The sequence below is a fragment of the Ascidia mentula genome, chromosome 7, assembly GCF_947561715.1.
Source record: "Ascidia mentula chromosome 7, kaAscMent1.1, whole genome shotgun sequence".
NCBI lineage: Eukaryota > Metazoa > Chordata > Ascidiacea > Phlebobranchia > Ascidiidae > Ascidia > Ascidia mentula.
In genome coordinates this window covers 13,332,249-13,404,337 of record NC_138572.1, presented here as the reverse complement: position 1 = coordinate 13,404,337, position 72,089 = coordinate 13,332,249, and the positions used below count along the sequence as shown (strand labels likewise).

General features: G+C 42.6%; 2 pseudogenes; one reads left to right on the top strand and one right to left on the bottom strand.

Annotated features, from left to right (window-relative positions):
• The first annotated feature begins 46,661 nt into the window (after positions 1 to 46,661).
• Positions 46,662 to 47,548, top strand: LOC145909221 (uncharacterized; annotated as a pseudogene).
• Positions 47,549 to 52,851: 5,303 nt separating this feature from the next.
• LOC145909627 (uncharacterized) lies at positions 52,852 to 53,365 on the bottom strand (annotated as a pseudogene).
• Between the last annotated feature and the right edge of the window lie 18,724 nt (positions 53,366 to 72,089).

Genomic DNA, 72,089 nt, shown 5'->3' with positions numbered 1-72,089 from the left:
GCAAACGATTAAGTAGTTAAAAAGTAGCCCGGACAGGGCGTGATGCTTACCTTATTCAAATAGAATGTCGACTGGAGGGAGTGGGGCGGAGGTTGGCCTGGTGGGCACTTGGAGTGGTTGGGACATCGCAAGCACGTGGAATGGCAATTTTCAACACTGAGTGCCGCCGTATTTGCCACATTTGCATCGGCAAGGAGAGCATCCTCGCCTCTGGACAGCAATAGGGCATGGTGAGCAAGCATGCTCTGTGACGTCACAATTTCTATTGTGACAGAGGTCTACACGGTGGGCATTTCCCACCTCCTACACTTATTCACATAGAACAAAAATCATGCGCGCCCAAGTAAAAAAGCAGCCTAGCCGCTGTACAGTAATTGGGCATAATGAGCACGAGTCGTCGTCGACGCGGCAACGACGGCAGGGGGTCTTTGCAAACGATTAAGTAGTTAAAAAGTAGCCCGGACAGGGCGTGATGCTTACCTTATTCAAATAGAATATCGACTGGCGGGAGAGGGGCGGAGGTTGGCCTGGTGGGCACGTTGAGTGGTTGGGACATCGCAAGCACGTGGAATGGCAATTTTCAACACTGAGAGTGCAGCGGTAATTACCACGCTTGCAACGACTGAAAAGTATGTCTGCCGCTGGACAGTAATTTGGCATAATGAGCACGAGCCGGCGTCGTCGACGCGGCAACGACGGCGGGGGGCCTTTGCAAACGATTAAGTAGTTAAAAAGTAGCCCGGACAGGGCGTGATGCTTACCTTATTCAAATAGAATGTCGACTGGAGGGAGTGGGGCGGAGGTTGGCCTGGTGGGCACTTGGAGTGGTTGGGACATCGCAAGCACGTGGAATGGCAATTTTCAACACTGAGTGCCGCCGTATTTGCCACATTTGCATCGGCAAGGAGAGCATCCTCGCCTCTGGACAGCAATAGGGCATGGTGAGCAAGCATGCTCTGTGACGTCACAATTTCTATTGTGACAGAGGTCTACACGGTGGGCATTTCCCACCTCCTACACTTATTCACATAGAACAAAAATCATGCGCGCCCAAGTAAAAAAGCAGCCTAGCCGCTGTACAGTAATTGGGCATAATGAGCACGAGTCGTCGTCGACGCGGCAACGACGGCAGGGGGTCTTTGCAAACGATTAAGTAGTTAAAAAGTAGCCCGGACAGGGCGTGATGCTTACCTTATTCAAATAGAATATCGACTGGCGGGAGAGGGGCGGAGGTTGGCCTGGTGGGCACGTTGAGTGGTTGGGACATCGCAAGCACGTGGAATGGCAATTTTCAACACTGAGAGTGCAGCGGTAATTACCACGCTTGCAACGACTGAAAAGTATGTCTGCCGCTGGACAGTAATTTGGCATAATGAGCACGAGCCGGCGTCGTCGACGCGGCAACGACGGCGGGGGGCCTTTGCAAACGATTAAGTAGTTAAAAAGTAGCCCGGACAGGGCGTGATGCTTACCTTATTCAAATAGAATGTCGACTGGTGGGAGAGGGGCGGAGGTTGGCCTGGTGGGCACGTTGAGTGGTTGGGACATCGCAAGCACGTGGAATGGCAATTTTCAACACTGAGAGTGCAGCGGTAATTACCACGCTTGCAACGACTGAAAATTATGTCTGCCGCTGGACAGTAATTGGGCATAATGAGCACGAGCCGGCGTCGTCGACGCGGCAACGACGGCGGGGGGCCTTTGCAAACGATTAAGTAGTTAAAAAGTAGCCCGGACAGGGCGTGATGCTTACCTTATTCAAATAGAATGTCGACTGGTGGCAGAGGGTCGGAGCTTGGCCTGGTGGGCACTTGGAGTGGTTGCGACATGGCAAGCACGTGGAATGGCGATTTTCAACACTGAGAGTGCAGCGGTAATTACCACGCTTGCAACGACAGAAAAGTATGCATGCCGCTGGACAGTAATTGGGCATAATGAGCACGAGCCGGCTTCGTCGACGCGGCAACGACGGCGGGGGGCCTTTGCAAACGATTAAGTAGTTAAAAAGTAGCCCGGACAGGGCGTGATGCTTACCTTATTCAAATAGAATGTCGACTGGAGGGAGTGGGGCGGAGGTTGGCCTGGTGGGCACTTGGAGTGGTTGGGACATCGCAAGCACGTGGAATGGCAATTTTCAACACTGAGTGCCGCCGTATTTGCCACATTTGCATCGGCAAGGAGAGCATCCTCGCCTCTGGACAGCAATAGGGCATGGTGAGCAAGCATGCTCTGTGACGTCACAATTTCTATTGTGACAGAGGTCTACACGGTGGGCATTTCCCACCTCCTACACTTATTCACATAGAACAAAAATCATGCGCGCCCAAGTAAAAAAGCAGCCTAGCCGCTGTACAGTAATTGGGCATAATGAGCACGAGTCGTCGTCGACGCGGCAACGACGGCAGGGGGTCTTTGCAAACGATTAAGTAGTTAAAAAGTAGCCCGGACAGGGCGTGATGCTTACCTTATTCAAATAGAATATCGACTGGCGGGAGAGGGGCGGAGGTTGGCCTGGTGGGCACGTTGAGTGGTTGGGACATCGCAAGCACGTGGAATGGCAATTTTCAACACTGAGAGTGCAGCGGTAATTACCACGCTTGCAACGACTGAAAAGTATGTCTGCCGCTGGACAGTAATTTGGCATAATGAGCACGAGCCGGCGTCGTCGACGCGGCAACGACGGCGGGGGGCCTTTGCAAACGATTAAGTAGTTAAAAAGTAGCCCGGACAGGGCGTGATGCTTACCTTATTCAAATAGAATGTCGACTGGAGGGAGTGGGGCGGAGGTTGGCCTGGTGGGCACTTGGAGTGGTTGGGACATCGCAAGCACGTGGAATGGCGATTTTCAACACTGAGAGTGCAGCGGTAATTACCACGCTTGCAACGACAGAAAAGTATGCATGCCGCTGGACAGTAATTGGGCATAATGAGCACGAGCCGGCTTCGTCGACGCGGCAACGACGGCGGGGGGCCTTTGCAAACGATTAAGTAGTTAAAAAGTAGCCCGGACAGGGCGTGATGCTTACCTTATTCAAATAGAATGTCGACTGGAGGGAGTGGGGCGGAGGTTGGCCTGGTGGGCACTTGGAGTGGTTGGGACATCGCAAGCACGTGGAATGGCAATTTTCAACACTGAGTGCCGCCGTATTTGCCACATTTGCATCGGCAAGGAGAGCATCCTCGCCTCTGGACAGCAATAGGGCATGGTGAGCAAGCATGCTCTGTGACGTCACAATTTCTATTGTGACAGAGGTCTACACGGTGGGCATTTCCCACCTCCTACACTTATTCACATAGAACAAAAATCATGCGCGCCCAAGTAAAAAAGCAGCCTAGCCGCTGTACAGTAATTGGGCATAATGAGCACGAGTCGTCGTCGACGCGGCAACGACGGCAGGGGGTCTTTGCAAACGATTAAGTAGTTAAAAAGTAGCCCGGACAGGGCGTGATGCTTACCTTATTCAAATAGAATATCGACTGGCGGGAGAGGGGCGGAGGTTGGCCTGGTGGGCACGTTGAGTGGTTGGGACATCGCAAGCACGTGGAATGGCAATTTTCAACACTGAGAGTGCAGCGGTAATTACCACGCTTGCAACGACTGAAAAGTATGTCTGCCGCTGGACAGTAATTTGGCATAATGAGCACGAGCCGGCGTCGTCGACGCGGCAACGACGGCGGGGGGCCTTTGCAAACGATTAAGTAGTTAAAAAGTAGCCCGGACAGGGCGTGATGCTTACCTTATTCAAATAGAATGTCGACTGGAGGGAGTGGGGCGGAGGTTGGCCTGGTGGGCACTTGGAGTGGTTGGGACATCGCAAGCACGTGGAATGGCAATTTTCAACACTGAGTGCCGCCGTATTTGCCACATTTGCAACGACTGAAAATTATGTCTGCCGCTGGACAGTAATTGGGCATAATGAGCACGAGCCGGCGTCGTCGACGCGGCAACGACGGCGGGGGGCCTTTGCAAACGATTAAGTAGTTAAAAAGTAGCCCGGACAGGGCGTGATGCTTACCTTATTCAAATAGAATGTCGACTGGTGGCAGAGGGTCGGAGCTTGGCCTGGTGGGCACTTGGAGTGGTTGCGACATGGCAAGCACGTGGAATGGCGATTTTCAACACTGAGAGTGCAGCGGTAATTACCACGCTTGCAACGACAGAAAAGTATGCATGCCGCTGGACAGTAATTGGGCATAATGAGCACGAGCCGGCTTCGTCGACGCGGCAACGACGGCGGGGGGCCTTTGCAAACGATTAAGTAGTTAAAAAGTAGCCCGGACAGGGCGTGATGCTTACCTTATTCAAATAGAATGTCGACTGGAGGGAGTGGGGCGGAGGTTGGCCTGGTGGGCACTTGGAGTGGTTGGGACATCGCAAGCACGTGGAATGGCAATTTTCAACACTGAGTGCCGCCGTATTTGCCACATTTGCATCGGCAAGGAGAGCATCCTCGCCTCTGGACAGCAATAGGGCATGGTGAGCAAGCATGCTCTGTGACGTCACAATTTCTATTGTGACAGAGGTCTACACGGTGGGCATTTCCCACCTCCTACACTTATTCACATAGAACAAAAATCATGCGCGCCCAAGTAAAAAAGCAGCCTAGCCGCTGTACAGTAATTGGGCATAATGAGCACGAGTCGTCGTCGACGCGGCAACGACGGCAGGGGGTCTTTGCAAACGATTAAGTAGTTAAAAAGTAGCCCGGACAGGGCGTGATGCTTACCTTATTCAAATAGAATATCGACTGGCGGGAGAGGGGCGGAGGTTGGCCTGGTGGGCACGTTGAGTGGTTGGGACATCGCAAGCACGTGGAATGGCAATTTTCAACACTGAGAGTGCAGCGGTAATTACCACGCTTGCAACGACTGAAAAGTATGTCTGCCGCTGGACAGTAATTTGGCATAATGAGCACGAGCCGGCGTCGTCGACGCGGCAACGACGGCGGGGGGCCTTTGCAAACGATTAAGTAGTTAAAAAGTAGCCCGGACAGGGCGTGATGCTTACCTTATTCAAATAGAATGTCGACTGGAGGGAGTGGGGCGGAGGTTGGCCTGGTGGGCACTTGGAGTGGTTGGGACATCGCAAGCACGTGGAATGGCAATTTTCAACACTGAGTGCCGCCGTATTTGCCACATTTGCATCGGCAAGGAGAGCATCCTCGCCTCTGGACAGCAATAGGGCATGGTGAGCAAGCATGCTCTGTGACGTCACAATTTCTATTGTGACAGAGGTCTACACGGTGGGCATTTCCCACCTCCTACACTTATTCACATAGAACAAAAATCATGCGCGCCCAAGTAAAAAAGCAGCCTAGCCGCTGTACAGTAATTGGGCATAATGAGCACGAGTCGTCGTCGACGCGGCAACGACGGCAGGGGGTCTTTGCAAACGATTAAGTAGTTAAAAAGTAGCCCGGACAGGGCGTGATGCTTACCTTATTCAAATAGAATATCGACTGGCGGGAGAGGGGCGGAGGTTGGCCTGGTGGGCACGTTGAGTGGTTGGGACATCGCAAGCACGTGGAATGGCAATTTTCAACACTGAGAGTGCAGCGGTAATTACCACGCTTGCAACGACTGAAAAGTATGTCTGCCGCTGGACAGTAATTTGGCATAATGAGCACGAGCCGGCGTCGTCGACGCGGCAACGACGGCGGGGGGCCTTTGCAAACGATTAAGTAGTTAAAAAGTAGCCCGGACAGGGCGTGATGCTTACCTTATTCAAATAGAATGTCGACTGGAGGGAGTGGGGCGGAGGTTGGCCTGGTGGGCACTTGGAGTGGTTGGGACATCGCAAGCACGTGGAATGGCAATTTTCAACACTGAGTGCCGCCGTATTTGCCACATTTGCATCGGCAAGGAGAGCATCCTCGCCTCTGGACAGCAATAGGGCATGGTGAGCAAGCATGCTCTGTGACGTCACAATTTCTATTGTGACAGAGGTCTACACGGTGGGCATTTCCCACCTCCTACACTTATTCACATAGAACAAAAATCATGCGCGCCCAAGTAAAAAAGCAGCCTAGCCGCTGTACAGTAATTGGGCATAATGAGCACGAGTCGTCGTCGACGCGGCAACGACGGCAGGGGGTCTTTGCAAACGATTAAGTAGTTAAAAAGTAGCCCGGACAGGGCGTGATGCTTACCTTATTCAAATAGAATATCGACTGGCGGGAGAGGGGCGGAGGTTGGCCTGGTGGGCACGTTGAGTGGTTGGGACATCGCAAGCACGTGGAATGGCAATTTTCAACACTGAGAGTGCAGCGGTAATTACCACGCTTGCAACGACTGAAAAGTATGTCTGCCGCTGGACAGTAATTTGGCATAATGAGCACGAGCCGGCGTCGTCGACGCGGCAACGACGGCGGGGGGCCTTTGCAAACGATTAAGTAGTTAAAAAGTAGCCCGGACAGGGCGTGATGCTTACCTTATTCAAATAGAATGTCGACTGGAGGGAGTGGGGCGGAGGTTGGCCTGGTGGGCACTTGGAGTGGTTGGGACATCGCAAGCACGTGGAATGGCAATTTTCAACACTGAGTGCCGCCGTATTTGCCACATTTGCATCGGCAAGGAGAGCATCCTCGCCTCTGGACAGCAATAGGGCATGGTGAGCAAGCATGCTCTGTGACGTCACAATTTCTATTGTGACAGAGGTCTACACGGTGGGCATTTCCCACCTCCTACACTTATTCACATAGAACAAAAATCATGCGCGCCCAAGTAAAAAAGCAGCCTAGCCGCTGTACAGTAATTGGGCATAATGAGCACGAGTCGTCGTCGACGCGGCAACGACGGCAGGGGGTCTTTGCAAACGATTAAGTAGTTAAAAAGTAGCCCGGACAGGGCGTGATGCTTACCTTATTCAAATAGAATATCGACTGGCGGGAGAGGGGCGGAGGTTGGCCTGGTGGGCACGTTGAGTGGTTGGGACATCGCAAGCACGTGGAATGGCAATTTTCAACACTGAGAGTGCAGCGGTAATTACCACGCTTGCAACGACTGAAAAGTATGTCTGCCGCTGGACAGTAATTTGGCATAATGAGCACGAGCCGGCGTCGTCGACGCGGCAACGACGGCGGGGGGCCTTTGCAAACGATTAAGTAGTTAAAAAGTAGCCCGGACAGGGCGTGATGCTTACCTTATTCAAATAGAATGTCGACTGGTGGGAGAGGGGCGGAGGTTGGCCTGGTGGGCACGTTGAGTGGTTGGGACATCGCAAGCACGTGGAATGGCAATTTTCAACACTGAGAGTGCAGCGGTAATTACCACGCTTGCAACGACTGAAAATTATGTCTGCCGCTGGACAGTAATTGGGCATAATGAGCACGAGCCGGCGTCGTCGACGCGGCAACGACGGCGGGGGGCCTTTGCAAACGATTAAGTAGTTAAAAAGTAGCCCGGACAGGGCGTGATGCTTACCTTATTCAAATAGAATGTCGACTGGTGGCAGAGGGTCGGAGCTTGGCCTGGTGGGCACTTGGAGTGGTTGCGACATGGCAAGCACGTGGAATGGCGATTTTCAACACTGAGAGTGCAGCGGTAATTACCACGCTTGCAACGACAGAAAAGTATGCATGCCGCTGGACAGTAATTGGGCATAATGAGCACGAGCCGGCTTCGTCGACGCGGCAACCACGGCGGGCGGCCTTTGCAAACGATTAAGTAGTTAAAAAGTAGCCCGGACAGGGCGTGATGCTTACCTTATTCAAATAGAATGTCGACTGGAGGGAGTGGGGCGGAGGTTGGCCTGGTGGGCACTTGGAGTGGTTGGGACATCGCAAGCACGTGGAATGGCAATTTTCAACACTGAGTGCCGCCGTATTTGCCACATTTGCATCGGCAAGGAGAGCATCCTCGCCTCTGGACAGCAATAGGGCATGGTGAGCAAGCATGCTCTGTGACGTCACAATTTCTATTGTGACAGAGGTCTACACGGTGGGCATTTCCCACCTCCTACACTTATTCACATAGAACAAAAATCATGCGCGCCCAAGTAAAAAAGCAGCCTAGCCGCTGTACAGTAATTGGGCATAATGAGCACGAGTCGTCGTCGACGCGGCAACGACGGCAGGGGGTCTTTGCAAACGATTAAGTAGTTAAAAAGTAGCCCGGACAGGGCGTGATGCTTACCTTATTCAAATAGAATATCGACTGGCGGGAGAGGGGCGGAGGTTGGCCTGGTGGGCACGTTGAGTGGTTGGGACATCGCAAGCACGTGGAATGGCAATTTTCAACACTGAGAGTGCAGCGGTAATTACCACGCTTGCAACGACTGAAAAGTATGTCTGCCGCTGGACAGTAATTTGGCATAATGAGCACGAGCCGGCGTCGTCGACGCGGCAACGACGGCGGGGGGCCTTTGCAAACGATTAAGTAGTTAAAAAGTAGCCCGGACAGGGCGTGATGCTTACCTTATTCAAATAGAATGTCGACTGGAGGGAGTGGGGCGGAGGTTGGCCTGGTGGGCACTTGGAGTGGTTGGGACATCGCAAGCACGTGGAATGGCAATTTTCAACACTGAGTGCCGCCGTATTTGCCACATTTGCATCGGCAAGGAGAGCATCCTCGCCTCTGGACAGCAATAGGGCATGGTGAGCAAGCATGCTCTGTGACGTCACAATTTCTATTGTGACAGAGGTCTACACGGTGGGCATTTCCCACCTCCTACACTTATTCACATAGAACAAAAATCATGCGCGCCCAAGTAAAAAAGCAGCCTAGCCGCTGTACAGTAATTGGGCATAATGAGCACGAGTCGTCGTCGACGCGGCAACGACGGCAGGGGGTCTTTGCAAACGATTAAGTAGTTAAAAAGTAGCCCGGACAGGGCGTGATGCTTACCTTATTCAAATAGAATATCGACTGGCGGGAGAGGGGCGGAGGTTGGCCTGGTGGGCACGTTGAGTGGTTGGGACATCGCAAGCACGTGGAATGGCAATTTTCAACACTGAGAGTGCAGCGGTAATTACCACGCTTGCAACGACTGAAAAGTATGTCTGCCGCTGGACAGTAATTTGGCATAATGAGCACGAGCCGGCGTCGTCGACGCGGCAACGACGGCGGGGGGCCTTTGCAAACGATTAAGTAGTTAAAAAGTAGCCCGGACAGGGCGTGATGCTTACCTTATTCAAATAGAATGTCGACTGGAGGGAGTGGGGCGGAGGTTGGCCTGGTGGGCACTTGGAGTGGTTGGGACATCGCAAGCACGTGGAATGGCAATTTTCAACACTGAGTGCCGCCGTATTTGCCACATTTGCATCGGCAAGGAGAGCATCCTCGCCTCTGGACAGCAATAGGGCATGGTGAGCAAGCATGCTCTGTGACGTCACAATTTCTATTGTGACAGAGGTCTACACGGTGGGCATTTCCCACCTCCTACACTTATTCACATAGAACAAAAATCATGCGCGCCCAAGTAAAAAAGCAGCCTAGCCGCTGTACAGTAATTGGGCATAATGAGCACGAGTCGTCGTCGACGCGGCAACGACGGCAGGGGGTCTTTGCAAACGATTAAGTAGTTAAAAAGTAGCCCATTTCTATTTTATTCGGGCGGGCTAACAGCCGCCACCACGAATATCACACAAAATTGTTGGAGGAAAGGAGGGAAGTGGGGAGAAATTCATTAAAAAGAGGGCGGAAAGTAAACAAAAGGGTACAATAATTGGCGAGACGAAAAGGCACAATGAAAAATACAGTTACAGACGCCGAGGGCGCTGCACGAAAAAATACACTAATAAAGACGACCGGAATTTACGAAAAAATTATACAGTTGCAGACGACAAGGACGCTGCACGAGAAAAAAGACAATACACTATTGGGGACGACAAAATTACGGAATAATTCAGAGTGTTGCAGACGACAAATTTGATATGATGTATGTGTTGGTTGCCCGGGGGATGGGTTTAAATTAAATACTGGACGACGTCGGCCAAGACACCTTCGAGGTCGGCATTTGACCTGCTCCGTTGTAAAGTAAGTCGAAAGTTCATAGTGTGTTTCAGGGTCCGGATCAGGTGTTGGGATACGTTAATTAAAGGGCGGGGGTCGTGTTTAATGCGATTACGAGTCTTCCAAATGGTGTGGGTGAGGGATGTATTTAATAGAGCTACAAGGGTTGAGGAGTATGGGTTGTCTGACAGGGGGGTTTTAGGGAAAGTTAGATAACTGGGGGTGTCGAAATATGTAAAGGTGTTATTAAGGAGGGAATTTAGGGTGTTTTTAACAAGGGATAAAAGTGGCTGTACAGTGGGGCAGGTATGAAAAAGGTGGCTAAAGGTTTCCAGGGGGTAATTGCATAGGTGGCATTGGGGGTCTAAGTCTAGGGGAAGGTAGGACTTCTGACATTTCAGGGGGAGGATTTTGTGGACTAATCTATAGTTGAATGTTTTGAGGTAATTGGGAAAGATGGGGTGATGAATTTGGGACCAGTCGGTGTGGAAAAAGGGGTGCTGGGAATCATTTATTAATCTGGTGTAAAGGGGTTTGGATTTGGGACAAAGCAGTTCTTGTTCGGAGGGACGAAAGGAATTGATCAGGGAGAGAATATGTTGATAGTGAGTGGAGGGTGTTGTGGCGTGGGGGAGGTTATTTCTTAGTCTGAGGCTGTATAAATTTGAGAGGGGGAGGCCGAGATTATATTCCAAGAGGGAGAGTTGGGGAGTTGTTGGGGTGTCCAAGATTCGATGTTTATAGTAATTTTTGACAGAAAAGAGAATGGATAGGTCAGCATAGAGGGGTAGATTTGCCGCGCCGTAACCACCAAGGTCACGGCGGGCTGCCAGGATGTTGATGGGCAAAGTTGGTAAATTTGGGCCTCCGACAAAGCTTGCCACAATGCCGTCGACCCGCTCTCGTTGCTGGGGTGGTAGGGGGTAAATTTTAGCCAAATAGGAAATTTCGGGTAAGAGTACAGTTTTAGAGAGAATGCATTTAGAATCGAAAGTGAGAAAGGGGTTGCTAATAGATTTGGCGCGGGTTTGCAAAGAGGAAATTGCTTTGTGCCAGGCCGCTTTTATAACTGAGGGTGCGCCGATGGGAATATTTAACGGTGTAATTTTGTCCGGGTTCCATTTAATTTGATTTAAAAGGGGGTCGTCTGAGAGAGGGTGGAGGATGGCAATTGCTTCTGTTTTGGCGGGGTTCAGTTTAAGACCGGTGAATTTAGAAAATTTATTAATAAGTGACAGGGCGTTACAGAGGGACTGCCGATGCGCCACCACGAGGGTGACGTCATCGGCGTAAGCAATTGCCTTGGGAATATTGCGGCATGGCACAGGGGTCGAAATGATAGAGGGGGTGTTTTGGAGGGCAACGAGTAACGGGTCTAAAGCAATCAGGAAGAGGTTCAGACTAAGGGGGTCTCCTTGTCTGACACCTCTCCTGATGGGAAAATCCCTTGTGGCGAAGCCATTGACGAAGACCCGGGAGTGGGCGCTGGAGTGAAGAGCAGAAAGATATTGAGTAAAGAGAGGGGGAAAGTGTTTAAGATTTAATTGAAGGAGTAACCATGGGAAGGAAATAGAGTCAAAGGCTTTTTGAAAATCGAGAGAAACGAAAAATGTGTTCGAATTGATTGAGGAAGCGTGAGAGTGTAAGTCGCGAAGAAGTGTGGTTGCGTCTGAGGTAGAGGATCCGGGGGTAGCAAATTGGTTTTGGGAGAGTATTGAAGTGATAAAGGGCTTGATACGGAGGTTAAGGATTTTATGAAGGATTTTGAGGTCGGTATTAAGTAAAGAAATAGGGCGGTAATTGGTCAAAAGGGTGGGGTCGTTTTTCTTGTGAATAATTGTTATATGGCCGAGATTAAATTCCAATGGGGTTTAGGCGTTTTGGTAGGAGAAGTTAAGGGCTTGGGTAAGGTCGGACCCGATTAGGTCCCAGCAACGAGTATAAAACTCGATGCTGAGCCCATCGGGCCCGGGGGTTTTGTTAGGGGAAAAGAGGGAAAGGGCTTTTTTTACTTCGGACATTGTGATGGGGGCTGAGAGGGAATCTAGGTACTGATCAGGGATTAATTTGGAAGGAAGTTGGGCAAATTGGTCACTGGGGGGCGGCAAGGGAAGTTGTTGGGATGTGTATAAGTCTGTGTAAAATTTGCGGGTGTGTTCTAGTATTTCCTTGGGGGTTGTGAGAGGGAGTCCATGGGGGTCTTGAAATTCGAGGATGGGGGGTTTGCGACGTGAAGGGAAAAGCTGGGAATAGAGAGTTTTATCGGCTATGTTTTTGAATTGGGGATCGGAGGAGAGGGATTTCATAAGTGAGGAGCGGGCATTGGAGAGGTATGTATTATTTAGGGACTTTTTGAGGGATTGGAATTGGGCTAAGTTTTGTGGGGTCGGGTAATCATTCACTTTTTGGCGGGAGGATTCGAACTGCTGGTGAAGGAGGAGGGTTTCGGTGCGGTGGGATTGTGCTAAACGTTTTGAATGGGCTTGGATGAGGGATTTAATTTTAGTTTTCAGGGTGAGCCAGAAGTCCATGGGATTGGGGTGTAAGGGACCTAAGGTTTGCCAGAGGGGGTAATGTTGGGATAAATCTATTTGAAAGTCAGGGTCAAGGAGGGTAGATGTGTTATTCTTCCAGGAGCCTTTGCCCCTGGGAGGAGAGGAAATGATGTTGAGGGTGAGGGTAACTAAATCATGGTCGGAGAAGGGGCATGGAGTAAAGGTATGTTGCTTAGGGATCAATGGAGGGGAAATATAAACTCTGTCTATTCGGGATTGGGTACCAGGGGCGCGACGGGAGAATTGGCAAAGGGAGGGATAAAGAGCACGAAAGGAGTCTTGGAGGTTGAAGGTGGATAATAAATTAATTAAAGGGGGGCTGGGCCGGCGTGATTGAACAGGGGGATATTTATCGAGGGTTGGGTTTAGGACGCAATTAAAATCGCCGGCCAGAATTAGGGGGTGGGGTGAAGTTAAATAAGGGTAGAGGGAGTCAAAGAAATTATTGCGTAGGGTTATTTTATCAGCTCCAGAGGGGGCGTAAACGTTAACTAAATGGAAGGTATGGGTTAGGGTTGAGATGTCGGCCGCAATAATGCGACCGGCAGAGTCAGAAAATGAATTGAAAATTTGAAGTGTGGAGGAGTTTAGAAGAACTGCGACACCACCTTGGGCATAGCCTGTCGGAGGTGCCGAGTTTAAGAGGATGGGGCCAGAAGTCCATTCGGACTTCCACAGGGATTCGGTTTGGGGAGTAGAGTGAGTTTCTTGGAGGCAAAAAAGGTCAAAGTTCAAAGAGGAAAGGTACCGGAACAGGGCTCTTCTCTTAGGTGCCTGGCCTAGGCCGTTAACGTTAAGGGTGCAAATTTTCAAAAAGGACGCCATTGTATTCATAAAGAAAACACAAAAAAAAAAAAAATGGGTGGCAATAATTGGAGGGTGGCTTATTCAATTCAATAAAATGTTGAATTAAAATCGTTGGGGATTATAACTTTACAATTACAAACTATTTTCTCCCCGGGCATTAGATTGTACGTGACGCCACAAGTGCAGCTTATCAGCAGGCGTTGACACTTTTTATTTGTGCAACGTGAAGGGCTAAGGTAGGCTTCTTCCGCAGCCCAATTGCCACAGCGACATTGAAAATGTGCTGTGCCACATAAACATTTCATATCCTTGCCTGCATATGCTGTGTGGCAGCATGATGTCTTCTTTGGGGGTGAAGGCGTTGCGCTGTTCTTTCGTTTGCGGGATCGTACCGTGGTAAACCCTTGGTTGTCCCGCTTGGTTGGTTTTGGTGTGGATGACGCCATTGGATGGTTGGGTGCATCCATTGAAACAATTGACGTTGGGGCGGTGTCAGCCAACACGGGCTGCAGGATACTGCGACGTACCGCCTCTGGTGTCTTGTTTTGTTTGTCAACATTGGACGGTGGGGCGCTAGATGGTGATTGCGCCTCTGAAGTCTTGTTGTTGTTGTTGTTGGAAGTTGTAGCGGTGTCAGCCAACTCGGGCTGCTGCATACTGTGTTGTACCGCCTCTGGTGTCTTCTTTTCTTCGCCAACATTGGGCGTTGGGGCGCTAGAGGTTGTAAGCGCCTCTGTAGACTTCGCGCCGCTTCCCGTGACGTCAGCTGTCACGGTTGGCGGCGCATCTTCAGTGGCAACAGCTGCCACATCTTTCTTATTCACAGGTGTGACTTCACGTGTCACACCTGGAGTTGTAACGACTTTATCGGCCGTTTCTGGAGCCTTCGCATTTTGCGTCGGGGCGGCCTTATCAGCTGCCTCTGAGGTCTTCGCATTTTGCGTCGGGACGGCCTTATCAGCCGCCTCTGGCGCCTTCTCGTCGAGCGTTGCGACGAGCGCACCTGCGCCCGCCAACGCCGACTCGCTCTTATCTTCGACTTGCTGCTTTTTCGCGCCTGCGTCTTTATCTGCGGCTGCAGCCGCTTTTCGCTCTTCTACATGATTTGCGAAACTTGGGCACTCGCGTTTCACGTGGCCCATTTCATGGCAAAAATCGCACTTTTTGGGCTGCCCTTCATAAGTGACTTCGATGACTTTTTTGCCCAGACGCAGGCGCTCGGGAATGTGATTTTGGGCCAAAACAGAGTTCTTCATAATAATGACCCGCTTGCCGCCATAGACGCTCTCGTCGTCATATACTTTCCACCCTTTCTTGACTGGGGCGTATTTGGACATGTAATTTAGCAATGCCGACATTTTTATGCGCGGGTGAACTTTAGAAAGAAACACCCGTATCTCATCATCGCAATGGGCGTTGGCATAGACCGCCTTGCCACTTGCTCTAATACTGGCGGCAAGCTCTTTAGCTTTTTCTGCGGAACTGCAGTTAAAGAGAACTTTGCCATTTGGGTAGGGAATTACGCCCTCCAAAGATCGAATACTGATTTTAAGCTGTTTTAGCAGCTTATAAAGTTCTGGCTTCTTCAGCCCTGGATTAAAACGGGCTTCGACATCCAAATTAGGGTCGGTATCGAAAGGATCGACCGCTTGCACAGTTCCGGCCGAAACAACAGGCCGGGAAGCTAACGCTTGCGCGTAGTTCATAATTTTCACTGCCTTTTGTGCGTCTCCAACAAATTCGCACGGGCTGGCCACTGGCAGCTCACCTCTCCTTTCAAACAAAAAGCAGCCCTTAGAAGGGCTGGGCTGGCTTTGCGCAGTGGCCTCAGATAGTCTACAACAGATCATTAACCAGAAAAACTAAGACGAAAACTTGTAAGACTGGCTGAAATCACTGTTTTATATAGACTCAAATAATTTGCAATATAGCTGAATAGAGGTCAGAACACGTATGCTTGCCTTATTCAAATAGAATATCGACTGGCGGGAGAGGGGCGGAGGTTGGCCTGGTGGGCACGTTGAGTGGTTGGGACATCGCAAGCACGTGGAATGGCAATTTTCAACACTGAGAGTGCAGCGGTAATTACCACGCTTGCAACGACTGAAAAGTATGTCTGCCGCTGGACAGTAATTTGGCATAATGAGCACGAGCCGGCGTCGTCGACGCGGCAACGACGGCGGGGGGCCTTTGCAAACGATTAAGTAGTTAAAAAGTAGCCCGTTAATATTTTATTCGGGGCACCTGATTGTCCCCACGAAATCGGACGAGGTAACACGAAAAGCATACAACAATGAAACAAAATACACTATATAAATTCAAACTCTGATGAGAATTTTCAGGCAAAAAGTGCCATCTGGTGGTTGTTTACACATTATATTGTTAGCCGTTAGTGGGAGCTAACGCAAAAATGTAAAGAAAAGTGTAAACGGGGAATATATCGACCTCTAGTGGTTGGTCCGTCGGGGAGTTCTCTTCCACGAGTGGGCGCGATTATATGGCGAGCGAAAGTAGCAAGAATAAACAGTCAACACAATAACACTAAAAATAAAAACGTTCGGGGGAAATATACCGACCCCTAGTGGTTGGTCTGTCATGTAATTTTTTGCCCACAGGTGGGCGTAATATAATGGCGAGCGGTAAACAACAAGTGCGAATGGGTAAACAACAATTTAATGGCGAGCGGTAAACAACAAGTGCGAATGATAACACAATCACAGACGGGGGGCGTTTTGCAGTTATTTATTGTGGGGCGTTTGCAGTTATTTCGGCAATTGCCGTAGATGGTCTCGTACATTATTTTTAGTCAGCCGCGAGTGGGCGCTATTATGGGGTGTCGGTATTTGTCTGGTAAAGGGTGTTCACAACGTCGGCCAGGACCTCCTCAAGAAAGGGATTGTCCCTATTTCGCTGTATAGATAGTTTTAAGCGTAAAGAGGTTTTGCAGGATGTTATCAAGTGCCTGGGTATGTCATTGATGGGTCGTGTGTCATGTTTGATTCTGTTTCGTGTTTTCCAGATAGTGTGTGTAAGTGAGGTGTTTAAAAGTGCTCCTAATGTTTTCGTGTAAGGTGTTGTATTATGAAGTGTTGGGAAGCCGATGTGTAAAGGTGTGTCAAAAGGACAGGTGTTTAGGTTAGATAAAGTTCGAAAGACGTCGCGAATTAAGGTGAGCAGAGGTTGAATGGAAGGACAGTTGTGGAATAGGTGAGTAAATGTTTCAAAGGGGAATTTGCACAGGTAGCAGTGGGGTTGTTGGTCCAAAGGGAGGTACGATTTCTGACAATTTAGCGGTAAAATTTTATGGGTAAGCCGGTAATTGAAGGATTTTAAATAATTCGGGAATATCGGGTGGTGGATTTGGACCCAGTCGTTGAATTGGTGAGGTGTCGTAGCGTTGTCAACAATACGGTGGTATAGGGGTTTTGTTTTGTGTGACATCAGCTCGGCTTCTGTAAGGTTCAAGGTTTTCAAAAGTTGTAACAGGAATTTGTAGTGGGGAGAGGGTGTGATTGCGTGCGGGAGAAAGTTTCTGGTTCGTAGGTGGAAAAGTTTGCTGAGGGAGAGACCAAGGTTGTATTCTATGAATGAAAGCTGTGCGGTTGTCGGGGTTTCTAAAAGGCGGTGGTTATAATATTGTTTGATAGGATAGAGAAGTGATAGGTCAGCGTAGAGGGGAATGTTAGCCGCGCCGTAACCGCCATGGTCACGACGGGCTGCCAGGATGTTAATTGGCAAGGTTGGATTGTTTGGGCCGACGACGAACTTTACCACAATGCCGTCGATCCGTTCTCGTTGCAGGGTTGGTAGGGGGTAAGTTTTAGCGAGGTATGAAATTTGGGGTAAAAGTATAGTCTTAGTGAGGATGCATTTAGAATCAAAAGTGAGAAACGGGTTGCTGATAGATTTGGCGCGGGATTGCAAAGAGGTGACTGCCTTGTGCCATGCCGCGGTAATGTCCGATGGTGCGCCTATTGGGGTATTTAACGGTGTTATAGACTTAGGGTTCCATTTTATCTGAGATAAGGTTGGGTCGTCATGGGGGGGTCGAAGGATGGCAATCGCTTCGGTTTTGGTGGGGTTAAGTTTTAATCCGGAAAATTTACCAAAATTGTGAATGAGGCCGAGGGCTTTGGTGAGGGAATGCCGATGAGCCACCACTAGGGTGACGTCATCGGCGTAAGCGATTGCCTTGGGTGTGTTGCGGCACGGCACGGGGGTAGAATCAATAGAAGTGTTGTTTTGTAGGGCAACGAGGAGCGGATCTAGGGCAATCAGGAAGAGGTTCAGACTAAGGGGGTCACCTTGTCTGACTCCTCTCCTGATGGGAAAATCCCTTGTGGCAAAGCCGTTTACGAAGGCCCGGGAGTTGGCGCTAGAGTGAAGTGCAGAAAGGTAATTAGTAAAGCAAGTGGGAAAGCGTTTGAGATGTAACTGGAGAAGTAGCCATGAAAAAGAAACTGAGTCGAAAGCTTTTTGAAAATCTAGGGAAACGAAGAAGGTGTCCGAATTGATTGAGGATGCGTGGTGGTGGAGATCGCGTAAGAGTAGAGTTGCGTTGGAGGTTGAAGAGCCGGGGATAGCGAATTGATTACTTGAGAGAATGTCGGGTATAAAGGGTTTCAAGCGGAGGTTCAAGAGTTTGTGTAGGATTTTTAGGTCTGTGTTTAACAAAGAAATAGGGCGGTAATTATTTAACAGGGTGGGATCGTTTTTTTTATGGATAAGGGTCAAATGTCCGAGGTTGAATTCTGATGGGGTATATGAATTAAAGTAAGAAAAATTAAGCGCGTCGGTGAGGTCGGCCCCGATCAGGTCCCAGTAGTGCGAGTAAAACTCGATGCTGAGACCGTCGGGGCCGGGGGTTTTGCCAGTGGGAAAGAGGGAAAGGGTTTGTTTAATTTCCTGTTGTGTGATGGGGCGCGAAAGTGCTTCGAGGTGCTGTTCCGGGATAGGTTTGGGAGGAATTCTAATGAAATCGTTATCAGGGCCGGGTGCTGGTAGTTGTTGGTCCGCGTAGAGGGTTTCGAAAAAATGTCGGGTATGTGAGAGGAGTTCCTTAGGAGTGGATCGAGGGAGACCGTGGTTATCCTGGAGTTCAAGTATGGGGGCGTGGCGGCGGGTGGGGATTAACTTAGAATAAAGGGTTTTATCAGCAATATTTTTAAATTGAGGGTCAGAAGAAAGGGATCGGAGGATAGATGTGCGGGATTTTGAGATGTAGAGTTCCTTAAGGGATTTTTTAGCGGATTGGAATTTATCAAAATTATCGGGTGATGGGTGGTCGTTGAGGGTTTGGCGGCAGGTTTCCAATTGTTGCTGTAGGGTTTGGGTTTCTTTGCGTGATTGTTGGGCCAGGAGTTTTGAATGGGTTTGTGTGATCTGTTTAAATTTAAATTTTAGTGTTAACCAATAGTCCAGGGGGTTGGAGTGAAGGGGAGCCAAGGTTTGCCATAAAGGGTAGATTTGTCTAAGACTTTGGGAAAACTGAGGGTCGTGAAGGGTATTTACATTATTCTTCCAGGATCCACGGCCTCTTGGGGGTGCGGAAATGAGGTTTAAAGTTGTTAGCACTGCATCGTGATCGGAAAAGGGGCAAGGCGAAAAGGAATGGTGTTTAGGAATTAATTGTCTTGATGTGTATAATCTATCGATGCGTGACTGGGTCCCTGGGGCGCGACGTGAGTATTGACGGAGGGTTGGGTGGAGAGTTCGAAAGGTGTCTTGTAGGTCAAAAGTGGAAATTAATTTAATGAGTGAATGACTTGGTTGGCGGTTGGCTGTTGGGGGGTGTCTGTCCAGGGCGGGGTCTACTACACAGTTGAAATCACCGGCGAATACTATGGGGTGGGAAGAGGAGATATACGGGAAGAGGGAGTCGAAGAATTTGTTGTTGAATATGTAATTTTTTGTGCCGGAGGGTGCGTATATATTAACCAAGTGAAAGGTGTGGGTCAGGGTTGATATGTCGGCCGCAATAATGCGACCTTCAGAGTCAGAAACGGAATTAAGGATTTGGAGATTGGAGGAATTCAGAAGAACTGCGACACCCCCCCAGGCAGAGCCTTTTAGAGGTGCCGAGTTTAAGAGGATGGGACCGGAAGACCATTCGGACTTCCACAGGGATTCGGTATGGGGGGTAGAGTGAGTTTCTTGTAAGCAAAAAAGGTCAAAGTTCAAAGAGGAAAGGTACCGAAACAGGGCCCTTCTCTTGGTTGCCTGGCCTAAGCCGTTAACGTTCAACGTACATATACGCAAATAAGATGTAGGCGCCATTGTGACTTTAAACGAAAACAAAACATAAACAAAGTCACGTGGTATTAGTTTGGGTCGTTCTAAAGACAGGTGGTGTTGAAGTCATTCGGAATGACCGTTTCACAACTACACACGGTTTGTTCCCCGGGCAATAGATTAAAAGTGGCGCCGCAGTTGCAACTAATTAAAAGCCGTTGGCATTTTTTGTTCGTACAGCGGGATGGGCTTATATAAGCTTCATCCGGAGCCCAATTGCCGCAGCGGCATTTTAAATGTAGGGTTCCGCATAAGCATACAATATTCTTGCCTGTGTACGCGGTATGGCAACATGCCGTTTTCTTCGGAATCGGTGGTGATTCGCTCTGCTTCCGTTTGCGCGAACGTACTTCGGTGAATAGCTCGTCGTCCCGCACTAGTGGTTTCGGTGTGGATGTGGCCACAGGTAATGATTGGTGTGTTGGGGTTGTAGCGGTATCGGCCAACTCGGGCCGCGGGATACAGTGATGTACCGCCTCTGGTGTCTTGCTATCTCGAACACCGGTGGCCGTTGCGGCGCTAGAGGGTGATAGCGCCTCTGCAGACTTGTTGTTGTTGTTGTTACGCGTAGTAGCGGTATTAGCCAACTCGGGCTGCGGGATGCGTCGATGTACCGCCTCTGGTGTCTTGTCTGTTTTTCCTTTAACGGGCGTTGGGGCGCTAGAGAGTGGCGCCTCTGAAGACTTCACGCCGCTTCTTGTGACGTCAGTTGTCACGGTCGGGGGCGCACGGTCAACAGCTGGCTCGCCAGGTGTGACGTCAGCCGTCACAGCCGATGGCGCAGCGTCAGCGACAACAGGTGTCGTTTTGAGCTTTCCACCTGGCGCGATCTTATCAGCGACGCCAGGTGTGACATCTGGCACATGCAGGTGCACAGATGTTGCGACGTCTAAGGTCGCTTGTTTGTTATGGTCCGGCGCATTATCAGCTGCCGCATTTGACGTTGTGGCGTTAGACATGTTTGCCTCTGGAGCCTTCTTATCAGGACAATTTTCTTGTTCCTGCACATTCGGCGCTTTATCGCCGGCACTTCCTTTCACGGCTGACTGCCTTCGCTCTTCGGCTTGCCTGGCAAAGCTTGGACAGTCACTTTTAACATGGCCCATCTCCATACAAAAATCGCACTTCTTGGGCTGGCCGTTATATTTTACTTCAACCACATTTTTGCCGAGGCGCACCCGCTCTGGAATTGGGTTGTCTTTCAAAACAGAACCCTTCATAATGATAATGCGTTTGCCTCCGTAGAGGCCATAGTCATCGTTTGTTTTCCACCCTCTAATTGTAGGGGCGTATTTTGAAAAATATGCGAGTAGCGCTTGCATCGGGATGCGCGGGGGAACCTTTGTGAGGGTCACACACTCTTCATCCTCGCAACGTGCGGTTGCGTACACAGGCTTTCCTGTCGCTCTCAGCGCCATGGCGAATTCACGGGCCTTATCTTTTGATGGGCAGTAAAATTTAACTCTGCCATTCGAGAATTGTAATAGACCTTCAAGGAAGGTCCGCCAGCGAATGTTATGTTGGCGTAACAAAGCCAAAATCTCTGGACGCTTCAGCCCTGGGTTGAAACGGGCGTCTACCTCCAAGTTTTCATCCGTATCAAACGGATCTTTTACTGGCACAGATCGGGCCTCCACACTGGGCCCGGCTACGGCTTTTGCAAAATTCATTGGTATATTGCAAAACAAAATATGGTGCGTCAAAGACAACAGAACACACCCTGGCCGCTTGCCGCCTAACCACTACTAGACAATACGAAATAGTGGCCCTAAAAAGGGCCGGGCTGGCTAAACAAGCGACCTCAAGAATCTCCTCCAAACACATTCACAGCTGACAATTAAGTTTCAAAAGAAGTTCCAAAAAATAAACTGGTAAATTCTTCCGATAACTGCCTTGAACAACTTTAAATGATTTAATAGAGAAAATAGCTTGTCGAAACAGTAGGTAACTCACGTATGATGCTTGCCTTAGTCAAATAGAATGTCGACTGGTGGGAGAGGGGCGGAGGTTGGCCTGGTGGGCACGTTGAGTGGTTGGGACATCGCAAGCACGTGGAATGGCAATTTTCAACACTGAGAGTGCAGCGGTAATTACCACGCTTGCAACGACAGAAAAGTATGTCTGCCGCTGGACAGTAATTTGGCATAATGAGCACGAGCCGGCGTCGTCGGCGCGGCAACGACGGCGTGGGGCCTTTGCAAACGATTAAGTAGTTAAAAAGTAGCCCGGACAGGGCGTGATGCTTACCTTATTCAAATAGAATGTCGACTGGTGGGAGAGGGGCGGAGGTTGGCCTGGTGGGCACTTGGGAGTGGTTGGGACATCGCAAGCACGTGGAATGGCAATTCTCAACACTGAGTTCCGCCGTATTTGTCACATTTGCATCGACAAGGAGAGCATCCTAGCCTCTGGACAACAACAGGCCACAGTGAGCAAGCATGCTCTTGTGACGTCACAATTTATATTGTGACAGAGTTCTACACGGTGGGCATTTCCCACCTCCGGTACTTATTCTCATAGAAATAAAATCATGCGCGCCCAAGTAAAAAAGCAGCCTGGCCGCTGTACAGTAATTGGGCATAATGAGCACGAGCCGGTGTCGTCGACGCGGCAACGACGGCGGGGCGCCTTTGCAAACGATTAAGTAGTTAAAAAGTAGCCCGGACAGGGCGTGATGCTTACCTTATTCAAATAGAATGTCGACTGGTGGGAGAGGGGCGGAGGTTGGCCTGGTGGGCACGTTGAGTGGTTGGGACATCGCAAGCACGTGGAATGGCAATTTTCAACACTGAGAGTGCAGCGGTAATTACCACGCTTGCAACGACAGAAAAGTATGTCTGCCGCTGGACAGTAATTTGGCATAATGAGCACGAGCCGGCGTCGTCGGCGCGGCAACGACGGCGTGGGGCCTTTGCAAACGATTAAGTAGTTAAAAAGTAGCCCGGACAGGGCGTGATGCTTACCTTATTCAAATAGAATGTCGACTGGTGGGAGAGGGGCGGAGGTTGGCCTGGTGGGCACTTGGGAGTGGTTGGGACATCGCAAGCACGTGGAATGGCAATTCTCAACACTGAGTTCCGCCGTATTTGTCACATTTCCATCGACAAGGAGAGCATCCTAGCCTCTGGACAACAACAGGCCACAGTGAGCAAGCATGCTCTGTGACGTCACAATTTATATTGTGACAGAGTTCTACACGGTGGGCATTTCCCACCTCCGGTACTTATTCTCATAGAAATAAAATCATGCGCGCCCAAGTAAAAAAGCAGCCTGGCCGCTGTACAGTAATTGGGCATAATGAGCACGAGCCGGTGTCGTCGACGCGGCAACGACGGCGGGGCGCCTTTGCAAACGATTAAGTAGTTAAAAAGTAGCCCGGACAGGGCGTGATGCTTACCTTATTCAAATAGAATGTCGACTGGTGGGAGAGGGGCGGAGGTTGGCCTGGTGGGCACGTTGAGTGGTTGGGACATCGCAAGCACGTGGAATGGCAATTTTCAACACTGAGAGTGCAGCGGTAATTACCACGCTTGCAACGACAGAAAAGTATGTCTGCCGCTGGACAGTAATTTGGCATAATGAGCACGAGCCGGCGTCGTCGGCGCGGCAACGACGGCGTGGGGCCTTTGCAAACGATTAAGTAGTTAAAAAGTAGCCCGGACAGGGCGTGATGCTTACCTTATTCAAATAGAATGTCGACTGGTGGGAGAGGGGCGGAGGTTGGCCTGGTGGGCACTTGGGAGTGGTTGGGACATCGCAAGCACGTGGAATGGCAATTCTCAACACTGAGTTCCGCCGTATTTGTCACATTTGCATCGACAAGGAGAGCATCCTAGCCTCTGGACAACAACAGGCCACAGTGAGCAAGCATGCTCTGTGACGTCACAATTTATATTGTGACAGAGTTCTACACGGTGGGCATTTCCCACCTCCGGTACTTATTCTCATAGAAATAAAATCATGCGCGCCCAAGTAAAAAAGCAGCCTGGCCGCTGTACAGTAATTGGGCATAATGAGCACGAGCCGGTGTCGTCGACGCGGCAACGACGGCGGGGGGCCTTTGCAAACGATTAAGTAGTTAAAAAGTAGCCCATTTCTATTTTATTCGGGCGGGCTAACAGCCGCCACCACGAATATCACACACGTTTGTATTAACTACACTGAAAATAGAAAGAGAAATGATATAGAGATATCAGAGAGGGAGAAAGAGGGCGGAAAGTACAAATAGAACAATAAAAATGTGTAGAAATACGATAACATGTACTACGAAAAATAAACAATTTAAGCATTTACGAAACAACACAATTAAATGACAACGAAATGTACGAAAACACACAATAAATATACAGTTACGACGACACAAAGTGCGAAAAAAAAGGGTGGGGGGGGTTTACAAGTGCAGACGACAAAATGTTTTTTGAATAGTAATTAATTTGGTTGCCCGGGGAGATAAATTGTGTTTAAATAGTTAACGACGTCGGCCAAGACACCTTCAAGATCGGCATTTGTCCTATTCCGTTGTAATGTTAGACGAAAGCGTAAAGTATGTTTCAGGGTGCGGGTCAGGTGTTGAGGTATGTTGAGTAAAGGGCTGGGGTCATGTTTAATTTTATTTCTAGTCTTCCAAATGGTGTGGGTGAGGGATGTATTTAATAGAGCTACAAGGGTTGAGGAGTACTGGGTATCTGATAGGGGCGTTTTAGGGAAAGTTAAATAAGTGGGGGTGTCAAAATATGTAAAGGTGTTATTGAGGAGGGAATTTAGGGTGTTTTTAACAAGGGATAAAAGTGGCTGTATAGTGGGGCAGGTATGGAAGAGGTGACTGAAGGTTTCCAGGGGGTAATTGCAAAAAAGGCATTGAGGATCTAAATCGAGGGGGAGATAGGACTTCTGGCATTTCAAGGGGAGGATTTTGTGGACTAATCTGTAATTAAAGGTTTTGAGGTAATTTGGGAAGATGGGGTGGTGTATTTGTGTCCAGTCTGTATGAGTGAATGGGTGTTGGGAATCGTTTATTATGCGGGTATAAAGGGGTTTTGATTTGGGACAAAGGAGGTCTTGTTCAGTGGGTTTGATGGTATTGATGAGGGAAAGAATATATTGGTAGTGAGTGGAGGGTGTTGTAGCGTGGGGGAGGTTATTTCTTATTCTAAAACTGTATAAATTTGATAAGGGGAGGCCGAGGTGATATTCCAAGAGGGAGAGTTGAGGAGTTGTTGGGGTGTCCAAGGTTCGGTGTTTATAATAATTTTTTACAGTAAAGAGAAGGGAGAGATCAGCGTATAGGGGTATATTTGCCGCGCCGTAACCACCAAGGTCACGGCGGGCTGCCAAGATGTTAACAGGCAAAGTTGGTAGGTTTGGGCCTCCGACAAAGCTTGCCACAATGCCGTCGACCCGCTCTCGTTGCTGGGGTGGTAAGGGGTAAATTTTAGCAAGGTACGAAATTTCGGGAAGAAGGATAGTTTTTGAAAGAATGCATTTCGAATCGAAGGTGAGAAAGGGGTTGCTAATAGATTTGGCGCGGGATTGCAAAGAGGTAATTACTTGGCGCCAAGCCGCTTTTATTACTGAGGGTGCGCCGATGGGAATATTTAACGGTGTAATTTTGTCCGGGTTCCATTTAATTTGATTTAAAAGGGGGTCGTCTGAGAGAGGGTGGAGGATGGCAATTGCTTCTGTTTTGGCGGGGTTCAGTTTAAGACCGGTGAATTTAGAAAAATTATTAATAAGTGACAGGGCGTTACAGAGGGACTGCCGATGCGCCACCACGAGGGTGACGTCATCGGCGTAAGCAATTGCCTTGGGAATATTGCGGCATGGCACAGGGGTCGAAATGATAGAGGGGGTGTTTTGGAGGGCAACGAGTAACGGGTCTAAAGCAATCAGGAAGAGGTTCAGACTAAGGGGGTCTCCTTGTCTGACACCTCTCCTGATGGGAAAATCCCTTGTGGCGAAGCCATTGACGAAGACCCGGGAGTGGGCGCTGGAGTGAAGAGCAGAAAGATATTGAGTAAAGAGAGGGGGAAAGCGTTTAAGATTTAATTGGGAGAGTAACCATGGGAAGGAAATAGAGTCAAAGGCTTTTTGGAAATCAAGAGAAACGAAAAACGAATTTGAATTAATTTGAGAAGCGTGAGAGTGTAAATCGCGAAGAAGTGTGGTTGCGTCTGAGGTAGAGGATCCGGGGGTAGCAAACTGATTGTGGGATAAAATTAAAGAAATAAAGGGCTTGATACGGAGGTTAAGGATTTTATGAAGGATTTTGAGGTCGGTATTAAGTAAAGAAATAGGGCGGTAATTGGTCAAAAGGGTGGGGTCGTTTTTCTTGTGGATAATGGTTATATGGCCCAGATTAAATTCCAATGGGGTGTAGGCGTTTTGGTAGGAGAAGTTGAGGGCTTGGGTAAGGTCGGACCCGATTAGGTCCCAGCAACGAGTATAAAACTCGATGCTGAGCCCATCGGGCCCGGGGGTTTTGTTAGGGGAAAAGAGGGAAAGGGCTTTTTTTACTTCGGACATTGTGATGGGGGCTGAGAGGGAATCTAGGTACTGATCAGGGATTAATTTGGGGGGAAGTTGGGCAAATTGGTCACTGGGGGGCGGCAAGGGAAGTTGTTGGGATGTGTATAAATCTGCGTAAAATTTTCGTGTGTGGTCTAATATTTCCTTGGGGGTTGTTAGGGGGAGTCCATGGGGGTCTTGAAATTCGAGGATGGGGGGTTTGCGACGTGAAGGGAAAAGCTGGGAATAGAGAGTTTTATCGGCTATGTTTTTGAATTGGGGATCGGAGGAGAGGGATTTAATAAGTGAGGAGCGGGCATTGGAAAGGTATGTATTATTTAGGGACTTTTTGAGGGATTGGAAATGGGCTAAGTTTTGTGGGGTCGGGTAATCATTCACTTTTTGGCGGGAGGATTCGAACTGCTGGTGAAGGAGGAGGGTTTCGGTGCGATGGAGTTGGGCTAAACGTTTTGAATGGGATTGGAGGAGGGATTTAAATTTAGTTTTAAGGGTAAGCCAGAAGTCCATGGGATTTGGGTGGAAAGGTCCTAGGGTTTGCCAGAGGGGATAATGTTGGGAGAGATCTATTTGAAAGTCAGGGTCAAGGAGGGTAGATGTGTTATTCTTCCAGGAGCCTTTGCCCCTGGGAGGAGAGGAAATGATGTTGAGGGTGAGGGTAACTAGATCGTGGTCGGAGAAGGGACATGGAGTAAATGTATGCTGCTTAGGGATTAATGGAGGGGAAATATAAACTCTATCTATTCGGGATTGGGTACCAGGGGCGCGACGGGAAAATTGACAAAGGGAGGGATGAAGAGTGCGGAAGGAGTCTTGGAGGTTAAAGGTGGATAATAAATTAATCAAAGGGGGGCTAGGCCGGCGTGACTGTGTAGGGGGATATTTGTCAAGGGTGGGGTTTAAGACGCAATTAAAATCGCCGGCCAAAATTAAGGGGTGGGGTGAAGTTAAATAAGGGTAGAGGGAGTCAAAAAAGTTATTTCGAAGGGTAAAATTCTGGGAACCGGAGGGAGCGTAAATATTAACTATATGGAAGGTATGGGTTAGGGTTGAGATGTCGGCCGCAATAATGCGACCGGCAGAGTCAGAAAATGAATTGAGAATTTGAAGTGTGGAGGAGTTTAGAAGAACTGCGACACCACCTTGGGCATAGCCTGTCGGAGGTGCCGAGTTTAAGAGGATGGGGCCAGAAGTCCATTCGGACTTCCACAGGGATTCGGTTTGGGGAGTAGAGTGAGTTTCTTGGAGGCAAAAAAGGTCAAAGTTCAAAGAGGAAAGGTACCGGAACAGGGCTCTTCTCTTAGGTGCCTGGCCTAGGCCGTTAACATTAAGGGTGCAAATTCGTAAAAATGACGCCATTTTATTCATAATAAACAAAATACACAAAAGGGGGGGTGGTTTATTTAATAAAAGGTTGAGTTAAAGTCATTGGGAATTCTAGCTCTACAGCTGCAGACTACGTGTTCCCCGGGCATTAAATTGTATGTGACGCCACAAGTGCAGCTTATCAGCAGGCGTTGACACTTTTTATTGGTGCAACGAGATGGGCTAAGGTAAAATTCTTCCGCAGCCCAATTGCCACAGCGACATTTAAAATGTGCTGTGTTACATAAACATTTGATTTGCTCGCCTGCATATGCTGTGTGACAGCATGACGTCTTCTTCTTGGGCGAAGGTGTTGCACTGTTCTTGCGTTTGCGGGATCTCACTGTATGGAACCCTTCGTCATCCCGCTTTGGTTTAGGGGTCGATGACGCCATTGGTTGCGTCACTGGGACGGGAGCGTCACTGGAAACCATTTGTGTTGTAGCGGTATCAGCCAACACGGGCTGCAGGATACTGCGACGTACCGCCTCTGGTGTCTTGATGTTGTTGACAACATTGAACGTTGGGGCGCTAGAGGGTGATTGCGCCTCTGAAGTCTTGTTGTTGTTGCTGGGAGTTGTAGCGGTGTCAGCCAACTCGGGCTGCTGCATACTATGTTGTACCGCCTCTGGTGTCTTGGTTTCTTCGCCAACATTGGGCGTTGGGGCGCTAGAGGTTGTAAGCGCCTCTGTAGACTTCGCGCCGCTTCCCGTGACGTCAGCTGTCACGGTTGGCGGCGCATCTTCAGTGGCAACAGCTGCCACATCTTTCTTATTCACAGGTGTGACTTCACGTGTCACACCTGGAGTTGTAACGGCTTTATCGGCCGTTTCTGGAGCCTTCGCATTTTGCGTCGGGGCGGCCTTATCAGCTGCCTCTGAGGTCTTCGCATTTTGCGTCGGGACGGCCTTATCAGCCGCCTCCCCCTGATCGAGTCGCTGTGCGTAACCACTACTTAATCACTATTTCTATTTAATGTTTATTGTGTATTTTTTTTTACCACGCCGGGATTTGAACCCAGTATATCCTGACAACGAATCCCGATCAGGTTTTTTTCTTGGTGTACGGGTCAGGCGCGTAACCAGTGCTGCCAATCACCCACCCGCCTTATTGTGTATTTTTGCGTATGCGTCGCTTACGGCGCATTTTCCCCCTCTTGTGGTGTGTGGCCGATAACAAAATGACGTCACCACCCGCGCGAGCCTTATCTGTGACGTCGGTCAGGTCAGCTCCTTATAATGTTGGAGCTACACCAACCGCGTCATTCAAACTATTGATGGCATAAGTTTTTACCGAAATTTTTTTCAAGCATGACAATGTTAGTAACAATCTGCTCAGTACAAAAGCTTGTTCGTTTTACTCATTGGGAATTTTGAACACATGTCTAATGTCGAACTATTAGTATTGGTGTTCTCGACTTTGACGGACAATATATTTATTGTTGGAGCCAAAAAAAATATAAAGAAAATAATTTTTCCCCGTTGCAAATGAATGTCCGTTTCGTTTTCCTAGCAAGATTTCTGTTACGTCAAAGTGATCTTATCTATTGCTATGCGTGTACTGGTAGTTAAGACAGAAATGAGCTTTTAGTAGATGTGCTTTTACTCTTTTTTACGTTGTTTTCACAGACACTGAAGATGATCATAGCTAAATATATTTGTCTCACACAAAAGCAAATAGATTTTAACCCAGAAAACATATTTTCTTGTAATGTCGTCGTATGGCCTCGCTATAGCGTCATATAACATTTTTGTATACCTGTTCACGCTTTAGCAAAAGGGTTTACTGTACGTGTTCGGAGTTAACCAAATGTTGCGTTAAACTATGAAGATGTAATTTTGGACTTCATTTTCCTCCGTTGTTCTTTTCACGCTAAACCAGGTGTTAAACTCTTCGCACTAGAACCATTTTAGTTTCAAACTTTTATTTTGACACATGGCTCAATTTTTTTTCCTTTGATGGACGATAGGAGCTGTTACTGACTGATTGTCCAAACTCGAAACCCGAGACCGTAAACTTTCGGCTACAAATAAATGCAATTATTACACATTTTTTCTTTAAAACTTACATATTGATTTACAGGGTTCCCTAATTTTCCAAGTTCCTTCTCCAGGATTTGAATAGATTCGGAATCCAATCCGCACCGACCCAGGTCTAACATCTCATCCACATGCGGGAGAATCCGGCAAATTTTTTTAACATCGCTTTGGTTAAATCTGTTCCCACTCAGGATGAGAAATCTCAACTATTTAACACAAAGATTGTTTGGATTTTTTTATACAAAGTAAAAAAAAATTAACAAGCCTTGTGTTTCATCTTCATAATCGCTTCACAAATTCTGCTCAAATTTCGAGATTTTAAATGGCATAACTCCAGTCTTAGTTTCAATCCGGGTTTTTTAATCCGTTGAAGAAAATCAGCCAAAGCGTGGCAATCTGAGATATTGAGTTTGATTGTGCTTAAATCTAACTTCCCAGGACAAGAAAGAGAAATTTCATCTCGGAATGTTTCATGCATATCTTGCAAATCTACAAGGAAATCTAAAACATAATCAGGTTAATGTTATTTGAACCTACACGATATAAGAACCCAGGTTGAAAATTAAATATAAACTTCATCAAAGAAATGACATGCTGCGAAAAGTGCATACTGCGACAGTATTTCAATGACCTTTGAGCGAAAGGGCTTTTTGACCATTATTACCAACAACAACTGCTAAGCGCGGCTGAAACCACGCAAAAGTAACTGCAAAATGACAGTGATCGGGTCTCGAATCTCAAGACTAATAAAAAACATCGGTCAAGGCGCTCGCCCCATCAAGCAAGTAGAGCAAAAAATGATTGGAATTAATAACCTAGGTTCGAATCCCTATGCGGCAAATGGAAAAAAATGCAGCTGGTTGGACAAACATATTTCGGTAACTACGTTTGTAGCAAATTTTTTACATGAATATTTTAATTTGAGTGTATGAAGTCACAGCAGAAAGTGGATTACCTCGTAACATGTTTCCACGTAAAACAGGTCCATTGTTATCTTCTTCTCCAAGGAATTTTGAAAGCGTTTTTAGCAACTTTTCACGTTTATCTGTAAAATAAGCAAGATTAAATTTGTAACAGCAACTATGTATTTCAATCAAAAATGATTTAGTTCTAGCTCTTACATGCAAGAGATCACGAGACTGGGTTAACTTCGTGCCACACCGGTATACAACACAAAATATATCACACCTAAATACGATTAGTAATTTCTGGTGTACTGCCGTGCTAAAGTACAATGCGGTAACGGCGCTAAAACCACGAAAGAAAGATGTGATCACAGTTGGTCACTATGTACCCGTGGCATCCTGGTGCGTGTAATGGCTCCTAAATCCCCAGCCTCTATCAAGACCGGTGCTGATAGAGTCAAAACATTTGATGTGGCGTTGTTCAGTCGTCTCTCTGGCTTATCTTGACCTTCTCCAGCACAATGCCCCCCCCCCCCCCCCCCTGTCTTCAACACTGTGGTCAGACAGGCCGATTTTAGAAACTGGGGCTTTATGAGCCACAACACGCTACAGGATGCCACGGGCATAAAACGGTGATCACGAAAGCGTTTTTCTTTCGTGTCGTTCGCGACGTTACCGTATTTTACTTTGTCACGCAATTTGTAGCACCAGATGAAGCGAGATTAAGGTGCAAATAAAGTTTTTTTATAAGTCAGTCTGTCCAAAATAGTGCAACCAACCATCGTTGAATAATCCGATATTTTCGGAGGCGGGACACTTTCAAGTTAACTCACACGAATGAGGAATTCGCAAATGGTTACTAGTGTGATAACATGTTTAGCAGTTTACTAGTTGAAAACCCTGTATTGGTTATGTAATATATCTCGATTTGAATCATAATGTTTCCCCAAACATCTTATTACCATATTTGTTTGAAGTCTTGGCATATGATGAAACACTCAATGCGGATGATGTTGTAATTGGCACAGCTAGTAGTCCACTTTGACATTCACAACCATCAATTTGAGCTTTTCTATTGGCCCGAAGTTCATTTGTAACGGTGCAAGTTTCACTAGCTGTAAAAACGCAAGTTTTACATAATTTGTTGGTGGGGGTTTCACCGGCACCCAACTAAAAAGCTGATAAGATAAAATAACATAATTCTAAGTTACTTATATGGTATATGGTCAAAAAAACTGTGAAATGAAAAGTCACTTAGCTGGTAAACAAACCTTTAATTTCATGTTTCGGTTGCCTCATTTTTTCGCTGGTAATTTCTGCAGATTTGGAAGAATCTAAAATGGAGAAAATAGACAACGTTTAAAAGTTATGGCACATAAATGTTTAATTGCATCACATAATACAAGTTATTTTTTTATTTCACTCAGATAGTGGGTTTCGCGATTTGTTAACACTTATCACCAATTTTCTGGAACCATTTTTGGGAATGTTGGGGTTGGGAACTTGATATTTCGAATGGAGTTGATTCTACATTTGTTGAAATTAAAGCAATTTCACAAGCTGCAAAACAACACGGGTGACAGCAAATACAACAGCAATACCTCTTGTTTTTCTTATGGTAGGTACTCAGCAAAGATTTGTTTTGCCTAGTTTACGGAAAATCTAGTATATGATAGGTACTGACGCTTTCCTTGCAAAAGCAGTAATAAAACATATGGTTTTGATAAGATACACATACCCAGTTTTTGTCCGAGCAAAAGGCCACAAACAAAACGACGGACCATTGCCCAATGTGGTCTGGTAACCAAATCGACAACAACTTGATTAAATTCTTTATCTGGCATGAACATGGAAATGTAGTATGCTCCGAAAACTTCTTGAAGCATTTGATGCAAAAAGTAAAACAGAACATCTGCCCCATTAAAAACTCTCCGACTGGGGAGCCAGGAGAATTTTGCCATTTTAAATATGACACCCTGTACTTTTATATCATTCAAACCTACTTTTCGAAGGTCATCGTGTGTAAAGACAACGGTTTCACGAACTATACCTTCGTATGCCATTTGGCCAAGTGACAATTTTAGGTCATCAAATATTTCTCCTTTCGCATGCTGGGAGTGACCAAGTTGTTGCAAAACGGCATCAAATACATTAGTTATGGTGGTTACCTGGTTAACATCGCCAAGTAATCCAGCATAAACAATAAATTGTAAAAGCATTGGATTGCCGCATAAATCAAGCAACTGTGGAGATTTTGTTTCAAGGTTGTTCCACAGTTCCTCTGCTTTATCGGCTGCATAGACATTAAACAATACCTTTGCATCCTCTGGAGAAAGATCACCGACATAAATTGTGGGCTTAGGTCTGAGCTCTGTTGACATTAACAGTAAGGAGTGCGGACGGGAGGTAAAAATCAGCATAGATTTGGAGAAATATTGCCTGCTGCAAAGATTTGCAACAAGTTGCTGTACTGACAAGAGAGTGTCATACTTAACATTTATTGGTGCTATATTTTCTAGTGTCCAGGTTGCCTGATCCAATCCATCGAAAATGAAAGCACACTTTTCTGGGTTATTTATCATCCACTGGAAAACCAAACTTAGTGTTTCCTTAGAAGCACCAATAAACTGGTTATCCAGTAGAAGCTCCTGTAGTGTAAGCTTTTTCTCGCCGTAGTTTAGATACATAAACTGGAGATGAATCACTAAGTGATCTTCTGTAACTAAATTCCTACACAATCTCTTTGAAAGTGTAGTTTTTCCGCATCCTGCAGGACCCAAGAGAGCCAGAAATTTTCCTTGATGGTTTTGTTTTTTAAAACTTGAAACTAATTCCTGGAAGTTGATGTATTTGCCAGAATATAGATCATGGTTTATTTTGTTGGTTGACGGCTGATAGTCATTTTCTTTTTCAGGATCAATTCCTTTGTAAATATCAGTATCTATAAGTGTTGGATGAACTTCTGGAATTTCTATTTTCTCAAACTCTTCGCTGTAAGGGACAACATCTGGATCAAGTTTTTCGAATTGCTTTTGTTTTATTTCATCAACTGCCTGTTGTAGCCGTTCTGGAAAGTTTGAACATGGTTTTAATTAGTATCAATACTGTTGCTTCTTACTAACATTATGTGTACTGCTTTTGTGCTCTGCGAATGTTTTTAGTTTTGTGTTGGATAAACCTTATCACTTACTTGAAAAAGAAATAATAGCTGCATCAGAATTTTGTAAAAATAATAAAATTTTTCATGATTATCTGGCACTGTCGTTCTCATGTGGTAATAATAAAAAGCACAAGACTTCAACGGTTCCCAGGTCGATTTTTTATCACACATTTTATTGTAAATACAGTGCTATGATCCTTTAGCCTCCCGCACTTGCACAAACTCATGGCTAGTCTCTGATGCACTGCAACAAGACCTTTTTGGTCGTCTCGGTTTCTCGCCTGCTGAAATCTTACATAACTTGCGAAAAACTAGTTTGTTGTCAGAGTTAAGTTATAACAGCAACTTCTTGATGTACTTTTGTGTGACATTGAATCTTTGTGACCCCGAAAAAGGCTGATTAGTGTGTAAGGAAATTGTGACAAAGTACAACTTATTTAGTCGGAAGGCATTGTACATTTGGCAAGGAAAATGATCTATGTCGCGCCATCGAACCTATGATGTTTTCATTACAAAACTCGATTGTTGATCCAAAACCTTTCATTTCCAAATGGGACTCGTATTTGTTTGTAAATAAACAAAATACGTGGCATGACATGCTTATTTTTGCCCGCGGATTACCTGCTTGTTAAGCCCTTGCAGCAAGCAGTCCTGAATTTGCAATAACGTATGTTAAAAGATTTGTTGTCAGGTTACAACTTGTAAACCTGAGATTCGTGCCTTTCTTGAGACGCCTACGCGTAAGTTGTAAATTGCGCCCTTACAGAGTTGTAGTCCTCTAATCCTCTATGAGACACACATTAAAATACGACTGCCTAAAACAGCAGAATCCACAGCTGCACGAGTGTGCAAAGAATAGGGAAAAAGTGATATGGCGTCTTAGGCGCGATCCCTGGACACTGTTTTTTTTTATAATTTGAATTATTAATTGGAGTTTGTAGACTATTTGATTCCAGTCTTTCTCTCGGGGAAAGACCGAGGAAGATTATTCAAAGACAAAATTACCAAAAATGTACTGGTTGTTGTTTCACAATTTCTTTAGCACCTTCCACTAAGCATCCCTAGGAACATTATCAAACCCATGAACGTTTGGGATATGTAGTTTTGTTGGTCGGCAAACATCCCACATACAAATGAATTTACTCGTAAAAAATCTCTAAAACTTCTCTGCTAACAGAAAAGATAAAATCCAATACCGGATTTGTAGGTTGTTGGATCATCTGATTCAGTAATGTTTACAGACGATGCTGTTTGGTGGTATTGGTGTTGGCATTGTACCACAGTCTGATGTTGTACATCGAAATGTTGATAAACGTCACCAATGTGAATGTTCTAAAATAAAAGCAATAAAAGTCAAACACAAATAAATAAAATTCTAGGCTCCAATGCTTTTTTCGTTAAGTCTTCTAAAGTAAATTCATAAAAAAAATGGATTTGTAACACTAGTTCCAAGTACCTACATTAAAAAGACTGCGTTTGAAACGAAACTTTGCCTCCTTTATGTTGTTCCTGCCTAATATTAATCTGGCGATCATCAAACCATAATTTTTTTATCGATACAGAAGTTTCCAGAAATTTTGCTTGATTGACACATTAGTCAAGTTTGCAGCGTAATTACAATTCAAGTTAACATTGATCGCCTCTACCTAAATCATACTAAATAGGAAGTGATCCATTATTGCCTTGAGGTAGGGGGCTATTTTACTAGCAGCAAGGTTGACATGTTTGAACACCCTATATTAATGGACCACAGAAGTTTTATCAAAAAAGTCATGGTCATACGAGGAAAACAATAGAACACGAACACCGACCTTAACAATTTATAGTCGCGTAAAGGTATCAATGCATAACAAAAGTATCAGTATTTGGTCGATAAATTGTGCCAAAGCGCATGTTAAATAAAAGTAACTCCAGGTTGCTATTCAATAACAACACTCACCTCGACTTGGATTGTTATTTCTGAATTGTTTTCTTCTGTTTGTCGTTCGGCCATTTTTGTATAACAAGTACAGTATAGAAATATAATACACACATGCAATCTGTATAAACGCGAAAAGTTATACATTTTAGTTTCCAGATAACAGACTTAAGCCCTATTACTTTAAACTAAGGTAGAATATATTTGAATAAGTGAGACCTAACATTTCCTTTTTTACCCTGTTCTTGTTAATATTAGGGTTTTTACACGTAATGCACAATACAGGAACTTCATATTGCGCATTATCCTTTGTAACAAATTGTAATTACGTGGCGTGCATTCACATATGGTTTTCTGGGTTAATCATTAACGAACAACTTTCAAATGCTGCAACTTGCTGCGCAACATATTTTTTTCCCATGGCAGGTCTGACCTTTATCAAACAAAACTTACGCGTATTGTTTGCCCATAACATAGCGGGCTAACGCGTTATTGACTCTTTTAGTCACGGCTTTGCAGCGATCAAAGCATTCTATGCACAGTAGGTTTTATGGAATAAAGGCAACAACGATATCCCAACGGTTTGAAATTTTATAATCAATCATTATGAACACACGTCAACGACTGACCGCACTGCTAAGCCATCAAAGGTAAAATGTTGAAATATTTATGATCACTGAACATGTTGACTGCCTGCCTTTACACGATGCACTATTTATGACAACAAGCTAGACACGAAAGGGAATTACGTTGCATCACCGCTCAACTGTATTTAACAGTATATTTACTGTCTTGGCGCAGAAAACTAGTCAGCCATAAGAATCTCAAACGACATGTATTATCATCAAGGATATATTCATCGACCTGAGAGCACAGATACATGTGTATATACATATGTATTACATGCGTTTTCTATGAAAAACAGAAAAAGAGTTACTAATTACTAATTAAAACAGATACGGATCGTTTAAATCTCGTGTTAAAACATGCAAGCTTTCTATCAGCAACATCCAAACACCGCCAACAAGAGCTCACTATGCTTCACAAACTTTTTCGCTATAAGTCACGGTAGCGACTCTGTAGCGTTGCGGTCAGCTTACAAACATAATGCCTTTTTTGCTAGCATGACGAATTAGAACTTACCAGAAACGGCTGCGTGGAGAAAAAGCTGGTTGCGATAACCTGCACATTGTATATTCGTACTCCAGAACCTAACATGTACACTAAAACACCATGTCTGCTTTAGTTCAGAGGCGCAAAAACCTTGGTTTAACTTTGTGTTATTGCTGGCGCAGGTTGGTAACATCATCTACCGACAAAATGAGGTATCGTGGGCGGCGACGACCTTTCTGTTTCAATCGCAAACCTCTTCACCACATAGTGCAATCTGTGGCAAAGTCGCAAATTCTGTAGATATTCCAATAAGCACTATGTTTGCTCCACGGTACATCATACTACAAGCATACAGATTTAGTCGACTCAATGAGTCAATGACACTTAAATGCTTCACTAAGAATAGAATTACTATTGAAGAGTCAAAAATGTTATCAAACGGAACTTGGCAATAGGCAACTAACAATAAAACGGCCATGCATCCATCGTCAGCTCAGAGCCCACCGATCGCTAACTGTTTCTCCGTCACGTTTCTTGAACTACCAATGACCAACGGGATGGATGTTTGTGAAGACAAATGGCTGGATCGCACATAAGCCTCAATGATTCTCCCAGGAATTGTCATACAATGTTGTTTAACGGCGTGCGTTCGTGCTGCGAGTGGTTTGTACGTTGCGTGTTTACGTGATTTCGCATTTTGTGCCCTTGAGAGTTTCAAGGCCTAACATTATGGTACAGTTTGTAGATTATTAGGGGGCACAGCAGTCAGGGACGTTGAGCATCCAATTACAGTTAATGTATAGGTCTATGCGGGCGAAATCGATTTTTCAACTATTTTAATGAACAAGCTGACTCCTGAAACAGTGTATTTGTTTTGTATAAATACAGAGTAACGTCGCCACTAGAAAACACACCAAATATTGCATACCATCGTTGCGCGCTTGTGTTTCATGACGAGTGTTTGTCATACCGACTGCACTTTATCGCGTAATGTTTGCTTATAACAGAGCGGGTGAAACGCGACGCGTGGATTTTTCAATGTTGATTTGTGCAGTGTTAAGGCTCTGCTCAACCGAAGGCAACTTGTTACAAGATTCCTGTATTCGTATTGCTGTAGTTTATACGCACACGAACGTAGGTTACTGACATCACCAAGTGATCACTTACATAGAAGGGGCCATATTAGTGATCACAATATATGAAAACAGAATAGCAATAAAAGATAAATTATTTAATTAAAAACCACAACAAAAACAACTCGGCGTGTCGGAGAAAACAGTTTTTATCGTTTAAATCGTGGTTTTTGATCAATTAATTACATTTTTTATTGCTATTCTGTTTCCAGACATAAACTGAAGATGCCAATAGGCGAAATTAATATTCCTTTGACAAAGATCTTATACTTCTGTGGTTGTATTTTACTCCTTTTGGAGCTCTAGGATTGTCACTATAGTATAAGGAAAAAATACTTACGTAGAGAAGTCAGGTAAGACTCGCCTTTTTCTCACCTCTCTCTCGGTCGCCTTTTTCTCATCTCGCTCTCCTAAAGCAAGAAAAGAAGACTTACGTAGACAAGTCGGGTATAGTTTGGCTGGAGCGTATTTGGCATAGGACACCAAAAAGTGTCTTGTTGCAAAAATAAACCTCTTTCTATGACGTGGAAACACTAACCATTTGTTTGTGTTGGTTTACTTATGTTGTGAAGAAAATGAGTTTTAACAATTGCTCGATAAATATTGATAAATTGTTTTGCACAGCACCTGGGGCACCCCTGCCTTCACTGCCCCAAACCATCATCAGGACAAACAAGCACAAGTAAGAGATGGAAATTTAAATGTTGAGGTCTAAGTTGAAATATATTTTGTTTCGCAGAAAAGAAAAAATATGCCCAAACGGTAATGTGGTGGAGTATATAGGCTATATTGTTATACACTTTTGCTTTGGACATGCTTAAGTAACTTTGTGTAATTTTACGCAGATACCTGACTCGAAGTGAAAGTAAATGTGCATTTACACATATAATCAACTGGAAAAAATAACCCACTCGGTGGAATAATTTTTAATGTTTTTGTAAATCACATATATATATTTATTTCCCAAGTTGTACATTACTGTTTTTGGTTCAAAAAGTATTAAATCATTGGTTATTTTTTGTGACGTACATCACTATTTTCAGTTTAAAAAGAGAAAAGCAACTGCGGTGGTAAGTGTTGTGTAATGCTGGTTGCACAGTTCACTGCTAACATATTCAATCTGCTTATTGACACTCGAACTATTATTAATTATGTGCAGACTGACAAACCCAGGCAGTGCCTTGTGAGTAACTTTTGTACAAAATAAATTCTAATTTGTTTACTAACATATGATGTTGTGTTTTTTGTGTAGACAAACGGAGCCAAACAGTTTCTGGTAAGTTTTGAAAACATTTATTCTTTGACAACATTTAAACCATTACATTTTTGCAGAATAATGAAGTGAAGCAGTTTGTTGTAAGTGACTACTTTGCAATGTTTATTATAAGTTAAAAATCTTTTTTTCATCAACTTACAAACCACAATTTAATTTTTGTGCAGGTTAATGAAGACAAAGCGCCAAAGGTAAGAACTTAATTGTAACACCAGTAGTGCCTATCTTCATTAACTCACAAACCACATTTCAATTTTGTTTTTGTGCAGATTAATAAAGCCAAAGTACCGGAGGTAAGTAACACTACTACCTATCTTCATTAACTTATAAACCTGATTTAATTTTGTTTTTGTGCAGATTAATAAAGCCAAAGTACCGGAGGTAAGAACTTAATTGTAACACCAGTAGTGCCTATCTTCATTAACTCACAAACCACATTTCAATTTGGTTTTTGTGCAGATTAATAAAGCCAAAGTACCGGAGGTGAGTAACACTACTACCTGTCTTCATTAACTTATAAACCTGATTTAATTTTGTTTTTACAGACATAGAAAAGCAGACACCGTAAGTACATTCACAAAATGCATGATGCGTGTCATTCACATTGCTGTTATTATTCAGATGTCACCAATAAAGAACCAAAAGATTTGTTTCTTGATTATTTTTGTATAAAAAGGGTTTTGCAACCTTCGCACAGCATAGTGGCATATACACCTCACTCGATAACCAAGCGTTTGCACTGGCTAGGGTTTTGCAACCTTCGCACAGCATAGTGGCATATACACCTCACTCGATAACCAAGCGTTTGCACTGGCTAGGGTTTGGAAAATATGATAAAATTTTTATGATAGAATTGGACAAACAAAAGATATATCATTTGATGCATCATCAACAGTTTTGCCTACACACTCTGTGTGGAACCATTGTTTGCATCTTGTACATTCAACCCAAAGAGTCTTGGAATTATCATTGCAAAACTTGCACATGTCTCTTTTGGGTTTACCATTTAGGCAGTTCCCTGCAATTGTATCAAATATTTGTTTGCGGTATGAGTATACAGAACCTCTTTGTTCAAGGCTTGTTGCCATAGTAAGCCACTTGGCATACATGCAAACAAAAACTCCACAACTGTCAGAATCAGGTTGGTGTACTCGTTTTGGGGATTCCACCGATTCAAGCTGAAATTTAAATTTTTCTGACAGTAAATGGTTGACTATTGATTTTTACATAGTCAACACAGGAATTTTGTAATGGGTCGACATACAAGAAGAATCCAATGTCTTTTAGTTATCCAAGGCAAAAAAATTATTTTTTTTTTGTCAAGAGAGATGCCACTCCACAGTCTTTTAATAGAGCCTTTTTGTAATAATGTACGGACCACCATAGAACATACATACAGTGTATGGCTGTTGGCAGTAGTTTATAATCTCCACAAGTAACTGTTAATCACAACTCTTGATCTTTAGATTTTAACATCGCTTTTTCACTGTCAGGTAAAACAGGTTCAACTGTTTTTAGATCCAACATACAGAGAGAATGTGGCCCATTTTTTAAAATCTGCTGATCAATCTTGGTTCGTTTGTTTACAATCTTTGGGGTTATCATGTTCGTGGCTTGCACCTTTTTATGTGATTTGTTTGCAATATAGGCTGGTGTGACAAAGTTATCATCCGTGTGTTATACAATAAATGTCTTGTTTGATTTTGGTTTCAACCCTGTTGCAGGAAACAAGGTTTTGACTTGGTGTAAAGGTCTCATGAGGTTTGCCATAGCACCAACTCTTGAAGTATATGGATTTGGTTTTGGTTGTTTTCTGGGCAGCTCATTATTTTTCGATAGTGGATATGAAGGTCTTTTTCTTTTAAGGGTCTTCAGTTTGGGGGTTTGACTTATTCTAAAACCACCATCGAAAGAACATGCCTTCGTAAAAGTTGATAACCATGTTTCAATATTTGAAGCCGCATCATCCAAAACATCTGATGAAGTAACATTATAGGACTTATCCAGCAAGGCCTTTGTCACTTCAACAAACTTATGGTGGCTTTTCTGCAATTTTGAACTTTTATTGGAAGGAACGCTGTTTTCTTCATAATCATGTGAATGTGTTGGTTTATCAAATGGCTTGGTTACAGGTTCATCCATTTTCTTTGATGCTTGTTGAACAGATAGTTGACCAACAATTTCTGGATCCAGTATCATATGTACTGAACTGTGGTACAATGGAGGTAGACTATACCAGTCTACATCATTGTACTTTTCAAAAACAGCAAACATGTGCTTGCAAGGCAAAAAATACCTCGTAAAATCTGCACATGTGCATTTGGGAAAAGCAGCAGTTCCTCCGAAATTTATGGAATAAATTTCATCCTTTGAACAACTTTTTATCGAAAAAACATTTCCATTCCTTTCAATTGTACTTGCTGTGACATTCGATGATTCCCCAATTCGCTGCATGCAATGCTTCACTATTTTTCGAGGTCGGTTTTGAAGTAAGAGGGGAACAAAGTCACTGTAGCTTCGATAGTGACTTGAGGATCTCATATTTTCTTGTTGATACCTAAAATGACAAGTGTAACCTATTTGCTAATGATTTTATACATTTACACATACACACAGTGTAATTTAAACTTACTTAACCAACCCTTCTGGCATAAACTCTTTATGTAATTTTAAAATTCGATTTTGTCTTTCAACGCCATTGTTGGGGGCATCTCTAAAATACGCGAACCTCACAAACGACACGTTAACGAAAACTAATAAATTATGTCATATTATTGTGTTTGCAAAACAAATTAAAAAACAAGGAACGACCACCGACCCAAGGTACAGTAACGAATAAATAGCAAATGTTTTGTGAGTTCGACTTAAACATAGAAATTTCATAAAGGGGTTAGAGGTTCGCGTATTTTAGAGAGAATTTGGTTAGCGTGAGAGAATTTGGTTAGCGTGGGTAACCTAGTTACAATACCAAGAGAGGTTCTCGTATGTTAGAGAGAACTTGTTTAGCTTAGAACGCGAACAACTCGTTAATGAAAACCAACAAATTATGTTATTGTTAAATTTCAGTTTGAGTATATACCTAATTGTGTTAGCATAATGCCTCTGTTTAATGTGAGCAAGTTTATTAAAAATACCAGAAGAATCAATTTTGCCTATGCAACATTTGACAATTATGAGTTCGTTGGACTTACATAAAACCCTCATCAGTTTTGTTTATAATCTTTTTCATAGTTCAACATTTGCAGTAAACAACACAGTTTCAGTCTTGCAAAGAAATGAAGCTTATATTTATTTTAATGGTTTAGGATGCACATACAGGCGTATTTAAATTACTTGGTTTAAACTCAAACACAAGTCCGCTGATTTTCATTGTTGATTTATTTCCGTGACTTTTTTTGACCAGTTTTTTTCCCAATACGAGCTGGTAGTTGTTTGGTCACAAATTGGCCATCAGAAGATGTAATGATGTTGCTTTTTTCCTTTGGCACGTACTTAAAAAAGTTGTCACAATGCTTGTTCTTTTGTAAAGAAGTCATTGATGTCCAATTATCAATTGATTTCTGAAAGGATTTGTATGTTGGATCAAGAACATAAGGTCCAGTTCCACAAATTGCTCGTTTCACATCGGCATACATTGTGGTAACTATGATCAAAAATGAGGTCAATAAGATCAGGTAAGTGTTTTTTCCAATCTGCTGTAACTTTTAGTACATTGTTGGCTGATTCATTGTTGTTATTAGTCCATGCTTTTCCCCTTTCTTTGATAAATGGCCATACATTATTTTTCAGAGTTCGCAGAATCCGATTTTGTACTTAAGTGACAAGTCCCTCCAATGCTTTCCTGTTCTTTGAATTTAGTCCAATTCTGTCTCTGAGGTATTTTGTTAAGTTTTGCTTCACATGATTTAGGCACAAAACATGTCTTGATGCTGAAAAGTTATCCAAAAATGACTTATGGATTGCAGTTTCATCATCACTGCCGAAGGTCAACAAATGAGCACTGCCAAGCAAAGGTTGCAAGTGTGAAAAAAATGATGAGTAACTGGTTACTGTCGATTGCAGGTGAAGATACATAGGCCCGAAAAAAATTGGATGCTGTTTTGTTTTTGTTGACTTCTCAAATGGTTTAGGAATCATGTTAAATCTATGTCATTGCAATCTCTAGGAGTTGCGTTCCAAGTGAACATCAATGCTCGGAATTACCAAGTGTTTCAATATATCTTGCAACAAAAACGCTATTTTAAGATGTGTACTTACTCAAGGAATATGCGTTTTTTACACACACTGACCTACTTCTTCTTAAACACACAACCTCTCTTGGTATTGTAACTAAATTATTTACGCTAACCAAGTTCTCTCTAAAATACGCGAACCTCTTTTGGTATTGTAACCAAGTTACCCACGGTAACCAAATTCTCTCTAAAATACGCGAACCTCTCTTGGTATTGTAACTAAGTTACGCACGCTAACCAAATTCTCTCTAAATTACGCGAACCTCTTTTGGTGTAACTAAGTTACCCACGATAACCAAATTCTCTCTACCTCTTTTGGTGTAACTAAGTTACCCACGTTACGCGAACCTCTTTTGGTGTAACTAAGTTACCCACGCGAACCTCTCAACCCTTTATGAAATTTCTATGTTTAAGTTGAACTCACAAAACATTCGTTACTGTACCTTGGGTCGGTGGTCGTTCCTTGCTTTCGAATTTGTTTTACAAACACAATAATATGACATAATTTATTAGTTTGTCGTTTAACGTGTCGTTTGCGAGGTTCGCGTATTTTAGAGATGCCCCGTTGTTGGTTCGTATAAGAACCTTTAGGCGATCTGCTCTGTAAACCCACAACCATCTCTAAAACACAGCAAACAGTAGTAGATGTATGCTGTATTAATACTGTGTTAAACCTCATTTCTTACTTCTTTTTCTGACAACCAAACATTAGTGAAATATTTTTGAAGCCTTTTGTTGTCTTTCCAGTAAGAGCTAGACTGAAACTTGTTTAAAGATTTTTGAAAACTTTCCTCGCTTTCAGCATTTGCAATAGCTCTCATAAGGGCTCATCATCCCCAACATTATTTTCAGATTTTTTCACCCAGCGCTCCCATGCCTGCTCTCGGTGGAAGTCAAATATAAGCAATGATAATATCATCTAGCATTAATCTCTATTTAACCTCTCTTAAACGAAACACTCGTAACATATATGTTACAGCGAGAATTAACGCTTGGCTGATTTTACCCTTCACCGTGTTTGTATTCATCCGCGCATGTGGCTGTCTTTAGGACGGACGACATTGTGCTGCTGTTGAATTGTACTGTTGTTAAAATGCTAACTATATATCTGGTTTATAGTCAAAATAAGGGTTAAAACGTTATTATATCTGAATTGAACGTTGGTGAAACCACTAGCCGCAGGCTAGTACAGACCTGGGCCACCCCACAGTTGGTACGTTTCTTTTTGTTTTGAACTTGTGAAGTGCTTTGACTCGGCGACATAATTTCCGAGTCTTGTATATTTGAAATTAATGATTAACGTAGATACAATTTGTAAACTGAATAAGGAGGCATATTTTGTTGTCCATTGTATAAGAACTGAGAGTGCTTGTGTAGCGCAAAAGAATTTGCCCACTTTTTTGCGTTTCATTTCCAAGTTTCACGCTTTCGTTAAATCACGTATTCTTTTACGCCACGTTCTTTTTCACCTTTTGTTATTTCACCTTCCACCTGTTCATTTAAATGTTTTGTATTGATTTATATTTTTGTATTTATTATTTAAGTGTCTCGAACGCACCAGTCACCGCACGTTGATTTGATATCGTAGCGCTAGCTCCCTTCCTCTCACGTGACACGGTTGGGCCAATGACTGGCGAGAGAAAAGATAAAACCGGACGAACACGAGACGCTAAGAAAAATCGGAGGGCAGACTGTGATTCGTCGGTGCAATTTTTATAGTTTTATGAACAAGATTTTATCTAAACGGTTGTGCTGGAACAGGCTTGTGGTTAGCCGTGAATGCAGCGTCCTGAGAACCAAGGAAAGCGTTTATTTTAAGAAGCGTAACACTTCTTCTATGTCAAATTGCCGTTCATTTTGAGTGATGAAAGTTGCAATAACTTGATACCCAACGTTTATCTTCACACAAACAAAAACAAAGGCAATGCATATTTAGATGTTTTATACGTGGCATCCATAAGGCAAATGTCTTGACCATAACGCAGTAGAAGTCTGCGCTGCCAAGCAAATTGATGGACAAACAGCATCGTTTGTTTTCCAGGCCACCGCAAGGATGAGGGACGGTCTATTCCGTAATAAACGAATTTTTTAAATAACTTAAAGGCATCACGTGTCGTTGTCCAAAAGAGAACTAAAAAGTAAAATAATTGCGTAAAGAACTGAAAGGAAGTAAAGACCAATCAAGAAATAAAGTGAGAAGTTTCGGGTGTAGTAGGGTTTGTTAAACGTAAATAAAAAGGTTTTAACTTCAGTAAATGCCGTGTTGATAAAGAGAGAATGTGATGCACGGGGCAGTTATTTCGCATTTTAAAATTAAAAAAGTAGAAAATGGAAGTCCGATATTATATTCAACAAAAGAAAGGGCAGTCAATTTATTTGAAGGCAAACACAACAAATGACAGTGCATCCTCTTTTTCGCACCACATCAGCTACGGTATTAACCATCGTCAAGAAGGGCCTCTTCTTTAAAATATTCGCCAACCGATTAAAATCGATGTAATGCAATTGTCACGCCACAAACACAAGTTTGTCGTCGATTAAAAGAGGGTTAATAAAGTGATATCGAGTTAACTTTTTAGGATGTTGGTGTAGAAACCCTTGTGATTGTTAGTGCTAAATTTAAGGTCCCTGCGACGTTTCCTTCTTGGTTACGAACAATTGCACACCACGGAACCTTTTACTGCCAAAGGCGCCAAAACGCGATATTTTTGAGAGAAATAGTTGTTCGATTGTCAAGGGGCGCTTCTTCAAACTATTCGACAACAGATTACAATTAACGTAAAATGTAATTGTTACGTCACAAACAAAAGTTTATCATTGTATAAAAAAGAGTTAATAAACCGGTAACGACTTGAAGTTTTAGTATGTTTGTAAAGCGCGGCTTGCGGCCGAACTTACGGCGGTTGATGCACACTGTGACGGTCGCGCGTTTGCCGCACAGCCGCACATCGCCGCCAACGGCTCGAAGTTGAAAAATTTGATATAAAATGACATTTTTGGTCACAGTTTCGTTTGATGTGACAGTTTTGACAAATGACTGGGTTTTGTGCGTGAGAAAATGGTGCCTTGAAAGCAACAAAGCTCCCATGTGGACGTTACAGCAGCGGGATACTGCTATGCTGACCAAATTAGCATGACCTTTTTTCTGCCCGGGCTAGCTATATGTTACAGCTCATTTTCCATGCACCCAGTAGCAGGTATTAAATTATTGTAGCTCTATACTTAAAAAGACTGAAGTTTGTAACAAGTGTGCTGCAATGGATGACGTTTGCTTTGAAACGTTGCTTAATCTACATTCCACAATTGAAGCATATGTTCTGTATGAAAGTTTATCTGGGAGTGAAAGGTAGTGATTAAGTGAGAGTAACCTATATATTCTAGGAAGCAGTGCAGTACAATGGATATTGAACAAAGTTTTAATATGAAGCTTATTGACCTTGTGTCTCAAGCTAACCTAATTTTCAACCCATGTCATCCAGACCACAAAATTAGAGGCAAAACAGATTCTGCATGGAGAAACATTGCCCAGGAATTAAACTCTACTGGTAAGTTTGCATTTTATTACAAAAATAATTGCTAAATTGATTTTTACTTTCAGTTTTGGCGTACGCTGCGAACAGCATATGGTGAAAAACACTGGAGCTCCAAGTGGGTCTGGTACCCTCCCGCCAGAGAGATGGCCATATTACAACCAACTATCATTTTTGGATAGTTATATCAAGCATAGAGGGTATGTGGATGGTATGTAGTAATAAAAAGGATCAGTATGTTAAATGTTTATAATGTTCAAGTGTGTCTTTCATTATTGCAGCACTTTTGCTCATTACCATGAAAGAAGTTATATTTTTGGTTTATAATATTTAAAGAGGATTCCAGCATTGAAAGTACCAGAGAAGATAATTCATTTTCTTCTGATGCTGCTACTGCAGACATGCCTGCAAATGCAACTCAACCAGAAGAACCAAGTTGCAAAAGAAAAAAAACAGACAAACAGAAAGTACAGGTATGCTCAAGCCTATGCTTTAGTTCATGATATTATGAATAAAAACTAAAATCAGTAATGTTTCTGTTTTGCAGACAGAGAATTATTTAAGGCAAAGCTCAAGTCATCTTGCAGAACTCCAGGAAAGGAAATTAGATCGACTAGACCACTTCGGTAAATTTGTGGTGGCACAATTAAGAGAAAAACCTGCAGAGCTTGTGGAGGCGTACATGAAGGAAATAAACAGTGTACTATTTGCGGATTATGCCATGGAGTTTAATGTTGCACAATAGTCCAGTTAGACTAATTTCGTTACTTTCTTTCAATGTTCTTTTCAGTTCTTTTTAATAAAATTTAAAAATGATAAAACAAAACTACATGAAGTTTTAGAGTCAAGCCTTTATATGTGCGTGCTTGGCAGATGTCCGGCCTATATGCTGTGTGCGTATACGCCCGTACAGCCGCACAAGAGCGCCGCAGACTGTCTTGGGATTCCCCGGCCGCAATTGTTTTCCAGTGTGCATCCCGCTTTATGCACCCATCTTGTAATTTGTACCAAATTTACCGAGCAGATCCGTTTGGCCATAGTGCGCTTCACAGTGGTTCGTCTCTGTTGTTCGGTACTCAGTATAGGGTACCCAACGGATCGACGTTGACCGAAAGGTACCACAAAAATGCTAACTGTAAGCAATGAATCATGCTTGTATTTGTTGAAAGTATAGTTTCGCAGTACCAGAAAGCATATTTTCGTTGTCTTAAAAACTTGGGTATCGCCTTTTTTATGATGTGTAACGTGAAAGGCAAAAAAATTTCTTTTTTTGCAAATTCGTGTGTTACTAACATGAATTCGCTGCCTATCTTTGTGTGGTGCTTTCCTTCACAACAACGACGCTATTAATTGTGCTCGGCAGCATGGGTTGCTGTCTTTAACAAAAATATGTGTCTGCGGGTCAGACATGACCGAACAACGTCTGCAAGCGTCCAAGGACGGACGAGTTTGGAGGTGCCCTGCAAAAGTAAGTTTTTATCAATAACGGTGGCTTTATTGATTTCAAAGTGTATATGCTGGGGTTAATCAGAAACGCATGTCGATATTCTTTGAGAGGAGTAACCCCTCCATGGTGCAGCTCCTTACCATCCTCTATCATTGGTCAAAGGAAAGTACTCCGGATGCAATGTGTATAGAGGCAGAGATTGCCAACGGAGCGTGCGTCGATTGGTGCGGTTTTCTTCGCGAGGTAACTAATATCAAACTTGCCATATGACATGTCGTGCGTAACTAATTTGTCTTGGCACGTTTAGATTTGTACAGAAGATCTTATGACCAGTTCTATTTTGGTTGGCGGTCCTGGCCACATAGTGGCTATTGATGAATCGCTGGTGGCGCGAAGAAAGCCCGCGCAATTCCGCAACAATGGGTTTTTGGCGGCATAGATATGCAGACCAAGTAATTTTTATTACAATACCATCAACACAACACGTATATGTTTTTAATTTATATCGTAGACGACCACACCATTACCTTTGCAGACATCGGATACACACATAGAACTGTGAACCATAGGCTTCAGCCAAAAGACTAATGCGAAGAAAAAACGGGGTGTCCAGGGAATTCATTCCATCTTACTTGGACGAGTTTTTGTGGAGACAAAGGAGGCCAAAATTTCATTACATTTGTTTTCTAAATTGCTAAAAATAGACTACAAGCTAACAAGGTCAATTATTCCAAACTTTGCGAGAGGAACTGCTGTTAAAAAAAAACTAACGACTGGTCCGATTAACGTGAATTTTGGTATGATTGTACAGAAGGGACGGTGTTATGAGATGATTGTAATTTTAATCGAATTCATTTATCATCAACGTTGTTACGCCACAAACAAAAGTTTACGACTTGTGTTTTTAGTATATGCTTGTTATATGTCCCTTCTTGTCATTCGTACTAAATTTCAAGTTTCTGCGAAGTCAACGTCATGGTTACGAACTATACAATTAAGTCTGCACGACATCTCCTTCAGGGTGACGTAGAATTGTTTACTTTGTGACATATTTACCGCCAACGGCGCTAATACACGCCTTTTTCATATTGCACACCCTTGTGGTCGAAGTTCAAAGTACAGGTGTTTCACAGGAAGCAAGATGTTTTGTTAACAATGTAAAGAACAAGTTCACACCAGAAACTAATTTGAGTAAAATGGTGAGTAGATGGTTTAGCTTGACACAAAACTTTGAGCATACTTACATATTTTAGCCAAATACATCGTCACCATCACAGAAAAAAATGAGCAAAATTTGCAGGTTGTTGGTGTTGACTAGTTCAGTTCAGTTATTATGTCAAAAGCTTTTTATACTAAATTCAGCCAATGTTGCAGTGGGTATGTTCAATGGAACAAGCAAAGGATTTAGAAATTGGAAATTTTCTTAAGTTCATTAAGAGATCATTTGGAAAAGATAGGTTTCCTTTTCAGGGCAGTAGGCAGTTTTCTGGTGCAGATTGTTTTATAACCCCTGTTGTACGTTTGCAGATGTTTGAAATGGGACAAAAGCTCCTGCACCCCTTACATCACTTAACGTCGAGCTGCAATTCCTATACATTGAAAAACGTTAAACAATGCTATATCCCTTTTCAGTTACAAGAACACCCAAATCCTTGCAGAAACCGTTCGTGTATTCAAGGGACAAAAAAAAAATTGGAAGCTTCCCTGCAAGTGCAGAAGGCCTTCCCTAATGTGATGTCAGGCCTGCAAGATTATGCTGAGTTCGTGGAATCCCAACATTCAAATGGTGGCAAGGTTCAAAATAGGACATTGCAGAAACTGAGCCCATTCAAGGTGAATGGAATCCTGAGGGTTGGTCGCTTACAACATGCCTGCTTACCAAATGAAACAAAGCACCCGATGGTACTGCCCAGTCGTGTGACTGGACTCAGAAGCGCTTTGGATTTTGAAAGGTCTGTTCGCCATTACCTGAATGACTGTATAAAATGTCGCCTTTGGAATGCAGAGGCTGAAAAACAAAGAATGGCACCATTGCCATATTTTCGTGTGACAGGTGTGGACTATTTTGGTCCCCTGCTGATAAAATTTGGACGCAGTCATGCGAATTGCTATGTTTGTCTTTTTACCTGTATGGCTACTAGCATGGTATCAAAGAACACTATACAAAGGAAGGTCAACTAGTGTTTGTTGGTCACGCTTGAGTAACACTTGATTAGACTAACCTGACATACGTTTCACTGTATACTTGCGTGGTGAAAAAAATCATATTTTCTTGCAAATTGCCAGAGGTTATTAGGGATCTTTTGTTTGAAAATATGGATGATGCGATACTTAAACAACATAAAGACACTGATTTTAAGTCCAATTCGCTGCAGTCCGCCAGCAGTTTTCGCCACGTAAATTTAACTGCAATCGCTGACGCTCTAACCTTAACTTTAAATTAAAATGGTATTGCCCTTGCGAAGAACTTATTGGAATCTTATTTGATCAACAACAAAAAAGATGAAATTGTTGGAAAATTTCCATTGCTGTCAAGATGCTCAAAAGTATTTTGTTGAGAATGTCAGCAATTCGGTAGCTGCAGAAAGTTTGCTACACCTTATTACCCAAATCATCACAAGCAATGAGGCACCAAAAGTAACCTCATATGGCCAAATAAAAGCATTTGGAAATGATACACTGGAATATATTGGAGGCTATCTTATTAGAAAAACTACAACCAAGTTTCCAGCGATGAATGAAGTTGTTGCATGTTATGTAAATCATCGCCACATGGGTCTATGATTAAAATAATGGAAAGAGCTTCTGGCTGTTTGAAATACCCTGCAGATGATTTTTTATTATTTTTGCAACATATTTATTCAAAATTGTCAAAACAAATTTTAAATGTTACTAGAACAACTTTGTGTCCACGCTTCTGGTTTCAGAAAACATGTTTCGCGTTTTATTAAAGCATCTTCAGTTCTACAAACAAAATAAACAGAAAAGACATAGTTAGACGCTAAAAATGATAAAACTGGCCGAACAGTAGAAACCTCTGGTGCTAACATACTGCACGACGCTCGGATCAGATGTTACAAGTGACCTACTTTTTTATCACCACAGGCGTACATTGGTTAATCAGGTGAAACAACGATAAAAAGATTGTAATAAAATAAATAAATGAAATGAAATGGGTGGAGGGTCACGTAACTGACGGTAAAATTAATTTTTGCGTTTAAGTGTTTGTGCCATTTGTCCTCGTATATGTCCAATTGGTCCATGGGCGGTTGTTGTAAAAACACAACAGAGTAGCATTCAGCTAGCTTTGATCTTTCGCTGAATTGTTGATGGTGGTGTACTTCGTAATGGCGGAGTAAAGCACTTTTGTCACTCGTGGCCCTGGTGTTAAAAGTTCTCCACATTTGTCGATGTTGGTTCCATCTGGTGGAAAACTTCTTTTTAGTTTGTCCCACATATTCTGCATATTGCCACATATATGCCATAATTGGTGCAGCTTAATTGGTCGTGGAGCTTCACCAAACCAGACGGAGTGCCGACTTGATGAACCTCATCCACCATGCTTTTGAGACCCTTGAAGTGTCCACACAGGCCGCAGCTACCACAAGGCTTTGAATAGCCCGGCCCCGTGTGGGTGACTGTGGCAGTTGCTTTAAAGGAAGTTAGCCAACTTTGCAATGTCCGTGGTTTTTTAAAAGTTACCCTGGTCTTTTCTGTTTATTTTGTTTGTAGAACTGAAGATGCTTTAATAAAAAGCGAAACATGTTTTCTAAAACCAGAAGCGTGGACACAAAGTTGTTCTAGTAACATTTAAAATTGAATTGATGGTTAACTTGTGTCACGTGAAAGAAGTGCTGCTGGTTAGGTAGATTTCATGAAGTAAAAACATTTTATTGTCAAAACAAACCAATAGCACGTTAACAAAAATCAACTTTAAAAATGTATCGCATGATATAATATCTGGAATACACTTCGAAAATTTTAAAACTTCAAAAATTTTAAAACTTCAATTGCTGACATGTCTGACAAAAGTGGTAGACACTTAAACCACCTCACGGACGGGCGTAACGGGACTTTCCCGTTTCATGCGTGGCTACTCTACATTAGTTTTCACGAAGACTTTGCAATATTATTACTCAAATATTAAGTTTGTTTACGCAAAAACGTTGTTACACACTAAGAGCATTTTTTTTTGGTAGATTTGCCTACCAAAAAGACCAAGAATTTTGATACTTTAGGACGTGTGTAGCATTGCCGAAGCATGTGGTGAACGAAACAAACGTTTCGTTGATGGAATATGTTTTGCTTGCTTTTAAAATACCTCTATGCAATGCCTTGATAACTATTTTAGTTCAGAAAGAATGATATTTCCAACAAACATGTGTGCAAAGCTAGTTTAACATATCACGAAAACCGGGGAAATCCCGTTTCGCCCGTCCGTGAGGTGGTTTAAGTGTCTACCGACAAAAGTGTCTGTAAAATGTTGTCATATATTGTAAAGCTTTTTGTTAGAGTGTTGTCCCATGCATTTGCAAAGAAGTTGTTTGAAAAAATGTATTAAGGTGCAAACAATCAATCTAAGGGTCTTAGAGGTGACTTAAAAATAAATTCTAGAATGACCCTCGGCTCTTTTTTTTTAAGTGGCTTCTCAAAAACATCAGGATTTGTGATCTTCGCCCAAGTTGCCTCTGTAATTTGGGCACACATATTAATGCATCATATTGTTTTCCCCCAATTTTTTTGTAATTACAGGAAGTGTTACAAACACAAATTCATACCAAATTTTCGAAGAATGCCTCCAAGTTGTCTTGTGTGAATGAATGGAAACATACATATTGGGTGTCATTTTTTTGGAGCAGTTGCTTGGACAATTCAATGTAATTGTTTGTCGTAAAAATTGGACCAAAAAGCGTGCTGCAAGCAATCGCTTATACTCTCCTGCATGATTCTTCTCCACTGGTTTCTAACGTAAAAGCGTATGGTACAAATACCAGCATTTTCAAACTTTTCGAAACAAAGATTCTATACTACCTTCCATGACAAAAACTTGTTGACAAACATTTGCAAAAAATCTAATCGCTCATCACTTGCATGTCGAATTGGACATTCCACAGAGCAATTCATTACTTCAAACCATCTGAACAATACGTAAGCTTAAAGAATCTAAAAAATAGTTTGTTGCAAAACATACTCTGCAAACAGAAGATGTGCCCATGGCACCTGGCATGGATTCCAAACACTTTCCAGCTTAGTGTTTGTGTTGCAAGTCCAACTTTCATCTGTGGGAATTAGAAAAAATTCCAAATCTATGGACTACTAAATGTGTAAGTCTACCAAAAGAGAACTGTTTCGCTATGTAATAGCTCATCAGGTTACCTGGCAGGCAACAACAGTTCCATTTAACCCAAAATGTAATGACCGGGTTAATTATTAAATGTTTAAAAGTAATATCAATATAGTTAAAATATAAAATTTACTCAAAAGCAAAAATATTTGAATTCTGTACTTTACTAAAAGGATTTTATGAAATATGAGCTCTTGACAATTTGGTTCTGCTCAAAATGGAGCTTTTTGTTCTTCATTGTAAAGTTGTACCATATGGCTCCACAGAAATGTATTTAGTTCTCCCTGGTTAGGAAGCAAAAAAGAGTTTCTAGCAGTCTATGAAAAACATACTTTTGTTAATTGCTTGGAGTTTCATGCAAATTAACCTTACTTTCAACAGATGTGAAGGTCAGAGCACAAAAATATTGACAGACTCTGAGAAAACAGATTGGGAGCGACAAAAGGTTTGTCTAGGGGTATGCTTTTTAAGGCACTTAGTTTATAGAGTTACCATCAGCCACAAGCGCATAAATTTCAACACCATGTTTCTCCAATTGAAAAAGCACTTTCCAAAACATGAGTGCAAGTTCACTTGCTGTCGTTGAATGGGTGGGAAACCAAGCAATTGGATATAAGATCTCTCTCTTGATAGTGCTTACATAAAAAAACTGTAAGCAAAGCAACAACATAATAAGTCCAGTAAGTGTTGTAGATTAGGCAAGTAAGTGTCATCACCAAGAATATGTGCTTGAGAATTGATTCTGGGAATCATTTCCCATTCTGTTGCAATTTGGCCCTGAAGATTTCCACCTTATAATATATATAACAACTGTCTAGGAAACTTTCGTTTCAGTATCATTATCCAACTCACGATTTTCACGGTTGGAAATGTTGTCACCCAGTTCAAGGAAAGGCTTTATGAAATAACAAATGGTATAGCAACTGGTGACAACCACTCAGTTGCTATTGCAAATATAGCAATGCATCATATTGTTGCCGGAGTGGCACATGTGTTATGTCAGGCCGAAATTTTCAAGAGATTTATTGATGTATATCAGCACTCACAATGCCGAAAGTAAATGGTTGTCGTATCCATGATGGATATTGACGTTGGTCAGAGAAATAATGTTTTTTTTTTCTTTCCAATTCCTGCAAGTGCTCAGCGATTACTAGCTTCAGTCGTTGCAGTTGATCATCACTATCATGGTCGTTAGGCACAGTATCGGTGCTGCTCAAAATCTCGTCCATAAGTGGAAAGTTAGCAAAGTTGTCATTTTTTGTTCGCCTCTTTCGGAAGCGTTTAGCTTCTCTCGAGCTTCTATTATATTTATTCCACCTCCTAGCATATGACAATTAAGGTGATTTAGTTTGCCAAAGATGTCTGCCAAATAAGCCAGGGGAAAAAATATATGTTGAATTCTCAATGTGTGTAAATGTTGAATCCTCGAAAACCTATTGTATGTGGTTTTCTCTGCTTTGCAATAAGGTATGCAACTTCATATGGTGCGGTAAGAAATGGTTTATCAATTGGTACAAACCCATGAAAGCATTCGAATCAAATCGAGCTCTCTTTTCTTTAAATTGATCCATTGTGACGTCTTTATACTTCCCTGTTCCGTGAACTTTGGTGAAATGTTCTCGTAATTTTGCTGGTGCAAGGCTGGAATTACTTAACTTGGAATTGCACAGGAAGCACTGTGGTCGCTGAGTTCCATCCGACTCGGTTGTGCAAGTAAATCCGTACCTGACAATACCTTCCGACCATTTTCTTTGTTGGCATATTATGCGTGCAATGCAAAAGATAATATTCTTTATGCGTCTATTATGCAATTAGGCGAAACTTCTCATTGCTTTACAGCTTGTGCTAATTAAATAATGTAATTGTTAACGGTGCCACATCTTGTAAGGACCTTGATAATTAATCCTAAGTTGTCTGTCTGTTTTAAGTTTTTACGACATATATATTTCGCCTGTCTGTGTAGAAATCATCAGTATCGCTGAAAAACAACACAACAACGGAGTTAACGATTTCACGATTAGGTAAGGAGCGACTAAACTGTCGGCTTGTTTGTGGGGACGCTCGATAAAACATAAAAGAAAAAAGGGAGAACGCAACAAGCTGCAAACGATAGCGGTAAAAAATGCCGGCTGTGATCTGGCTCTACGTCATTGATAAGCTTGTCACAATGACAACACAGTTGGTGGACACTTCAACGGTAAGCGGAAATAAAAACAAAACCGATACTTACATCGTATGAGGCAACATAAGGGGGTTGATGTTAATTTTTGCCTTGATTTTGTGAAACCATTTGTCTTCACATATATCCAATAAATGCACTGGGGGTTGTTCTACGATGACGACTTTGAAGCATTTTGCCATGTCAACATGTCGGTGCTGCTTGTGTTGTGCGTGGTAGTGGTGGAGCAACGCAGCTCGGTCGGTATTTCCGTTGTCTTTTCCCTTTTCCAAACGGCTCGATGTCCGTTCCATCGAACGTTTTAATGTGCCAGAAGAACGACTATTAAAATAAAAATCTGCATGGCAGCAACATTATAGCAGTAAAACATTATCTGCAGTGACAATTTTAGTCAGATGATTTCCATGTGATTTAATCAGAGGTTAACGGTCTAAGTCGCATAACATGCTCAATTCGAATGTGTGTTGTCGCTGGGGCAAGACACAGACATTATTAAATGAGTCGCATTAAGCTATTAATTTTGTCATCTCCTAATGGTCGAATATAAATGCGATATCAGTTGGGGTTCGACTTGAATGCAAGTATTTGTATAGTAAAACTCCCATACCTCGTTTATCTTCGGATTTTGTATTGGTTGATTGATGATAATGGGTGTGATGATGATGTCCTTCCACAGTCTGATGATAATGTACTTCACCAGTATGTAGGTGTAAGTTCTGGAATGGAACCAGCAAAAGTTACCAAAGACAGCATGGTCGTTGAAATATTCTAAAATCAAACACTGTTTCCGAACTTTTTGTGAAAAAAAATCTGTCAGTCACAAATTATTTTCTCCAGCCCTACCACTAATATAGCAAATCTTAATATTCAAGAACAACAAGCTTACCCCGGCAACAATGTTTTGTGAGCTTTCTCCTTCTGTTTGTTGTTCGGCCATTCCTGGATTAGCAGGTGTAGTTCAATTCACATTCTTTCTTCCAGTATTTTGTCAATCAACATTTCACTCAACATGCTTCCTTCCACAATCAAACCTAGTTTCCAATCTCGGCGGCAAAATGATTCACGGACAATCTGCCTACCAACAAGCCGTTGACGAACGAGACGTCGACAAAACGATTATTGAACGAATCGCATTACATTGTTGATTTCATCCTGGGAAATTGTAAGGGGGGAAATTTTTGCTTGCTGAAATGATTTTGATAAAGCCGCGTTTATTTTGTTGAAAATAAGGTCATATGATTGTTTTCTAGCAGAGTTCAATTCAGTAACATTCAAAATTACAATATTTCTTGCATCTATGTATGGCTCCAAAACCATATTTGTTTGAATAATGCGATCTGTAGACTTTGACACGTTGAAACATCGTGGCTTGCGACGGACAAAAGTCTTAGGTTTGGCTGGGGTGCTGGATGAATATGTACCGGTCTTAACTTTCTTGTAAAATAAAATGCAATAACCCGTAAGTATCCTTTCCTGGACATTATTCCATGCGATCGTCATTAAAATCTGTCAAATGAAATTTATTGAATTTGTACTTCAAATAATGGCCTGAGTTAACACCGGATCCAAAATGTACAACAACAGACATACCACACGTTTATTGCTTTTCTTGCCACTTCAATTCCTGAAAACAACAATGCATAATACGTCAGTTGGAGCTCACTGCTAATCTTCTTCTCTGTATCCGAATTACAATGGGAACAATGGCTGACGGCTACTGAGATTACTGTTGTCCGGGATGAGATCGAACAATGGCAACGTCAGTACAGATTGCTCATTCTGAAATTTCTCCTCGTTGCTACAGGTCTTGCAAGTTTTAGATGTATGATATACTTAAACGACCAGTTTAATCTACAACTCTTTATTACGGAAGCAAAATTAAAAGCATTAAAAATCCAGTAGGGTCCTACTGCTCATTTAAATTAAGTTGATTACAAACGCCTTCGACCAATTTCAAGTATGATAAGGAATCAACGTAGTTCTGTGCAAGATGACAAACTATGTGACCAAAACTACCTTCTATCGTGGTTTTAATGGGAAAAACACAAGGGCGATCTAACAAACATTGAATAGCTTGTAACACCGAATTTAACCAACATTTATTGTTTAAATTTGGAAGACCGGGAAAAACCAGCTTGTTTTTAACAATCCAAGTATTTAATTTATCACTGAAACTAACCGATTCCTGGACAAGCGCAAACACAATCCAAATACGATATCGCGCAACGTCGAACTCTATCTTATCAATCCCAATTATGTTGTTTGCAATTTTTTCTACGATGAAACATACACACAAACCGCAACTAGACAGATCGCTCTGATGTACTAGCGAGTCGGATTTAGAAGAAAGGTCACGACCGGTTATTGAAACAAAAATCGATTGTTAAGTCGTTGTGTGTATTCAATAAGTTTTCCCACGAGGTCTACTGCAAAGGGAACACAAATCTGACCACGAAACTGACTAACGACAGGGCATGACGAGGGCGATGTCAAAAATTGAACTTCGGGTAAAAGTTATATGATGCCAAATCAAATCTGCAATTTTTTTTACAGTGGATAAGTGTTAACATTGGTTGTGGGGAAAGTGGTACATGAGTAAAAACTACTTTTGTTTCTTTTCCTCTTTTTGAACTTTGACTCCACAACCAATGTACGTTTGGTGGTTTTAATAGTATTTTGCGTTTGGGATTTGTTCGGTTGTTCACAAAAGCTCAACATAGAATCTGAAAACTTAATACGTAATAGCATCATAATATTTTGAGACAAAATAGTCTACACGAGCTATTCTTTTTCTATTGAATATATTTGTGTTCAAATCACCGAAATGCTCCTCAATTATTCCTTGGGTTTTGTTATTGCGTAAAACTGTTTGGCGTACACAACTTTTCATGACGTTACAGTCTGTGGAATAAGGGTAAAACATTTTCGCCTGCTCGTTACTAGTTTTGCCGTCGTGAACATGCCGTGACAAACCCCAACCAATATCTTTGATGTTGCACATATTCTACTTAAAACCACTTCAAATACACTTTCACAAAAACTGGGATTACAATAAAGTTTATTTTCTATTTTTGTTTCGTTTTGTTTGTACACATGTGAAATTAAAAATTCATCTAATTTGCGTTTGTATCGACAATAAAATGGATACTGTTTTTCCTGTGATTTGTCAGTATCTTTCACGCCATTGTCGTCAGTCATATTACCATTGATGTTAGCCCATCAAAATGTGTCTGAAGTAATGAGCCAAAACAAGTACGTTTTTGATAGTTTGGAACTTTTGCGATGTTTGCTGAACAACGACAGTCTTTTGTATTTCCTTGTCATAAACCTCACAAAATTTCAGAAGCTTTTTGAGTGGCCTGTTATTTGGCATAAACTTAAACCACTCTTTCTACAAAACTTTTCAATGTGTTCCACAGCCAGTAAAGTAGAGATATGCCCTTCTAGGCTGCGCAGCCCTACGTCCGAGAGATGGAGTTGGTCGCTCCAATTATCTTTGTCGTTGGAGATATTACAATCCAAGAAGGTGAGCGCATACTCCTCGGCAAGGTTGTGCAGTACCCAGTTGGCTTGTTGGACGCAGTGTTCATGAAAACCAGACTGTTGCAAGATCCCAGCCATCACAACCTGCATACAAATATGGCACGGTCACAGGGAAAAAATGTAGTTTAACTCCTGGCAGTAACAGGAACAAACAGCACTTTTGTATAATACATGCAACCAACCTGAGACTTGGTCTCTCGGCATGCGGGTCACCACCATAACAGTATCGGGACCGATTTTCAACATCTGATCGAGGTGTGCCAACAAACACCTCGAGCAGATGTTCAAAATCAACTGACCCGAACCATTTCCCGTCCGCTCCATGGTCAATGTTCCCCCTGGAATAGAAATAGCACTTAGCGTAAAAAGTTCACTATTCGACGATACCACCTGGGGGCAGTCACCAACAACACGGAAGGAAGTATGTCTGCTTTCCCGAAACTCCAACTTTATATTTCTTGGGCGGCGTTCTTCTTCCTATCGTCGATATACACAGCAATGTCGTTGGTTCACACGTAGCAAGTTGAGAAAGTAAAAATGATAGGCTGATGTGAAATGCGACGGATGCAGTACAAACCAAACCTGACGGCTTCTTAACCAATTTATCGTCAGCCAATCTTCTCCTACAGACCCGTAAAGGGCTCTATGTCGTCACAGACAGTGACCTGCTGTTGAGTGCATTTCGCTGGGAAACTTTTTAAACCGTTGCTGCCTGCTCCAGACAAGCATGGCCCAGAAAGGTTTCATGGTATTGCTTGGTGACTTCTGAAAAAGAATAGCAGCAGATGGATATAGTTGTGGAGTTATTACAACAAATTGGTTCTGTTTAAGGGAAGCGATTGCTGGCAAATGTCTACAAACACTAATAATATATGTTTCTGGCGATTCTATTGCACTAACAATATGAATTCCTAAAACTAACCCTAGTAGCAGAAAAAGTCTGCATTTTTTACCTATGGTTCTGTGTTTCTCTTTTCTGTAACCTGGTTTCTCTATTAGCAGTGCGAAAAAAGCATACACAAAAACAAAATATAATGCCACAGCAAGAACGACTCTTTTCTAAAGTGTTCATTTGAAACCGACGTTTTGTCTTCCTCAGGGTTATGTCAACAATAATGCAACAAGTGCATAAACACTAAAAACGTATATAAATAAAAAAAAATGGGAATTGATAACATTGGCACCACTTGTATGGTCACGTTACCATGTGTGTAGCGGGCGGTTTCACCGATTTGTGCTGCACCGTAGTCCCTAACACGGAATGTAATACTGGTTTGGCGTAGCTTAAAACGGTCGCACTCCCCAGGTCAATCGATCAGTTTAATACATAATAAACAAGCGCACGGGTTTTTATAATAAAGGGTTATTTGAGTTTTATCTTCCATGCTGTAATAAAGGTTGCATGGCCAGTTGTCATTTTGGCGTCTCTCATCCAAAATTGTTCATTTTAAATAAATATTGTTGGAATGTTTGCATCAAGTTTCAATTAAAATCAGGTTAGTAGATAATATTATTTATCAAATAGGATAAATAATATTATCTGGCTTTGATAACAAAACGGTTGTTGCCAGAAAACACACTATGATATCGACGCTACAGAAACGTGGGGCCAGGGACCACAATTTACTGCCGTAGGATCCGTTGTTGTTTCAGACCTAGGAGCGCTGCACACCAACATCACAACGTGCGATTAAGACCTACGATGATTCAACAAGCGCAACCTCCATACGATCCCGACCATCTCCAACCAAAACCACCACGTTTGAACTGTCCTCGGGACGTTAAGGTCTGTCGATGTGGATCAAAGGAAACGTTCTGAGAACCGAGTTGGCGTTTCGATGGGTTTTGCTTTGGCCAGCACGGCCGGGTGGCCACCTTTCGTCACATGCAGCTTGTCGCAACCCATCACCTCCCAGTGCGACTGGCTGCGACAGACGGTGATTCTCCGTGAGGAAATCACCTTTACATGGGCGCCTGACTCGATAACCTTTATGGTTTTATCGGTGCCCATTTCATTTCCTTTTTTTTTTATGATTTGATTTGACTATGGGAGGTTATGAAGTGACGAAGGTTTTGTTTAAACTTTTTCAAGAGCAAAACGTACAAGATTCTACCCCAGGCTTTAGGGCAGATTCTTTCGTCATTTTGTCTGACTCCAATAGTGAGACTTAATTGTTGGAAAGTATTATAGTTGGCTCACATTATTTCTGAAAAAAATACTCGAGGTGAGCCAAAACCATGTGCAGCATACTATTAAGTGTAAGAAAAGAGTGTTCAATGTTAATCAACTGATCAGATAGAACGAACAGCCATGTATTTAGCGAGACTTCTTCCAATTGCCCCAAACTGCACGAGGGGTCCAAGGTTCAACCGATGTTCCGCGGAACACCAGTAAATTCACTTTTTTTATAAAAATAATCATCCACTATCACCAGTTTGTAACCTGTTAAGTACTTCCTTGAAAAATACTGTGTTAAGTGTATAAGAATATTTTTTTCTGGAAAACACTAACTTTGCAGCACTGGTAATTTCCAAAAGAGTTCGTTTACAGTATTTGTTGTGAAGCAGGAAAGCGTTCAAATAAGTCACGTTTTTTCACACTAATTGCGTGTTCACGGTTTTCCATCGCTTAAAGGTTTGCTTGCGGTTGTTGTCTGTGACGTAAGTTTCGATACAAGTAAGTTCGCATGATTCGTAACAATAGTGCATATAACTCTGACAATGTATTTAATTTTTGGAGATGAAAAGCGAGATGAAACACGTGTATATTTTTTTGGATTTTCTGGACATCATAATGACATTAGAGGTGATATACATTGCCTTTATATCTTGTACATACGTGTATGTGTTGTTGAGTTTGAGTGGCTACAGTGTGGACCTGCGATAATTGCCATTAAAAGTGGACTTGCCCATTTACGCGCGACAATTAGAAAGCCTAGTAACAGAAGGTATAACACGTGATGATATGAATTGCGAATTTGACACGTACAATTTTTCAACGCGAAAAAAGCTTCGGACGTTTTTTGAATCTCTCATGTGTGAGGAAAGCAGTTAAATTGTTATTAATAGCTGGCAAAAAGAAGTAAACTAATCTATAAACCATAGAATTAACATCTAGCGCCATCTTTCGGCCAACACACGCAATCTACGTTGCTCCGAACTAATGCAATCTGTTCGAAATGACGGGGGCATTAATTCAGTTCAGTTGCGGCATCGTAGAAGCGGATCATGAACCCTGAACCAAAATCCACTCAAATTATGTAGCTGTTCTGCAACAAGTGCTTCAAACGCTGGAAAGGCGACCTACATCGTGTACGCAAAGGGGACCGCGCTGCAGCACCACCTGTCAATGTGGGCTTATCAGAAACACTAAAGCAGTGTTTCTTAACCTTTTTTTGATCGCGAACCCCTAAAACATTCTTTGAAAAGCTATGGACCCCTTTGCAAGAAACACAATGCAAATGTCGAAAAATTAAAATTCGTGGACAGCGAAACCTTATATTCGTTTCATGGACCCCTTAATGTATCTTCTCGGAACCCTTGGGGTTAAGAACCCCTGCACTAAAGATTCTTGCAAAAGAATAAAACATAATACAAAATAAAATATTTTTATATTTACAGCACATCACAAACAGATGTTTTAGACCAGTGGTTCTTAACTGGTAAGGGCGTGAACCATTATGAGAATCTTCAACTTTACATGACAAAATACCACTGTTTTGGACATTTCATTTTTTATGATGTATTTGCAGAAACATTGTACGACGGCTTGTAATCTGATTAAATGATCCAAAATATTTAGACAAATATCAAATAAAACAGATCTGTAGGTCAATAAATAAATATTTGGAAATGTGTTGAATGCCCTAAAAACTAGATTACTGATTGCATACACCATTTTGCCTGTTTGTGTATGAATGGAGAGCTGTAGCAAGATAGTGTAGACTTGGGGTGAAGTTTTTTTGTAAAAACTGTACCTATATAGGGGAAAGATTAGGTATGATAATGCTATAAAAAGAATGAAGAAGTTTACACACCTTTACACTATGCAACTCAGGAATACATGATGAAAGTTGATCAAGTAACTGAAGCAAGATTTATGTCCTCATGTATTGAAGGAATATAAACCAATATCTGCATTGAGTGATCGTAATTGCTTCTACAGAGCTTTTAGCCAAATGTTGTTCGGTTCCCAAAACCATCATGTTCAAGTAATATATTAATCAAATTAAAATTAAATCATGCCCACCTACGAACAAACTGTACAATGTACAGGTCTGATGGAGTACGCCGATTGTATCCATATGTATGCAGCTAGTGCAGCTTTCCATGTCTCAGTTCATTCTTTGTGCCGAGCACCGTCAAGGACATGATGCTTCTTCGACACCTGTAGGCACCATCATGTGGACAACCATACCAACCAAACACCCATCACCGGCCATGCATTACATCCAGTTGTACACATTGCCTCAGATCAGAAACAGAATTATCCCCACACAGACAGAAATTGACAGTCGAGAACACTTACCAGAAATGTCCTTACAACTGAATCATGCGAACAGACAGATATCAATAGTCCAGACGAGTTCACTCACAAGAATTAGCCAACAGCCAGAAACAAATTAGACATCCTAAACAAAGCAGTCACAGGAATAAGAAATGTGCCAGTTGGAACCAAAGAAAATGTACATTATTTATTTGACAACTCCAATAATACAAAAAGAAGAAAAAGCAACCAAGCTTCACAATATTGTGATGATTGCGGAGCATGGTTAGTCGAGTCGAACACCAAAATATATTTTTTTAAATCAAGTTTATTCACCATATTTTATACAAATGGTCAACTGCAACAAAAATTCATTTCACCACAACCTGAAGAAAACAACATAAGAACAATAACCCGTTACTACACTAAGCTTAAAATCCTGGATTGAAAATAAGACTTCTTCCATTGCAACATATAAATACCTCGGAACTTTCCCTGGACATCTCAATAACGGAAACAGAAAATCAATTGTTAGACGAGGCAGATGGACCAGAAACATCTCAACCCAAAACCAAGGTCATTTAAATCCCGGAACAAATGTAGCAGACGAATACCTTCATGTCATAAGTATGCTCCAGTCTCATTCCTTTGCCAGGTTGTCAGGTGCTACAAATCTCACTCTCTTTTAGTGGAAAGGCAATCTTAGGAATTGACAGCAATACAAAACAAATGTCAACTTCTCACATTTAGGGATGTAATAAGAGTTGCAACCAACAAAGAACAACATTGAAAAATTTGACATGACATTTTTTATGCAAAATGGGATTTAAAAAAAATGAGGGATCATGTATGGCCACACAAAATGCAAACTGGAAAATTTTGGACTAACAACAACAATGAATCAGCAAATTTTATATTGAAAATTTCTTAGTACATGGAAAAAGAAAAAACACATGGACAACTTAAGCAGTACCCTCTCTGTTACATCATCTGATAGAAAAAAGTATCCAATATCCATTTAAATCGATGTTACGCTACTATCAGTCTACCATATTTTGTAAATATTGTCTTTGGTGTAATGTATTTTTTCGTTTTCTGGATGCTGAAACATTTGTTTTGTGTTGAGTCTTTGTGACCACTTTTGTCATTGCTCTTCAAGAAATGAATTTTCAAAAATAAGTTGAGAAATTCGTAAAATTTATTTGCACCCTTGTAGGCGCAAACTCCAATATAAACAATAATTTAAAAAATCTTCTAAAAACCAACACAACAATGGTAGTAATACAACTGCATTCACACAAACGTCCTGTAATGGCGCAACACAATAAATTCTACTTGTTGGTTTGGTTTAAATTATATATACAGTACAATAAGACACACATAAAACACTACAAAACGTGCCATTCCTCGAAGTAACGGTCATGTAAACCAACCGCACATTTTTTGCACTCTTTGCGAGTGTTCTTGTTGCAAACAGCACAGCGCTTTTGTGTTTCAAATCCGCTGCGGAAATGATCTTTTCTGTCAGTGCGGACATCCAAACTCAATCTTCGGCTAGCTGGAAGAATTCTTCCACGTGGTCTTGTCATTTCTACTCTTGGTCAAGTGCGGGTCCTCCTTTAGCAACCAAGCATAACCATATCTGGAATCCAAACAAACAACGCCCACCACCATTTCTTGCTACGTGCTGATATTTTGATCGCACCTATCCACGCCTCCCATGGATTTATTGTACAGAGTGATTAATTTAGGCTGTTCCACGGACACTGTTGTTGTGGGAATGGCTGTAGCAGCATTGGATGCAACGTACACGCACCTGTTGTCATTCCAACCAACGATCGTAATACTGTTAGCTGAGTCGCTTTGTTGGTCGTAAAATCCTCTTGTTTTTTTTTCAATTAACTTTGGTTGCATTATTGGGCCAGTGGCTTTTATGTTGTGGTTGCCCAGATGACACAATAATCGTGAAGATGTAAAACTTTTTTAAAAAACACATGATATGATTGACCCATGGGCAATTTACTGATGAAATCCAATACCAGTTTTTCCTTTCGCGCCCTGGTAAGGATCAAATTGAATAACGTAGCCGTTGCTCTCCGCCATAACCCACATTTTATACCCCATCCTCACAGGTTTTCCGGTGAATGCGTTGATTAGATTATACAGTGGCCGAATTTTTGACATTTTGTCTTCTAGATTTAAAGTGTTGGTGTTGTTGTCACAACAATGTAGTACAGATAACATTTCCTCGAATCGGTTCCTGGACATTGCGGATAAATCCATGTTTCCCTTAATCGCGATGCGCATAAAGGTTTGTCATGTCAACTAAATGATTAACAACTTCATCATCGAAAAATAAATTAAAGAATGAAACTGTCCGAAACGATGTACCTGTGGATCACTTTGAAATGGATTGGGAGAAAGATCATTACCCCTCCACTTCAATTCCGATATGTCAGGCACTTCGCTGGTCAAACCCTCACACGAACCACCTTCCCCTGCACTTGTCGATAAATCAGGCCTAACTTCTTCTTTCTCAACAATCATATCCATACAAATGATCAGCAGAAACAACATCTTCTGAGTCACTTTTCACCATTTGGCGGTGTGAGAAAAACATCGGCTGTAATAAATTTATTATCCTCCTCTAGAATTTGCAACACTTGGTGTGTGTTCATTGGATGATAATGATACACGTACACACTTGTGCCTGACAAAATGAATCCTACGCCAAGTATAAAAAACTGGGTTACCTTTCAAATTGTCCTCTTTCTGTATCCATTTTTGGACCTATCGCTACTTAAACCGACAAAAACGCGCCAACCGTGTTGTGACATATTCAATTAAAATACATTTAAAGGGATAAAAATGGTATTAAGCATTGCACCTCGTGAGGGTGCAGTAGCTATTAATGGGTTATGGCACTTCCACATCATAGCACAATTTATCAAAAACAAATGAACAGTTAAATAGCAACTGTGGCAACACGCATGTTTTCCCTGGCCTAGTTCTGACCACGCCGCATGTTTCCTGAAATTCAAGCTGCTGATACCCTGCTGGACAACCACGTTTTTCCTGAATGTTTGTTATAAGACGCCCTCGTAGTAATTGTTCGCCCTCTTAGTCGCTCGGCCCTGTTGTTATTCTCGCCATCGCGCTGTAAACGTTCGCACGTTCTTTTAATAGTTAACAGTCACGCTTGAAACAAATTAAACTTAAGCCACCTGGTAATTGCAATCGTGCCTTTCAATGTAATAAACAAGTCTGCCACGGAGTTTCAAATCAAGTATAGTCTTCAGCAAGAACACGCAAGCAGGCTTCAGCAGCGACAGGGAATCCTATTTGTACGCTGCAATAAAATCAATTAAACGTGGCATACAACATAAATTGGTTAACTATACAATCTGTAGTTGCGTGGTTCACATGTATCAGTTTAATCTTCACGATGCCACAAAGTCACACCTCAATTGAATTAATGCCCCTGCCATTTTCGAATAGATTGCGTTGGTTCGGAGTAACGTGGATTGCGTGTTTTGGTCGAAAGATGGCGCTAGATCTATGGTTTATAGATATATACTTTTTTTCCTATGGGCCTATGAAAATATATAATTCAGGCAAAACGTTGTGTATAGATTGCGTGTTAAAGAATCCCCTCTTGACTCTGTTGTTTCCGAGTATGGAGGTTTCAAACAAATGCTCTTGTATTGCAACACATGGGCAATGGCCATGGTGGGAAACAAAAGGGTGGTAATAAAGCTCACATGTCATTTTTTGGGAGGAAATCCATGCTGAATTCAGCGCAATCAAAGTGTTAAAACATTTGTTTGGACTGCGCAAAGAAATTCTATCCGATGTCATTCAAGCGCAGCTTCAAAGCAATGAACTTCTTAGTGATAACAAATCACTTGAATGTGTTAAATCTGAGTTTGCAGGGAAAAGGACAGAGCATTTCGAATTTAGTGGCCTCATGCAGAAGGTTTCCGCTCGAAGTCTAGTTCAAGGACTGTTTGGAAATAAACGACCCAAGTGCCAATTTTACTCGATTCTAAATTACTATGGATTTGCTGATCAATGAATTTAGCAGCAGGTTTGCAGACTTTTGCGAGCTCGAGATTCCTCTTTTGCTATTCAACAATGGGCGTGCGAGTTAGTACACAGCCCCCAGAGCTTCAATTACAATTATGTGAACTTCAGAACGATCTGTTTGTGCTGCACGCTTTTGAAAGTTTGTGTCAAAGAAGAGGTTTCCCCTTTTAAAAGATGCTTTGCGTATGTAAGTTTTCGGCAATGAACAATATTAAAACCAAAAATCGAAATCAACTTTGAAACGAGGCTCTTCACGCTTGCCTTCGCATGGTCACAACTACAATTCCCGTGGATACCAACGCTATCGTCGAGGAAGAACCTCGATCACAGACGTCACATTTGGCAAATTTTGGTGTTGAAATTATTTCATAACTACCGAATAAAGTTGTATATATGCTAGGTATAATTTGCCAGAAATAAGCCTTAGAATCGCTATTTAAAAACATTGGCCCGCGATGAAAAGAATTTGGACCACGGTGGTCTAGATGATGCTTTTGTTTTGCTCACGGTGCGGCGTGATTTAAAACTTAAATGTTATTTTCTGTTTGTTTGCACAGGCAATGGTGGTATTCACGTTTTTTTAACATCAGAACGTCATTATGAACCGTAGTGATGACGATGTTGTAGCAATTGTATCCTTGACTCATAAAGAAAGGGAAAATGTCGGTCAACAATTTTTCTATTTGGTTTTATACTTTAATGTTGAAAAAAAAATATATCCGAATTTGAAATTCCTGTTGCTGCAGGCATATTGCAATAAAAAATGTACTGATCTTCTGGCATAAACGTACTGTATTTTTACGCACCACGTTTCGTCTGCCGTAAAAATACAGTACGTTTATGTCAAAAGATCAGTACATTTTTAAAAATATATCCTACCAATAAATTGTACTGTTTTAGAGGTAAGGCCTGTGGAGCAGTTGACCAGCTGGAAATCTGTTCAAAAGAGGTCTTTCTGACATAGACCACATGTCAAATACAAGCAGCAGTTTGGACAACTATGATTTCGCTAGTATTTTTGTAAGAAGGAAAAAAACTAGGAGGAACGATTATTATGCCAGCACGCAGCACCTGATGCAAGATCACCACAGTCAAGAAGTTTTGCCATCGAAGAAGTCTGGGATACTGCAGGATGTCCAATTTTACGCACGGCGCAGACGTTGAAACTTATCCCTGGCTTGGCAGTCTTGTTGCGTCTATAAAAATGTCAGTTGATTGCTTAAATACTTTAAGCTTGTTCCTTGTTGTGGCAGATAACCATGACTACCATAACTCTTTGCCTGCACACAATTTAAATAAAATATTTATAAACGTGTTCAATATTGTAAGGTGTGCCTTTGCAGTCTCCAAAGTGCCATTTGTGCAAAAGGAATGAACGTTTACACCTTGCTGTGACCAAAACAGCAAAATTCATTTCACTGCGGAGTTCATATTGTCAATGATCTACGTTAATAAGGTTTATTTCGACGAACTCCATCATTTTGTGTGTTTTTGTTTTCAGCTTGCTGACCAGGACACCGGATGTACCATGCTATAGTATGTCATGACCATGGAAGTCCCACGTTGTACCTGTTTTATATCTCCCATTGTTGGCAGTCACCATAAGTTAGAGTAAGAATGAAATGCCGGATAGTCTAAAGGACTGGATACAACATTGGGGTGAAAAAGGTAGTACTTTCAGCAATGAAGAGAAATATATTCAAGATGGATACAAGAAATTTGGCAGCAAACCCACGAAGAACGAGTGGAGCAAATACCTCAGGATATAGCCAGATCAAAATTAACAGAAGTTACATAAGTTGGCCTAAAACATCCAGTAGTAATTTACAGAACATACTAGGCCGTTTGAAGAAGAGACAGGCAAAACCTATGAGCGGTCAAATAGCGATGGACGTCTTTTACAAGATCTTAGACAACGTCAAATTGGGCAAGTGTGAAGACTCAGTACTAACAAGAGATGAGATAGAACTAGTCCTGTTGTACTCAGCATTGGAGGCAAGGACCGAAGACATAGAGCTGAGTAAACATTTCTTATTAGAAGGCGATGCAGGTGCAGGGAAGACAACTATGGTAAAGCTGTTGTTTCCGGACAACATTGCATCTACGATGCCCAATGACGCAAAGGGGGTTGGCCAAATGGAAATGGCAATGGGCCATAGGGTTCTTAAAGTTGACGACGCGAGTGATGCCTTTTGGCAAAACTCGGAAATATTGAGTGCTATCTTCTACACTATGCACCAAAATAGCTGGGAAGCTAAAATCCAGTCTAGTAAACAAAAAAACGCTGCTACTATGGTAGTCATTACATCAAATAACATCCATAATCTTAGCAGAAGTATGCGATCTCAGAGGAGCCAAACGCAGATTTAACGTACTGGAATTTCATGGCAAGTTAAAATTAGACCAGACGTACAAGATTGGTGCCTATACGGCTGAAGAGTTCTTGGAGGTTTGGCTATCTAGATTCAACTTCAGAGAGTTTAATATAAAATGCCAACATGTTCAAGATATTTACGAAAGTTTAAAGGCCATCACACAGGAAGAAGTTAGTGAGCCAGAAGATCACAGCATAGGGAAAGGTGGGGCGCCCTTGAAAAAGTTGATGTTAGAAGCGAGGAATCAACGAGAGAGACGGACGTTCAGAGCGAACTTGAGGATCAAGAAGTAAACGATATACTCGCTGAAGCATGCATAGAGTTAGAAGACAATTGGACTTTGGTGCAATCTTCGAATCTTCAGACGACGAAGGCTACGAGTCCGACGGAGATACCGATCACTCAGGAGACGGACACCAGGAATCCTACAGTCTCATATATTCATGCACCCCACATGGAGATGAATCCAGCTACCACTTCGTGGATCATGGACGATTCACAGCCATTTTTCCAGTGTGCATCTCAATAGAAATTTTATTCGTATGTTCGTGTGGTAATCGTTATTCGCATGTATATAGAACAATATGTCAATGTGTTTACCGTGCATATACTAGAGGAATTCGTTCACTTGGTAACGTTACCATTTCAATTGTTGATTAGTGTTACCGTTACCGTTTATTATTAATACATTTACTTACACAAAACACCAGTTTGCTAAATTAAGATTAGGGGTAGAAGGGGTTATGATTGAGCCGCCTTACAGGCGGCGCCGAAGGCTCAATCATAACCCTATTGTTTTGAAAATGTAGCGTTTCTATGGGCGACCAGAAGGGTCATAATTCGTCTGTATCAACACGCTGCTTATTTCACCGACATGTTACTTGGCGCCACAAGGGTCAAAATTCACACGTTGGTTATGTAAGCTTTGTTGCGCCCATAGCTATGATAAGATGTTACATGAAAGGGATTTCCCTGCAAAACGACTACACTTGTTCTCGTATCACTGTGCTTCCATCATTGATCGTGCGAAAAAGCACCATTATTTGGGTTCGCACGAATATGAAATCTGTGCTGATATTCGGCGAATACATTCGGGTTCAGGTTCGCCTTGTCACATCCCTATATCTTTAAGTTTCCGGGTTGCGCACTCAACTGTCAACAAACTTATTTTGGACAGACGTTCTCAAACCACCATCAACGAAGGAAGAATGCTTACGAGTTTAACGACATGTGGAACTTTCCATTTGGTAAAAAAATTATGGATGAAGAATTGAATGCACTTGTACCATATTGTATTGTTGGTGATGCTGTCTTTCCATTGCAGTCAAACCTAATGAGACCCTATCCCGAAAAACATTTACCTGTTGACAAGAGCATTCTTAATTACAGACTTTCTCGAGAGTTGCTGCTTTTACAAAAGCTGCATACTGTTTTGCAGATTAAAAATAGACAATGTGTGCGAACATTCTATGCGCAGTGTCTATGCTAGAGCGAAAGAAAAGAGTTTATGTACACAATCAAGTTGTGTAGAAAGTGTTTTAAAGAAGAATGGGAAGCAACTAAGAGCTTGAGGAACGACACCAACATCATCATATCCAAGGCTGACAAAAGTAATATTGTACTGTGGACATGGACAGACAAGATTATGACAATAAAGTTGTCACCATGCTCTCGGACAACAAAACCCCATGTACCACACTGGAGACGAAACTGAACAAATTTGTGTTTAAATTACGAACAGAAGACTGCATAACCGGAGTATCGAAGACTACATAGCAGCGACGGTGTGCTCCCAAAGTTCTACGGGTTACCCAAAATCCACAAGGAAGGTATTC